Raw genomic sequence first — 72,089 nt, forward strand, 5'->3', positions numbered from 1 at the left:
TTCAAACTGTTGTATTCTAAATTACAAGATCATTCACAGAAGAAAGTTTTTTTACCATCTGCAGTGTGATATAAATGCTATCCCTAGTTCAGATATCAAATCACTTATACAGACCAGAATGTAGGGCATAACGACCACGACAATCGGAAACATTGCACAAACTACAGTCATGTGATCATGGCTATAGTGTATACTGTCGATGCGGATTACAGATCGTTTTTTTTCTTGGCTTTTGTTTAGAGATATTTTGAGTTTCAAGCAGCAGGACAAGACGTTTCTTTTAATAAAGGGTACTTTTGAGATTTGTCATAGAGGTGCACTGATGTTTCAGTTGTTTTATGTCCCCCATACAATTGATTGACATGGCCAAAGTGTATTTAGCAATGACGATGATGTCCAATGGTGATGGATAAAAGCTCGCTATATGTGGTACACAAACATTTGACCACCACTCTATTGCAAGGTACAACACGTTAAATGTCCGAAGTTGAACATTGATATTCGCAATATCGTTATAGGATTCGTGGCTTGAGAATTTTGTCGTGTTCTTTAAACACTACGGACCAATACTGACATTCGAGATTTCCTAAAACTTCTACTTGCGAACATACGTATTCCAGCCAATGGTCAGAACGTCGTAATAACGTCCCAACATTACAAAAGTCATTTGAGGTCTGAATTACTGATTACAGTTAGGTATATTTAGTGCTATGTCAATATATCCCGCATACAAAATATATGATCTTGCGTCACTTAGTTTGGGATTGAATAACCGAAAAGTTCTTTATTTTCAAACGAATAAAAGGCTATTCTTTCATGAAATATACCTTTTTATAGTTATCAGTTTATCTTAAAATGATTTATTTTCCTATTGATACAAATTTATTTCATAGAAATCGTCATGACATTGTCAAAACTCAGCTATAAGTCTGTTTTGAAATAATTTGTGTTGTCTGTTTTGCATGAACCGAGTTCAACGTATATGGCAAAAAAATAAGTTTTCAATTTCATTGATGTATACTAGATGGTTATATGAATAAATACATATTTTTTCATAAATTTCTATAAATTTTGTTAAGTTTTGACAGACGTTGTTCTTATTATTTGAAAAAAAATACATCATGTAAATCTGATAACTACCCCCCTTTTTGTACAGTCGCATAAGTGTGTTCGGAAATCTCATATAATGATGGATTTCCACTTTTTGCACGAAAAATTGAAAAAGGAAGAAAATAAATTTAAGTTTTCAATTATTCTACTGTAAAAAGGGTATTTAAATTGGAGTTAGATATTCAATTTTAATTTTCCTTGAAAACGACATATGAACTTTGATAAAGATTTCTGAAAAACTGCACCATATTTTCATTTGACGACCAGAAGAATCTCAAAGTACACATATTTCCGAATCCAATGATATATTATATAGCCGTGTACCATTTTTGACGATTAAAATTTTATAAATCCGACTTTGGTCACCGGCCTATAACGGCTCAACCGTAAAATCGTTTTGTGAACATTAACATATCAATGTAATATAAAAGTAAGAGACAAAAAAAGAAGTATAAATTGATTTTCGTAGAATTTGAGTTTTCATTGATGTGCCTTCTTATAGAAATATATTTTTATAAGAAACTTACCATTAAGTATTTTATATCTCATAACTCTCTCAGAACTAGATAAAGCTAGAAAGTACTAGTATTCGGATATGTCAGTTTTTTTTGTGTTTATCATGCGATCAATACAAATCAATTTAAGAACTATGTGTATACTAAAGATTACTTTATCTCTGTTGACATTATATCTGTAAACCATAGATCTTATACTGCACAAAACATAAAATGGGTAACCAAAGAATTTCATTAAAGTTCGAATATTAAATAATCGATGGACTGTTGAGAGGATCTGTATTTTCTGTATTTAAATTATTCAAGGAATGACTAATATTGTTTCTGTCTATGATGAAATAACATACAAATTTTGGTGCACATTGAATAACGCGCGTAGCGGGTTATTAACAGTGTGCACCACATGTTTTATGTTATTTCGAATAGACAGAAAAAATATTAGTCATTTCTTATAATTTAATTCTAAATTCCAATTTAAACCGTAGAAAACCACGAAAAAACGTTGATGACGTCACGGTCACATGACTAAATTATGTCTATGGGTTGATAACAAAATAACGTCAGCCAATCAGAAGACGCGTTACATCCATAATTAAATTATATATAAATATAAAACAACACAAGAATGTGCATCTTTTCGAATAGATAGCTTTTACTTTGTTATTTATCTTTTCTATATTGCTTAGAACATGTGGAATAATACGAAACATAAAGTATACTATGCTATCCCAAATTAAAAATCCCCAAAATACCGAAGTCAGTTCAAAAAGGAAATTACTTAATAAAATGGCAATATCAAGAGCCCAAACACTTCAAAAGAATGGATAACAACTTTCATCTGACGCAGATTCGGAACCTGTGATTTTTTATATTGATATAAACAAGTATCGGCAGATATGATCGACAAAAGAGATTTGCACTCGAGATCAGTGAAACGTCAGAGATTTATGATTTCTTACACTTCATATAAAATATACGATATTAGTATTGCAATTTGCGTAGATATCAAGCTTGTATAGTTGCAATACTAGTATCTGTTTACTTTTTGTGGTTGGTGATCTTTCAACACCAATTACTTACACTTCGGTGGCCGGGTGTTACTATAAGTAGTTACTACTGTAATCACTAGCCAGTCAACACTGAGGTTGTGAGTTTCAACCCCGCTCGTGCGGGTGCACTCGATTCCAATCTTAATTTAATTTTCTTAAAATTGACAAACATTGGACCTAGCTCTCTTGACAACTAACTGTTTTTAAACGACAAATACAATAAGGAAGTTTGCAAATTGCATGTTTTGTTGATCTCTCAAAATCATTTGCCTACTATTATCCATACTGAATATATGTATGAAAGTATGAATGGAGCGTAAGTTTGTTTGTTTATTTTTTGGTGTTTTAACGCAACTTTTGGGGGGTCTTCAATACTCTATAACTTTGAATTTGTTGGGCTTAACATTTTTGATCTGAGCGTCACTGATGAGTCTTATGCAGTCGAAACGCGCGTCTTGCGTATATACGAAATTTCAATCCTCGTATCCTTTATGTGTTTATTTTGAACATCGCTTTTTGCGCTATTTAGTGGCGGTCAGTTTGTATTGGTGGAGGAAGCCGGAGTTCTGGGAGAAAACCAGAGACCTTCGATAGGCATCCTAGTCAATTAAAATTGGAGCCAAGCATGCCAAGAGCAACCGTATACGAGGGCTCAAACTTACAAACTCCGTGTTGACTGGGTAGTGATCACTGTAGTAACTAATAAGTACACGCGGCCACCGAAACCCTCAATTGTTATGAAGTAAACAATTTAACTCATATCGACTCCTTCTACGTTTTTTTATTTTCGTCTAGTCTTATTTTGAATTATCTTCTTATAACATAGCATAACTAGTTGAAATATGCAAACAGTTATGGTTATGGTTCGGAATCAAAACTGTATATCTAGTGCAGTAAATTGGTACGATCATTGTTATTTCTACCTCCAAGTTGATTCCTTTGATCTTGAATTGTAGGGCGTAGAGTGCATTAAATTTGTTTACTTCAGTTGAAAATGCTGTGATGACTTTTTAAAACTTATTTTGCTGCCTTGTGTATAGGTAAAATTGAGATTGGAAATGGGGAATGTGTCAAAGAGACAACAACCCGACCATAGAAAAAAAACAGCAGAATGTCACCAACAGGTCTTTAATGTAGCGAGAAATTCACGCACCCGAAGGCGTCCTTCAGCTGGTCCCTTAGGTATATGTTTGGTAGTGTTCGCGATGCTAAGTCTTTGGTATTCTGGGTTGTGGTTTCTGTATGGTAGATTTTTTTGTCATGGCATTGTCAGGTTTTTTTTAATTATGAGTTTGAATGTCCTTTTGGTATCGTTTGTCTTTACTTCAAATGTCCTTTATCGGAAGTATGATTTTGAAATATGTCCTACGTGTATGATTGAAGAATGATATCAAAAAAATATATGCAGTAGAATTGGTACCGTTTATTTCATTTTAACCGCTGAGTGCGATACTAGTAATAATGCGGATTAACTTCAAGGAGCATAAACAACCAAGTAACCAGTACTTTAGTACTGAAAGGAGGTACGAATATTTCAAAAATGTGAAAGTATCTGTATTATACATAGCTCTGGTATTCTTTTCGTGATTAAAGAAGCACTTAGCTGTCAAAATCATTATTAATGATTCTCATATTTTATTTTATAACAATGTAAAACAATTATCTTAACTATTAAAAGTGTAAAATAAATAATAAACAAGATACGAGCATGAAAATACGTAACTTTGTTTCGTGTATATTTTAGTCAATTATTGAGTTGCCCTCTGAAGTCATATGCGATGACCATATAAGCGATGTAAACATAACTATAGATATAAATAGATTAAGCAAACTCGTGCTGTTGGACTATTCTAGATCCATTTAATTTCAAGTTATAGATGAAAAATTAATGTTTAACATCGTTTTTACCTGTATAAGAATGAGTTTTTTTTGTGGATAGAATCAGTAAATCAAATGATTTATCTTTGTTTCACTTTCAATGTTGACATCAATTCTTTTCCTTACAAATTTACACATACAATTCACGTGTTATCGATCAATCTCAAGCTAAAGGATTTAATTGAAGTTCACATGAATACGGGATCAATGAGGTCGAATTTTACACTTACAAGTGAATAATTCATAATCAATTTTTTAAGCTTATTTTGACAAAATTAACCCATACTGGCAGCTAAAAGCTAATGATTTCACTATTTGCATTTCATTATTGATTGAGCATTTAAAACCAGATGCTCTGCAGGGCGCAGCTTTATACGACCGCAGAGGTTGAACCCTGAACGGTTGGGGAAAGTATGGACACAACATTCAAGCTGGATTCAGCTCTAAATTTGGATTGTGATTAAATAGTTGACACAGCATAGGTTTCTGACACAGAATAAATGTGGTCTAATTAATGAACTTAAAATTTTTTTTTGCCTTTGAGCAATTCACGATGCTGTTGAATATTAATCCTCTCAAAAAATGTTTGAAGAAATTTTCTTTAATTTATGAAATCTGAAGGAAAAAATTGACTGCCCACACCAATTTAAATACATCTTCAAATATTAAAATGTAAAAAAAAGTGCTTGTTATCACTGAATGGTAAAGATTGTTTTAATTTATCAGTTGGTAGTAAAAGTGAAAAAACATTGTATAGTGTATAAAACAATGATTTAAGTTGATTAAACTACTATTCTGGACAAAGAAAGATAACTCAAATTTTCAAAGAATATTGAAAATATCTTGCTATTGCACAAATATCTATTCTAAACAAAGAAAGATAACTCCAATTGGAAATTGATTGCTATTGCACAATATTATGCAATTAGATATTTCTTCCTATTGCGCACTACTGTCAATTGAAGATTTCTTGCTATTGCACAATACTGTGCAATTGAAAATTTCTTGCTATTGCACAATACTGTGCAATTGAAAATTTCTTGCTATTGCACAATACTCAATATAATAATTTTGAATCCTGATTTGGACCAAATTGAAAACTTTGCCCATAATCAAAAATCCAAGTACATGTTTAGATTCAGCATATCAAAGAACCCCAAGGATTCAATTTTTATTAAAATCAAACTAAGTTTAATTTTGGACCCTAATGTAGACCAATTTGAAAACAGGACCAAAAATTAAGAATCTACTAACACAGTGAGATTTGGCATATCAAAGAACCTCAATTATTTAATTTTTGATTAAATCAAACAAAGTTTAATTTTGGACCCTGATCTGGACCAACTTGAAAACTGGGCTAATAATAAAAAATCTAAGTACATTTTTAGATTCAGTATATCAAAGAACCCCAAGGATTCATATTTTGTTAAAATCAAACTAAGTTTAATTTTGGACCCTTTGGACCCTAATGTAGACCAATTTGAAAACGGGACCAAAAATTAAGAATCTACAAACACAGTTAGATTCGGCATATCAAAAAACCCCAATTATTCCATTTTTGATGAAATCAAACAAAGTTTAGTTTTGGACCCTTTGGGCCCCTTTTTCCAAACTGTTGGGACCAAAACTTCCAAAATCAATCCCAATCTTCCTTTTATGGTCATAAACCTTATGTTTAAATTTCATAGATTTTTATTAAATTATACTAAAGTTATGGTGTGAAAACCAAGAAAAATGCTTATTTGGGCCCCTAATACCTTAACTGTTGGGATCTCAACTCCCAAAATCAATCCCAACCTTCCTTTTGTGTTCATAAACCTTGTGTTTAAATTTCATTGATTTCTATTCATTTATACTACAGTTATTGTGAAAAAAAACAAGAATAATGCTTATTTGGGCCCTTTTTTGGCTCCTTATTCCTAAACAGTTAAAAAAAACTCCCAAAATCAATCCCAACCTGCCTTTTGTGGTCATAAACCTTGTGTCAAAATTTCATAGATTTCTATTTACTTAAACTTAATTAAAGTTACTGTGCGAAAACCAAGAAAATGCTTATTTGGGCCCTTTTTGGGCCCGAATTCCTAAAATGTTGGGACCAAAACTCCCAAAATTAATACCAACCTTCCTATAGTGGTCATAAACCTTGTGTTAAAATTTCATAGATTTCTATTCACTTTTAAAGTTAGAGTGCGAAAACTAAAAGTATTCGGACGACGACGACACCAACGTGATAGCAATATACGACGAAAATTTTTCAAATTTTTCGGTCGTATTAAAAAGATGCCAAAAAGATAGATTTGTTATACATCTCGTAGCTATAGTGCCCCTTTAAAGATATTTGGTTCTGTTCATTAAAGTTATCTGCCTTCAGGAGAGTGCATAACATTTGTTCCAGATATACAGGATGTTGAATATTTTAGAAGTATTTCTTAGTGTATATATTTGTATGGTTTATTTCATACTGCAAGGTAGGAAATGTGTCCATGGATCAGATATGACTCCCCTATTGCCTAGCATAATCAGTTGTAAAGGACATACTTAGGAATGGTAAAAGTAATGTTAACCAAATTTATACTTGTCCAGAGTTTTGGTGTAATAATCATTATGTACAATTTCTCATAGCATTGAGTCGGCCTAACTGAAGTAAGAGAACAAAAAAACACCAAAAAAACAGGTTTTCCATTTGTAAACAGGCACAACGCTAGAACAGTAAAAGTTGCTGGTCTTTGTTTCTTTTGTTTTTTAATCTTGATTTTCATTTACATATATAACTTTTAAATTTGGGGTCTTTTTCATTTTATGGAATGATTTCCCAGATTGTAATTTATCAACTGAGACTTATCCAAGGGTAGGTACTAATGACCAACACGACAGGTGCCATATGTGAAGCAGGATTTGTTTCCTCTTCCAGAGCACAGGATATTACCCTCAGTTTGTGGTGTAGTTCATGTTGCTCAGTCTTTAGTGTTGAGTTTTATACAACTACTGTCTCTTGATAAGGTTAATATGTAGTTTAGTTGACTTTTGAAACACCGACATTCATTGAGGCCAATTGCTGAAGTGAAGATCAGTTTTTCAAAAGTCAATTAAACCACATATTAACCGAAACAAAAGACAATATTTGTTTTGTTCCATATTCAGAGAGAAATGTATGTAATGGCAACTATTTACCAAAATCATGCACTTAAAAGCACGTTTAGAGCAGTGAATATACTTTTTTTGCAGGCGAATATGATTATTTATACAAAATCACATTTATAGAAAACACTACTTAAATTTTATCAATATGGAATAATGTGTACTATTGTTTGTATGTTGGTCTTTCTATTTAGACAATGGTATGGTCAGTTTATTTTCTATCTATGAGTTTGAATATCTTTCGCCTCTTTTTCCGCTTGGTCTAAACCACTGTTGTGGAGGTATTAATTAAGTCAAAGATAACAATAAGAATTATTGATTGCAACAAAACATAAATTTTATTTTTTGGACAGCACATTTTGACAAAACAGATATAAATAATAACAGTATATATATCAATTCATACAAATACAGACAAGACAAATATAGCAAAGTGAAAGCAGAAGTCTGGTTGGTCAATCAATGTATTCCTTCTGCCTAGTGATCTTTCAAGATATTGATGACCAGGCTGAGTTCATTGATCATGCATTTATTAACCAAAATTCCAGTTTTAAGTTCACTATTGAGCTTTTGAGTCTTCCCTGCAATACAAAAATATCATATTTAGTAAGCATACATTAATATTCTATGTATATTCATAATACTAATTTCATACAGGTAAGAGGTTTTGCTAGCTTTAAAACCAGGTTCAATTCCCTATTTTCTACACAAGACAATGCCTGTACCAAGTTAGGAATATATATATGACAGTTGTTATAAAATTGAGAATGGAATGGATAATGTGTCAAAAAGACAACAACCTGACCATAGAACAGACAACATTCATTTGATGTGTTTGAACTTTTGCTATGACCGTTTAATTAGTAATTTTCCGTTTAGAATTTTTTATTCATCTTTAAATATTTAATTATAACTGTAAAATAAATTACAAATTAATTAATCTAGGCTTGTTCAGTCAATGTCACATAAACTCTAAAATCAAGGCAGAATGTTCATCCAACTTTTGGAATTGGTGTTGCCCCAAAAGTATGGAATAAACAGCTGTGCCAAGTGAACATCATAAAAACACCCTCAAGGTGGTACCGGGACATTACTCTGTAAAATCAGCTCAACATTTAAATTACATTGTGTAGTTAAGGGAATATAAAGCTTCAATGATCAAAATTAGTGCTCTTAAACTGCTATTCAACCAGTGTAAAAATTTTAACAAAAATGGTTGGTTCAACCTATTTGAAATTTTTATGTTTTTGTTAATGAGTCAAAGTAAATAATTCTATGAAAACAAGAAGTAATTGTAACAGGATGTGATTACGAAGTCTCTCAAACAAAGCTCCCATAATTCACCAAGGGACTTCCCCTATATCTTTCTTTGATTTGTTTTAATGTCCAATAAAAGAATATATATGGTAAAGGGATGGAGATCTTAATCATTTAAAAGTTTTTCATACATGAGGGGGTAGAGTGACCCCATGCCTATACTTGATTTCATAAATTGTTTTATTGTCTCATACAAGAATATATATGGTTTATGGATGGGGATCTTTACCTGGCATTTACAAAATAATAGCAAATTCGCAAGCTAAACTGGGTGGCCCCACTGACTTCCCTTTTATTTCATTTGATTTGTTTTATTGTCCTATAATCATATCTGAAGACTGTGTGTGTCTATCACTTACAGTTTTCCAAGTTATATTCATTTGAAAATTTTAGAAAATTAAATTCCATAGTGTTCTATAGTAAACCCCTTCCTTTTTTATGCCACTCAAAATACCCTTAAAAGACGCCTGTCGGAATACATAAACTGAAGATTGACGGCTCTGCTAGACATATTTATTTTATGAAACCCTAAGTAGATCTGAAGAGTGGTTTTGTTGAAACACAGCGGACAAGTTCATTTTTAAAATGGTGGAAGAAGAACTTTGTTTGGGAGACTTTGGAGACTTAATTAAACAAGCCAAATTAAATTTAGTGATAAAGTTGGGTATCACCTTAATTCTGCACATTTGAATTGTTGCAAGACAATTGGTAATTTTCCATGGATTGATTTATATTTTCACTTATTTTGGTGAAACACTGCAGACAAGTTCATTTTTAAAGTGGCGGAAGAAAAACTTTGCTTTGGAGACTTGTGCACATTTGAATTGTTGCAAGACAATTGGATATTTTCTGGAATTGATTCATATTTTCACCTATTCGAATTTATATGTTAGGTTTCCACTCAATCAATCAAAGCAAATTCAAGTTATGGTAGAATATGTGAAATTTCAGTCCAAAGAGTCTAGAAATTTGCCATATTGATATGGTATTATAATGTTTTCAGCACGTGTCTGGCGTACTAAATTATAATCCTGGTACCTTTGATAACTATTCAGCGGTTCCTATAAATTTTCATGCAATGTATTTTGTAGGTAGGTGTGTGTGCGGCAGAGTACATTCTTTTGAAAATGTATCTTCTTTGTAATAAAAAGTGTTGTGCCCAGCACAGAACATTAGTACAGAATAAACATGGAATTTATTAAAAATTTCAAGCACAGGAAATTATAAAAACTCCATAATTAAAAATGATTCCAAGTTCAAATAATAGCCTGTTAAAAGCTCCTTTAACCTTCAAGAAGCTTACTGACAATCTGTACTTGCAGGGTCATTTTCTAATCTGTAGTTCACCAGTTGACAATGGAAATCCACTATCAGTCACCAACCTTTTCTGACCAACAGTATTAAATCCACTTATATAATACTTACAGAATCAACAGACTCCCTCTTTCATGACTATATCATCTATTGCTATGTCACTTGTATAATCAGATTCTGTTTCAGCAATAATAAGAATCTGTAAAGGAAGAAAAGAATGATTGATTGATTAGTGTTTAATGCCACTTTCAGCACATGTGGCTATTTTGTGGTAGTCCATTTATTTTGATGGAGAAAACTGAACTGAGAAGAGAATCACCAATCTTTGGATCATAGTCTTATTTAAATTTGAGTTGAATGCTTAAACTCCCCAATTCAAAGTTGACATGCAAGTGATACAGTAGCTCAACTACTTGGACCACTTATGCCACCAAGGCCACTACATTAAAGACGAGAATTAACAAGAGGCTCTCAAGAGCCTGAATCGCTCACCTTAATTCACTTGGTTAAATCTCTCATCAATGATTATTTTGGCTTTTCAATTTATTTAAACGTTTTTTGGATCGTCCTATTTTCTTCAAAAGCAAAAAAAATATCATTTTCTCCGATGTTCTATTTTAGCCATAGAAGCTATGTCTCTTGACATACAAGGAAATAAAATATAAAATTTATACTAGATACTATGAAACTCATTTAGCCTAAGTTTGGCTGAAATTGATACAGCAGTTTCAAAGGAGAAGATTTTTTAAAGTAAGTCAACATGATGAACAAATTGTGAAAAAAATCTTTAAAGGGCAATAACTCCTTAAGAGGTCAATTGACAATTTTGGTCAGTTGGACTTATTTGTAGAACTTACTTTGCTGAACATTATTGCTCACTTTAAAGTTTATCTCTATCTATAATAATATTCAAGATAATAACCAAAAACAGCAAAATTTCCTTAAAATTATCAATTCAGGGGCAGCAACCCAACAACGGATTGTCTGATTCATCTGAAAATTTCAGGGCAGAAAGATCTTGACCTGATAAACAATTTTACCCCATGTCAGATTTGCTCTAAATGCCTTGGTTTTTGAGTTATAAGCCAAAAACTGCATTTGACCCCTATGTTCTATTTTTAGTAATGGCGACCATGTTTGTTGATAGATCAAAACTTCGGATACAATTTATAAACTAGATACCCTAAGAAACATTCAGTTAAAGTTTAGAAGTATTTGGCCCAGTAGTTTCAGAGGAGAAGATTTTGTAAAAGATAACTAAGATTTACAAAAAATGGTTAAAAATTGACTATAAAGGGCAATAACTCCTAAAGGGGTCAACTGACAATTTTGGTTATGTTGACTTATTTGTAAATCTTACTTTGCTGAACATTATTGCTGTTTACAGTTTATCTCTATCTATAATAATATTCAAGATAATAACCAAAAACAGCAAAATTTCCTTAAAATTATCAATTCAGGGGCAGCAACCCAACAACGGGTTGTCTGATTCATCTAAAAATTTCAGGGCAGATAGATCTTGACCTGATAAACATTATTACCCCATGTCAGTTTTGCTCTAAATGCTTTGGTTTTTGAGTAATAAGCCAAAAACTGCATTTGACCCCTATGTTCTATTTTTAGCAATGGCGACCATGTTTGTTGACAGATCAAAACCTCGGATACAATTTATAAACTAGATATCCTAAGGAACATTCAGTTAAAGTTTGGAAGTATTTGGCCCAGTAGCTTCAGAGGAGAAGATTCTTGAAATAGTTTACGACGACAGACAACGACGACAGATGACAGACGACGGACGACGACGGACGCTCGGCCGTGAGCTAAAAAGATAAAATAATATACTAATTGGAAGGAATGTACTGCTGGGGTAGTAACATTTTCAAGCTTAATCATAGATAATAACCTATTAGGCTGAAAACATTCAATGCATAATAATTAGTGTTATGGATTAAATAGCATTTGATTGAAATTTGAACTATTTTTTCAAAAACTTATAAGACCACACTGGTATGCATAAGATATGTATCAAATCTAGTTTTAAGGATGTCTGCTGCTTTAATTTAAAATAACAAGGATTTCATGTGGTTGCTTAAAATGAAAACAACTTTGATATTTAAACAAAATAAAGTAATAAAATCATTAGTGTGTAGTTTTCAAAATACGAGACATTTAAAAAATGGCGGGAAAAGGGTTTTCTTCAGACTTTACTATTTGTTAACATTGGAATTGTTTTTTACCCTTTAAACCAAGAAAAAATAACAAGGATTTCCTGCCGCCGGATCACTAAATCTTAAATGATCTATTGAACAGATTTATGAAGACAAAAGTATGGTGTCGTGAAATTATTTTTTAAATACATTTGGATGGATAAAACCTGAGAAAATCGAAAATATGACAAGAATTCAAAAACATGACCAGCAGACATCCTTAAAACACTCTATTATCTAAGCAAAAAATATATCTAACACTGAATAAGGATCAGTTCACAAAACATACTTCTAGAATTACAGGGGATTGATAAAAACTTTCCTAAACTTACAAGTTCACCCATCTTAGCATCGATGTCAACTTTGGCTTTTTGCCAACCATCTCCCTGTTCTTGTGCCGTCCAAACATCATAAATATAGTTTGCATCCTCACTTTGTATTTCTAATTTGCCTCCAGACAAGTAGTAGGCAAAGCTTAGGCAATAATCTGAAATTGTAATAGGCAAAGTTTAGACAATACTCTGACATTGTTATAGGTAAAGTTTAGGCAATACTCTGACATTGTTATAGGCAAAGTTTAGACAATACTCTGACATTGTTGTAGGCAAAGTTTAGGCAATACTCTGATATTGTTATAGGCAAAGTTTAGACAATACTCTGACATTGTTATAGGCAAAGTTTAGGCAATACTATGAAATAGTAATAGGCAAAGCTTAGGCAATACTCTGATATTGTAATAGGCAAAGCTTAGACAATAATCTGAAATTTTTATAAGCAAAGCTTAGGCAGTAATCTGAAATAGTAAATGGCAAAGCTTGGACAATAGTCTGAAATTGTAATAGACAAAACTTATGCATAATAATTTGAAATTGTAATAGGCAAAGCTTAGGCAATACTAAATTAGTGATTCTACATTTTAAAGTTTTTTTTGTCATGTTTTGTGTTATGTGGGTTTTTTTTCTTTCATTTCCTTATCCATGGTTAAGTCTTCTCTTAAGTATAAACTAAGTAAAAATTTTACATGGTTGGTATGTAGACTTTGGAAAAATCACAAAATCAAATATCTATGAAACCTGGGAACAGTATATCTAACGGGAAATGAATCTCGTACGCATTTCAGTATAAAGTTATTTCACTCCCGTCCGTCACGAGACTTCGCGAGATTAATGGAGACTGGAAGCGTCGGACTGAAAGCTATCGTGACTGCTAATGAATCATCCACATAATTCCACACGTTCAACAACTTTAATGAGTTGGTAAGTTTAAGCATAAAGAAGATATATTTTTTCACATGAAGTAACTAATATGAGAGTGATTTATTCTATGTAAAGTGTTTTATTACGTTGGCCAAATTCACGATCATTGAAAAATGCTACTGGCGCCATTTTTTTTGTATTATCCGATTGCATTGCCCCCCGTTTTGTGATAAAACAAATGCGATCATGACAAATTTGAAGCGACAGTTTACAAGTTTAGTATACTAGCTTCACGTTTTATGTAGTTTGGATGTTATTTTATTGGTATTAATAAAGAAATCAGTCATCATTCACGGTCTCATTCCGAAATGCCATTGGCGCCATTTTTATTACCCCCCTCTTGCATTGTCCACCTTATTGTGATTAAATGAATGCAATTATTACAAAAAAAATGTAGCAGATTACAAGTTTGATACACTGGCATCCCGTGTAACTTAGTTTTAATGACATTTTATTGATATTAAAAGAAATATCGAGTCATCAATTTTGCCATTTTTGGTCCTTATCTGGCCAGTCTGTGTTACGTGTGTACCCAGGAACATATATATTATTATATTATACTATTCCAAGGTGTACCTTATTCAATCTGCATCACAATAAAATTACTTTTAAAGCACAAAAACATCAAAATATATTTGATATTTGACATGCAGTTGTGATGATCCCTCATAGAATTATGTCATTATTTTACAATGATAACACTCATCTTTTTTTTATATTTATAGTATTGCAACCTTTATTTCTTCCAGTTTTTTTCAAAGTTTTAGATCATCATGCTTCATTTTTTACAAAATTTAGTTTTAGAACTTGCAAACTCTACTTTAACAGTCACAATTCGAACAGAACATTGACTTTAACTGTGCTTATTTGTTTTCAAGGGGGGGTTGTTCGAACCCGAAAGAGCCCCCTGGCTACGGGTATGATCATGGTTATGAAGTCTCTAGACAAGTATGCATATATGTGTATGTTGAGATTTGGAGCTAAACTTGGTATGAAAAAACAATGATGGAAATCTTTGATTATCATTATGACTGATAACAACTTGAACATTACATGCACTCATGTATCAGGTTGTATTCATTTTAACGTTAAAACAGTTTGTACCTTGCATGACTATATGAAGTTTAATTTTTTTAATCCCAGACCTGGATGTAACAAAACTGCATGAATTCAGAAAAAAAAATGGTAATGATCAGACTGGTCTGTTCCCAACTTCTCATGCAGCAACATGATGATTGATGTACAGTGGTTGTCTTTTGTTTATGTAGTTCATACATGTTTCTCGAAAGATAATTCTGTTTCTTATCCCGTTTGAATGGTTATATACTAGTACTGTTTGAGGCCATATAAAGCTTGATGTTCTATGTGAGTCAAGGCTTGGTGTAAAAGTTTGTACCTTGACCTATAATGCTTTTCCTTTATAAATTGTTACTTAGATGGAGAGTTGTCTCATTAACACTCATACCACGTCTTCCTATATCTACATTATCTGGCAAACTAATTAATAAGTCTCCCTTAATATAAACATTCATATATTGCAATCATGGAAACATTTAAGTCCATCTGACAGTAGTTAATTTTGGGTCCTTTATAGCTTGTTGTTCGGTGTGAGCCAAGGCTCTGTGTTGAAGGCCGTACATTGACCTAAAATGGTTTACTTTTTTTAAAATTGTTATTTGGATGTAGAGTTGTCTCATTGGCTCTAACACCACATCTTCCTATATATCTTAATTCATAAAAAAAAAGCAATTGGTTTTCCAAGTTTATTCATCATGTTCATATTCATATCAACTCAGACTACATGTATATACAATGTACATGTATACAGTATTTCTCAATGACAGTAACAGACAATAAAATAAACATCAAGTATAACCTTAAAAACTGGTATATGTGGTACATTTCATCCATCTTCAATATGTACATGTATTATGCCCTTTAAGTGGAGCACAAATAGAAATAAAATAGTTCTACTTTATGTTATATAACTGCTTTTACTTTATAAAAATGAAGGATGAACAGTCACAAATTTTATACAATTTAGAGCTGAACGATAAAAACCATATGATCCAACATGTACAATACTACTGGTTGGTATATTGAACAGGCGAAAAGAAATTATTTAAACTTAACAAACTTTACATAATGTACATGTGCTGTATATTGTATTGTAATTTTTCTGTAGAATTTTGAAAAATTTACAAGTCTCAAAATAGATTCTTCCTACTTACATGACTTTAAAAAAACGTGATTTAATTCTTAAGAATTTATCGACTTCATACTTGAAAAATGAGCATAAAAAAACCTGTGCATTATTTATCATCTGTGCTAACAAACAAAAAAACACACCAATGCATGAACATACACGTACATTAAAAATATAAACAGCTACATACATGTATATGTTATATATATATAAAAAGTCTGTACATATCCAAGAGAAGCACTGACATTTTATGGTATTAAAAAAAACCACCAACAACATAAAGACAAATCTAACAGCATGTTGTCATACATGTAAATCATAAATGTATGAAGAAAATGAAGCACTAAAAGAACCAAAAACTATAAACAATTAAGATACACATAATTAATATGATCTCCTCAAAAGTCACAAATGTTTAATTTCACTAATTACTATTTGCGGTTATCAGATTTGTCTTTCAAAACCTTCCTTAGTGGCTTCTCATGTTGTGATGTGCTATTGGGCATTTGAAGTTGCACTGCACGTGCTAAGGAGTGGCCACGGATTGTTAAAAATAATGAAACACATGATTCCATGATATATGAAGAAAATTCATTGTTATCACACAAAATTTCCCAGTAATAATTTACCATATGTGCGGAAACTATAACTTCTTTCAGGTTTGTAATCATAAGTGTTTGGGAATTCACATTGCCAAGGTCAATACTTTGCCGGAGAACAATTTCACAATGCCGGATGAAATAATAAAAGTTGTCACTTGGAATTTTGAGTCCTCCTCTGTTTAATTTCTCGGTCCACTCCGCAAACTTTTTAACATGCTCTTGTAACATTGTTGATTGTTTTACCACAAAATTAGTCATAGCTTCACGAATTTTCTGGTTTTTCAAGTTTTTGTGTTGGTATGTTTTCTTCTGAAGTTTTGAAATAATATACCCTGAAATGTAGTAAAGCACTGATTGGTCTGAATTTGTCATTGTGGTATCTAGCTTAGTTGCATTCTTTTGGTACAGCTGTGAACGGTTTTTCACTAGAGACTTCAGTAGGGCATCTTGTAGCACAGATAAAAACAGTTTAGCGGAAAGTTCACCTTCGAATTCAATGTTCTCAAATTCAGATGTAACAATGGCAGATAACTTTGATTGAAATTCATTATCAACTGTTATTTTATAAAAAGATGAGAAAAGTTTCTCAGATGTGTTCAAATCTGTATTGCAATCCGACTCTACTTTTTCAAACAAGTTTGCGAAAACAGGTGCTAGTTCTTCTGACAATTGTGTGTGTGTCTGTTGACTTGTTGCATAATATAAAGTAATTGCCAGAATACCTTTCCCATGCTTAGAACGGCTACTGTTCCTGAAAGGACTGTTTATTATGTTTTCCAATGCTTCTTGATATGATGTTTCAAAGATCTTAGTAAATTCTTCTGGGGTCATACTAAAAGATGTTTTATTGTTGATTTTTTCTGTAATACCATCTTTTCTGTGCTCTGAAACTATAAGACAAGAAAAAATTATAGCATATTTTCTACATTTTATAAATTTAATAAAGATGAATAAATCATTATTCCAGTTTCACATGTGATACTTGTACATATACATGTTCTGCAATTTTTCATTTCATGAAAAACAGATTTATCAAACTTGAAAGTAAAATTTCTTTGTTTCCATAAAAAATAATTTTAAATAATTTTAATGTCATCCCTAACACAATAGAGGGGCATCATATGCATGCTATCCAATTGATGGGTCAATTATGGGTTAATCTCTCTGATCATATTGATTTTTATATTTGAATGTAAAGTTTAATAATATATATGACATGTATGATAATTGATTTTTTATAAGATACAAACAATTTGTTGTTAAGTTGCTGTCTCAATAGTGCGTCGTTGTCATTAGATAAAATGGCAAACATGATTGCAAAAACACATATTTTATTTTCTTAACCATTTGATATTGAAATATGTAGGCTAGGAACAGTAAACAATATAATATATATACCTATATTTTGACAAACATATAAGTAACCATTGAAGTAGAGCAGAGTATAAATTTGTTTTTTCAGACAGTATGGTTATTCTTTTTATATAAATATAGGAAGATGTGGTGTGAGTGCTAATGAGACAACTCTCCCTCCAAATAACAATTTAAAAAAGTAAACCATTATAGGTCAATGTACGGCCTTCAACATGGAGCCTTGGCTCTCAACGATCAACAAGATATAAAGGGCCCCAAAATTACCATTCAAATGGGCAAATCAACAGACTAATTTATATAAAAAAATAGAAATGAGAAACAAGTATAAATTACATAAACAATATGCCTGTTTACAAGACGTATTTTTGTATACCATTGTCAGACACTTACGCAAAAATACTTTAACCAATTCGCATTAAACTAAGTCAAGTGAATTGTACATATCTGTTGGTGTTAACTGCTTTTCTTTTTAATCAATTTTAGATATTTTTCATATATTTATTACTTATGGAGTTAATTATGTACTATTTGCAGATAATGCCTCGAACATCAAAGAGACGTTGTATTGGCTACAGGGATAAGTGTAGAGCAAGGAAGCGGGTTAGAAAACCCAAAGTTTTGGATGCCCATACCATTGAACAGCAACATATACTTATTGATTCAGATACCAATACCATCGAAGAACAGCTCATACTTATTGATGGTAAGTTGTATTAAATGACAGAAAATTTGGATGAAAGGGTTAACCCCCTGACTATGGATAAATGCATTGTGTTTAAAAACCAAAGCATTCAACTGTTTTTACATTGCTTCCTCCAGTATATTCATGGCCTTCCTGTTTATGGTCCATTCATTCAATTCATTCATAATCAACCAAATATCAAAAAGAAGGCATGGTATGATTGCCAAGAGACAACTCTCCACAAGTGACCAAATTTCAACAATGAGCAAAGCCCATTCTGCATAGTCACCTATAAAAGGCCATAAAACAATTCAAAGGAGAAAACTAATTAATCGCTTTAAATTAATGAAGGCAAAAACAAAAATCTTAGAACAGGTGTGTTATACAGGTAAAAACCATATTTTTCTTAAAACTCGTGTATTACTTATCCAGTGAATTTAAAAGATTTACAGGATATTGAAATTTAGAGTGGATGTTATTTAAATCTTTTTGATTGGTGTGCCCCAAGCATGACAAATAACTTTGTAGTTTACCTCTAAGCAGAAGATCAATTTTATTAATTTCTTTAATTATTTTCCCTTTTTCAGTCGCATGACAAAAAACTGGTGTTTATTTAAGTCTCAGCATAAAGTAACAATCCATTTTTATTTTTTTTCCTTAAAAATAGAAAACACTTATTTGAAAATAAAATAAGTTAATTGTTTCTAGAAATCTTATATGAATGTATGAGCATGATGAGGCAACATTGTAATTAAAATTTATTCAATGAGGCCACTTATCAGTTATGTCAATATGTGTGCTCAATTTGAGTGTATTTATTGAATGTTTCGATCCTTTTGCTTTCAAGCCCTACATAAATAGAAACAAATCATTTTCAGGAATAAAAATAATTTCTGATTTTTTTTATAGGAAAACATTTTTTTGACCATATGGAGGAATGCATTAAAGAAGAAGCAAAGAAGCTAGCTACGCACATTTTAGTTGTAATGGTACGCGGAATATCAGTTGACCTCAAGTTCCCACTTGCTCATTTCGCCACCAATGGAATAACATCGGACCAACTGTTTGGAATTTTATGGGAATGTGTGGAGTTAGTTGAGATTGATGCAGGACTTAAGGTGTTGTACATTACTGCTGATGGTGCCTCACCCAATAGAAGATTCATAAAACTTCACAAAACAGATGAACAACAGACAACTGTGTACCGCGCTATAAACAGATTTGCTGCAGATGAACGATACATATATTTTGTTTCAGATCCACCCCATCTGATCAAAACAGCAAGGAATTGTTTCTCAAATTCAGGCTCACACAAGAATACCAGAAAGATGTGGTGTGGAGGTAAAGATGTGTCATGGATGCATATTGTAGATCTATATAAGGACCACTGTACTGGAGTCTTTAGATTGTGTCCAAAGTTATCAAGGGCCCACATTGACATAACATCCTTTGGTGCAATGAAAGTAAGTCTGGCAGCCCAAGTTTTAAGTACCACTGTGGCCAATGCTCTAGAAATGGTTTATGGGGATAGAACTAGTGCTACAACAGAGTTTATACGCCACATGGACAAATTTTTTGACTGTCTTAATGTCCGAAACTTAAATGAAGGTCACCAGAAGAGAAAAGACAATCTTAAACCATTTACAGACCCAAATGATCCCAGGTTGGACTATCTGACGGATGATTTTTTGAAGTATTTTGATGATTGGAAGCAAAGTGTTGAAGCAAGACCTGGAGAATTTAGTAAGACACAGAAAATTCAAATGCAGTTAAGCTACCAGACATTAGAAGGCTTTCGGATAACTGTTCGTTCTGTTGTGGAATGTACACGTCTGTTATTACGTAAAGGAATGCCATTTGTGTTAACAGAAAGGTTTAACCAAGACCCAATTGAACAGCATTTTGGGATACATAGGACCAGTGGAGGTTGCAATAACAATCCAACTGTGAACCAGTTTAACCATGCTATGGTCAAAATAAGGACAGTAGGTCAGCATGCAATTGCACCAGTGAGGGGTAATACCAAAAGGAGACTGAACTATCCACATGTCATAGACAATAATCCTCTTCCAAAGCGTCCACGTCACTCATTGTAAAGATAGTACAAATATAGACATATTTTTTTGAAAGTGTATCATAAGGATGTTTGATAGTCATGTTTTGATGTTATTGTAAAAAAAAAAATCAAAATCATCTGAGTTTATACATTTAAGTCATAAGATATTGTAACTTTTAAGTGATTAACGTGTTTAAGTAATGAAAAGTCTTATAAAATACCCCCAATCAACCAAATTATTTATATCTTGAAAAGCACAAGCACCTTAATTATTTTTTCTATCTGTTTGGGAGTTAATTAATTCAAATAGGTCTACTAGAAAAAGTATATATTACCTTTATGGGAAGTTTTGTTATTTTGGCACGAGTGAATGAATAAATCAGGAATACTGGGTTTAGATTTAAACATTTTGCATACATGTTTGTTTATAAGAAAAGAAACAGATATAACATGTATAAAATAATCCATATTACAATGTACATGTAGTTTATGCTTCTACAGAAAAGAGTGAAGGTTATTAGATAATACATGTAGTATTGAAATTGTATTTTTATTTATTCCTTATTTTAAAGGTCAATGTTGAAATCAATATATGATATTAAAAAAGGTATGGAGCAAATGTGCATTTATCAGATCTGGATGTTTAATGTTTACATCACAAATCAGAATTCTGATTCATAAAAAATTTGGTACAATAGACTACTATGAAATTTGTAATATATCTCATAAATTCATGAAATTGTTCTATATACGAGTATATGGAGTTTTCATATTAACTTTCAATCTATTTCAGCGTTGACCTTTTATCAAAACAATTTTTATTAGTAATTACTAATATGGTGATGATAATGAATGGGATGCTTTTGTTTGAGCCGTTTCAAATAGCGCTTTATGCGCGGGCATTCTCAGACATTTTCATACCAATTTTCATGCTATTTCAGCATTGACCATGTTGACTTTTGTATATATGAAGCTTTTAAAAATAAGAACATTTAATCAACCGTTCTTATAGACACAACAATGTATATATATATTTATTAATTGCATGTACTGAAATAGTTTTTAAATTTGTTTTTGTGTTTTTTTCACTAAAAAAATAATTATATTTTAATTAGATTTGCTGATTTTTATTTCCTGTTGTATTGTTACTAAGAATTTTATTTTGGCCAAAGTCTTGACCAAATATGGAATATTAATAGTTCAGGAAATGATGACAAATTTAATTTCTCTTACAATTGTCAACCTATACATTTAGCCTTTTTGATCCTTTAATTCTAATATTAAATATCATAGAACTGCTGTGTTTATTTATATCATTTTACAGTATTCATTATATTCATTAATGAATGTTTAGAAAAATAATTTTATTAAAAGTTTCTCATGCTAAAGTTTTATTCTTTTGTATATAAATCATGTAAATACTTCTGTAATGTATGATATTATTTTATATCAAATTGGTATGTTTTATACATTTATATATACACACTGCAGTATTAATAACTGCTTTCTGTATTAAAGAGAGCATAGCAATTTACCAGTTAGTTTGTTATTTACTTCATATCCAATAAAAAGTCTAATTGGTATCATCACAAATGGAAAACGCTTAAACATCATTGCAAGAATTATGTAGCAGTCAAAATTATGCATAAAATAAAAACCTGAAACACAAAAGATTGCCAATGAGACATATTCACCAGAGATCAAAGAACCAATATTTATGTTTGCAACTTGAAGAAGCAAATTTATCTCATTATGCTGAAATTTATCACATTCACAAAAGCTAGCAATATAAAAGGAGATGTGGTATGATTGCACACGAGACAACTCTCCACAAGAAACCAAATGACAAAGAAATTATCAACTATAGGATTGTATGGGCTTCAAAGAGGAGCAAAGTGCTTACCGCATAGTCAGCTATAAAAGGTCAAAATTCAAACAAAAACAAATGGTATTTTTTATGTACAAAGAATGAATGAATAAAACACAAATATGTTACACATAAACAAACGACAACTAATGAATTACAGTCTCCTGCTTGTTAGTCATTGAATCTATTAAACTTGGATATGAAGACTTTAGATATATACCAAAGAACTTGTCATGATTGAGGTTTAAGATTTTCCATAGTAAAATATTCAATGGATAAAAAAAACATTCATAAGCATTCGCATTGCAAATCTGTCTATCAAGCACAAAAAAATCTACGGCCTTTCGGAAATTTATGTATATATTAAGGAACTGAGATACCCAAACAAATTGTTCAACACATTCCTTAGGAAAGTGAAAAGTGAAAACCTTGCACAAACTTGTCAAACAATAAAAGTAAGCTCATGGGCAATCATACCACATCTTGTCTCATTAGGTTTTTAAAGCATTCAGTCAATAACACGCATTAATATATGTATATATAGATGTGAAAAATGATTTATACCTTTTATACTTGTAATGCCATGCTTTTGTCGTACATGACCTCTGAACCCAGCAATTGACTTGTACGTCTTATCACAATCTGGACACTGGTAACAGGGCGTGTTGAGTTGGCTAGGCTGAGATGGTGTTGTTGTTGCAGTCTTAGACTTTTTGGCAGGTGAAGGCTCAAAATCTTCATCTGAAAACTCGGCAGTTTCAGACTCTGTGTAGCATTCTAGTAGAGCATCAAGGTCGATATCATCAGACCAAGATAAGAAGTTCTCTTTGTCGTACATGGTTAGCAAATGAATAATTTGGATTTACAAACTTCATTCTCATGTTGTGGGCTTGTGTGTGTTTTGTCATGAATGTTGAGGAATCGTGATCAAAGTAAGTGTTCTCGGTCGGCTTGGGTTGTTTTTCATAATATTTTCATCATTTTTAATTAGGATGATAATTGTTTTGATTGCGTTAATCAAATCTTTTGATCCGCAATCAAATTCGAAATTACATTTTAATCAGCTAAAAAGCAGTTTAATAAAAACAATTATTCATATTGGAACCTTAAGTTTAATGAGGACTTGTATAAACAAGTAATTTTGTAATTATTTCACTATGCTTCTTTATTTAAAAGAATTATCCAAGGCTTTCTATTTTAATATGGAAACTAAAATAAAGCATTTAAGAACAAAAAAGTTATTTTCTCAAGATAAAACGATTTTCTAGAAGAGGTTTGTTTTTATTTTATAAAAAAAAAAACTTGTCCAAAAACTTTTTATTTATTTAATTTTGAAAAGAGAAGAGGATTATAACAATAATTTGCCGTTTTTAATCCAATATTTCTCTTTTTTATTATATTGTATATTTATAATAGTGATTCATTATATTCCTATATTTTCTCAAGATAAAACGATTTTCTAGTAGAGGTTTGTTTTTATCATAAAAAAAAACGTGTCCAAAAACTTTTTATTTATTTAATTTTGAAAAGAGAAGACGATTATAACAATAATTTGCCGTTTTTAATCCAATATTTCTCTTTTTTATTATATTGTATATTTATAATAGTGATTCATTATATTCCTATTTCAATGAATGAAGAAAAACAAGTTTCCAAACCAATAGTTTTTGAGCTGTTTCGAATAGGAAATGTAGAGCCGTTAATTATCGACCATAATAGCGAATACGAATTTACACCATGTCCGTTTCCGTATCGTGTCATTTATTATTAACTTCACGACAAGGAAATCGGCGATAATTAGGTAGTGTCAAGTCCCGTTAATATATATGTTCCTGATGAAACTAAAAAAATGTCTTCACCTAAATTACCATATGTTCAATGGGTTTGCCAGAGAGTGGACAAAAAAATCTTTTGGGCCAACATTATGCAGTAGATAGATATAGGAAGATGTGGTGTGAGTGCCAATGAGACAACTCTCCATCCAAATAACAATTTAAAAATTAAACCATTATAGGTTAAAGTACGGCCTTCAACACGGAGCCTTGGCTCACACCGAACAACAAGCTATAAAGGGCCCCAAAATTACTAGTGTAAAACCATTCAAACGGGAAAACCAACGGTCTAATCTATATAAACAAAACGATGTCCATTTTGTTTTCCTCACAAGGCTTGTATTTCTAATGTTGCCATTTTAAAAAGCATTTTCTTTTCAATTTTTTCAAAATTTAAAGTTAAAGTGTAGGCCAAAGTCAATACCAACAAAGTCCTACCAATGACTTTGTTGGAAGGGGACTAATAAAAACATACCCATGGTTGATGGAACTTTATATGTCATTTTAGCAGCCTCCTGTCCATTACTTCCATCTACATAGGCATAAAACTGTCCACCATATGCAGATGATGGTCCATAGTCTGATGGTGATGCATCCTAAAAGGAGTATAAAATGGAATTCAGAATTTAGACAAATAATAAAAGTTTTATTGTTAGATCTTACCTGAATCTAAAAACATGAAAAGAAGCCTCCCCAGTATCGGAAAAAATTGATGATATAATGTTTTTTAGAAGATTTGATGACAAATGTTTTTTTCAGATTTGTTTCTGCAATACGTCGTTTTCTTGTCTGAAATATTAAATTATGTTGTTGCAACCCCCGCCCCCCAAAAAATTCCCTACATTCCTACCTGACCCTTTAAGGCATGGGTAGGTAACATCAATCAAAGATATATCTCAACCATGATATTTACCTGTCTGATATATCTCAAGTGGGTCTCATTGGCGTCCAAGTGTGACGCTGGATTACTGTTTTTTTTGTAAGTGGGACTCGTGAAAGTCACATTTTTTGTGCTGTGAAAACAGGAAATGAAGTCTAGAGGGATAAGAGAAATTACAAAAAAATGAGAATTGCTTATGTACATAGTGTAAGCTGGATATTGGAAACTGACAAAACAGTAAGCAGGATCCGGGATCAGAACCCCCCAATGAGACCCCTCTCAACTCTGATATTGACCTGTACAATATATCTCAATTAAATGCTGTGGATTCAATATTTTTCATTTGTAACCAATTTTCATCAATTTCCTGGTTAACTGGTGACCACAAATTTAATGTCCAAGGAATGGCAAATGTTGTAATTAGAACTAAGCAAAACCACCAAATCAAATATCAGTGAAAAGTTATCCACAAAAATCAATATTAAATAACTACGAAAAAATTTATGAATCCACAGTAAACTTGTCAGATATGTATCTCAAATTTGATATATTTACCTCTCCCACAAACCAGTTGCCATCTGCGTCAAAGAAACAACCATCAGACGGAGGCTCAAATGTACAAATCTCGCTTTTATCTAAAACAATCTCACTTTTATCTAAAACAAAAAAATGGAAGTTATATAAAAAAGAAGGTGTGGTATGATTGCCAATGAGACAACTATCCACAAAAGACCAAAATGACACAAACATTCACAATTATAGGTTACCATACGGCCTTCAACAATGAGCAAAGCCCATACCGTATATAGTCAGCTATAAAAGGCCCCGATCAGACAATGTAAAACAATTCAAGCCAGAAAACTAACGGCCTTATTTATGTAAAAAAAAGTTGCATGTGACAGAGTTGCCTAAAATGAGTTAAGGTCAAGGAACAGTAAATGGGCTACGTCTCAGATTTTGCTCAAATTTTGCATACAATCTTGGCTCGGTGAACTACAACTGACAATCGAAAAAATAATGCATTTATCTCTTATTATCTGAAATATTGCAGATTGATTTCTTTTAATATGGGTGAATATTTGTATAGAAAGCACATACAATCAGCGAAAAAACATACAAAATTTGTCTTAAAATCGCCAAATCTTTTATTCTACTCCATAGATTTTTCTTTAAAAACTGTATGTTGTTGACACATAAAATTTCGTTATAATGATGCAAAATAAAGATAGGGTCACCGACTTCGTTTGTTGTCTAATAATAATTTTTTCACCTTGTTGGTAGTGAAAAACGTCAAAAATCAACGTTTTACAGCCGGCAACACGGCGAAGTTACGATTATTTCGACGTTTAATAGGATTTTTTCACAAAGAACACAACATTGAATGATGTATACCGTAAAAACGAAGTAGGTGACCCTATCTTTATTTAACATCATTATAACAATAATTTATGTATCAACAACATATAGTTTTTTAAGAAAAATCTATGGAGTAGAATTAGAGATTTTGCGATTTTAAGACAAATTTTAGAAGGTTTTATGCCGATTTTATGTGCTTTCTATACAAATGCTCACCAATTTTGTAAGAATTCAATCAGTAATATTTTAAATGATAAATGAGATAAATGCATTATTATTTCGATTTTTAGTTGAAGTTCATCGAGCCAGAGTTGTATGCAAAATTTTACTGAAATCTGTGACATAGCCCATTTACTGTTACTTGACCTTAAAGAAGATTTCAACTTGCATAATAACATAAACAGTACAAAATTCTCTGCACCAGATGTACTTTTTGACAATCAATGTGTCTTAAGGTGGTACCAAACACCTCCACAAAAATTAATTAGGCTCATTTAATTGACAAAGCATTTACTTTGATCCTTTGACAATTATAATATAAAAATTTCAAAAAATTTGAACCAAGCATTTCATCAGGAAATTACTGGTTATATAGCAGTTTGACAAACCCTAATTTTGATCATTGAGAAGCTTAATATTGTTTTAACAACACAAAGTTATTAAAACATTTAGCTGATTTTACAGAGTTATCTCCCTGTAGTGTTAGGTACCACTTTAAGTGATGCTGGAGGAGAAAATATTTGAAAATCCAGATTATTAAAATTATAAAAGATAGGCAATACTTTAAGGATTTGGTTTTGCCCTGTTTTTTTAATCACAAAAGTCACAAAATTATCATTCTTACAAAGCAGGGTGTTTAGGAATTAACCATTTTTCTTCAAAGGGGAAAGTAATGTTTTTTTGTCCAAGTCAGAAATTTCTTTTCATGCATTAAAGCACAAACATTTTTTTTTTAGTTTTCTACGCCTATCAATCATATTATTTTTGTTTCAAAATTGAACACTATAAGGTAGGAGAAAAATCAGGTCTCAGAATATATTTTTTGGGTATCTGCTTGACCACAATATTTTTTTTCCATCAAATTGGGGATCAAAATATTTTTTGAGGAAAAAAACATAACCCCTCTTGAAGTAATATGGTTGCTCCTTTTCAGAAATTATTTTTTGTCATTTGCTTAACCACAATGTTTTACATGAATTGGGAATCAGAAAAGTTATAAGGAAAAATAATAACCCTCTTTTTGAAGTACTGTGGATTCATTTTTTTGTGGGTTTCAATTTTTGTGGATAAAGGATAACTCACATGTTCATCATGGATATCTAATTTCCAGGTTTTGCTGAAGTCTGCACACAAGACTATATAGATAATTTGTTATTTGTCGAACATTAAATTATTGGTTCTTCTGTACCCACAAAATCCATTTAAATTGGTATTCAACAAATGATTATGAATCCACAGTATATGTTTTTTCCTCTTACAGACATTCTCAGTTCTTTATCTTACCTTCTACTACAGATTTTGGGGTAGCCGCGGCACTGATGCTGAATCCCTTACCTGCATCTTTATCTTCTACAGGTTTGGGGGTAGCTGTGGCACTGATGCTGAATCCCTTCCCAGCATCTTTATCTTCTGCAAATTTAGCATCAAGCCTCACCATCATCAAGTTCGATTCACCATATGGGGTTGTAGTCCATGTCTTGTCTTTAATCTCACCACAAATCTTGACACCAAGTTGACCAATCAGATTGTACCTTACTTCCATCCAATGGTAACATCTGTTAAGACTGTTGTATGGCAGATCAAGATCATCTGCTGTTAACTTTACTAACATATCATCTGGAGCCTAAATAATAAAAAAACAAGAATGTATCCAAATGACATGGATTTCCCACCCGCACTATCCTTTTCGTTTTTCAAGGACCACAAATTCAAGTTAAAAGTGACTTTAAGTCTAACTTGACATTTAAATTAGAAAGATCATATCATAGGGAACATATGTACTAAGTTTCAAATTGATTGAACTTACACTTGAACACTTGAACCTTGAAAACACTACCTTGACCCAAAACTTTTACCTGAAGTGGGACAGACTGACAAACAAACAGTCAGATGAACAAGCAGAAGAACAGAGGAATGAATGAACAGATTCAAAGACTCAATGCCTCAAGTGGGGCAAGAAACATAATATCTACTTTATCTACCACACCAAAGTGATAAAGGGGCCAAAGAACCTTTTTCAAGTTTAAGCCATTTAGGTCAGGAGGAGCCAGATATTTCATCTAGAACACAGGGTTTAATTATATCATGATGTTGAAACAGACACTTTTTTTTCAACAGAGTTCAGGATTTGACATTAATTTTTTCCAGTTTTATCCAAAATTGGATCTATTCGTCAGCGTCTTGATCTATATATCATGTATATTGACTATTTTTCTTTTATATTTTTCCTTTGGCGGCTGATCATGACAGTACAACTAACTTCAATTAGCATTCTATGACTATAATGATTACTGTTTGTTCTATTTTGACATCCTTGTACATTTTATCTTTATTGGGTGATGACAGCTTCATATCTTTTTATTCAGATATTGTATGAAATTCCCTATAAGTACCTTAATCAACCATGTACACATTGTTCCCGCAGGATAGGGTGATGGCCAGTTAGGTGTTCTTATCTCTGTGACCTTTGACTCGGATACATAGACAATACCTCCACATGCTGAAATATATAATTAAAATGTGTTAATGAGACAACTCTCAACCAGAGATCACATGACACAGATATTAACAATTGTACAACTATAAATAACTATACACAGTCTTCAACTGAGAGCCTGTGTCGTTCACCTTGGTCTATGCGCATATTAAACAATGGACACAGATAAATTCATAACAAAATTGTGTTTTGATGATGGTGATGTGTTTGTACATCTTACTTTACTGAAAATTCTTCTTGCTACAATTATCTCTATCTATAATGAACTTGGGCCAGTAATTACAGTGCAAAATATTTTCGAAAAATCTACATAAGTTTATGAAAAATTTAAAAAATTGACTATAAAGGGCAGTAACTCCTAAAAGGGTCAAGTGCCCATATCAGTCATGTTGACTTATTTGTAAATCTTACTTTGTTGAACATTATTGCTATTTACTGTTTATCTCTATAATATTATTCAAGATAATAAGCAAAAACAGCAAAATTTCATTAAAATTACCAATTTAGGGGCAGCAACCGAAACAAATTTTCAGGGCAAATAGACCTTGACCTCATAAACATATTAACTCCAGTCAGAGTTGCTCTAAATGCTTGGTTTTTGAGTTATAAGCCAAAAACTGCCTTTTACCCATATGTTCTATTTTAAGCCATGGCGGTTATCTTGGTTGGTTGAAAATTTTAAAAATAGATACCCCAATGATGATTGTGACCAAGTTGTTTAATTTGGCCCAGTAGTTTCAGAGGAGAAGATTTTTATAAAAGTCATCGACGACGGATGATGACGAACACAAAGTGATGAGAAAAGCTCACTTGGCCCATTGATTTTCCCAGCCGGACTTTTACCGGACATTATACAATTGTCCGGAATATATGACTGTTTTGGAAGCCCTGGTATCTATATTGTCTGGCAATATTCACCCCTTACTGGGTGATGTATTAGGGAATAATGTTTCCCTTTATCTGATTTATCTATTGAATGGCAATTGTCTTCCATACATACCTAATGGTGTACCTATTGTTTTACAGTTATCTCCCCTTTCCCCTTCCCTGATGTTTCTACTGTTTGACAATTATCTCCCCTTACCTGATGATGTTTCTACAGTTTGGCAGAGATCTCCTTTCAGACCAGATGGACAGAAACATTTACAGTTGTGGTCAACAAATCCACCATTTTCACATTTTGGTCGGGATGATCCTTCACAATGAGCTGGAAATATACCCAAATATAATCATAATGATTAATTGAATTATATTAAGTTCTCATTCTGGAGACTTGATTCACAAAAAATTGAGTTAATTGTGACTTTTTAAAGAGCAACCACCCCCACATTAAAACAAAGATATAAGAATACTTTGACAATAATTTGCAGTATCTTGATGTATATTAATAATCATGATAATATATAGCACATCATATTTGTGAAACGGAGGGGGATGTTCAAAACCTATCAATATTATATATTGTGTTTGTTAAAAATGAAATATATTATTAAAATTTGATGCTTTTGACATATTTACTCATATACATATTGAATTTTCTTTTGGACTAAATGACTGAAGAGACATTGATTATTAATTAAAATAATATTGAAGAAATCAATCAGAGTTGTCTCCCATACACCTAGGACTATATGATGTAATGTAATTTCTCTAATTCACAATGGATAATCAAAATAACTAAATGTTTTATAATTATGTTACTTTGTTTAAATGTGTATTCATGTTTTTTGTTTAAATGTTCTTCAATCATTCTAATCATTTACTGTGCTTTATTTTGTAATCCATTTAATTGTAACAGCCAAATCTTACACCTGCACATTGATTGGTTAATAAAATTATCTTATCTTACACCTGCACATTGATTGGATAATAAAATTATCTTATCTTACACCTGCACATTGATTGGTTAATAAAATTATCTTATCTTATACCAGCACATTGATTGGTTAATAAAATTATCTTATCTTATACCAGCACATTGATTAGTTAATAAAATTATCTTATCTTACACCTGCACATTGATTGGTAAATAAATTATCTTATCTTACACCTGCACATTGATTGGTTAATAAAATTATCTTATCTTATACCAGCACATTGATTAGTTAATAAAATTATCTTATCTTACACCTGCACATTGATTAGTTAATAAAATGATCTTATCTTATACCAGCACATTGATTAGTTAATAAAATTATCTTATCTTATACCTGCACATTGATTGGTTAATAAAAGTATCTTATCTTATACCAGCACATTGATTGGTTAATTAAATTATCTTATCTTACACCAGCACATTGATTAGTTAATAAAATTATCTTATCTTATACCTGCACATTGATTGGTTAATAAAAGTATCTTATCTTACACCTGCACATTGATTAGTTAATAAAATAATCTTATCTTACACCAGCACATTGATTAGTTAATAAAATTATCTTATCTTATACCTGCACATTGATTGGTTAATAAAAGTATCTTATCTTACACCTGCACATTGATTGGGTAATAAAATTATCTTATCTTACACCAGCACATTGATTGGTTAATAAAATTATCTTATCTTACACCTGCACATTGATTGGTTAATAAAAGTATCTTATCTTACACCTGCACATTGATTGGTTAATAAAATTATCTTATCTTATACCAGCACATTGATTAGTTAATAAAATTATCTTATCTTATACCTGCACATGATTGGTTAATAAAATTATCTTATCTTACACCTGCACATTGATTGGTAAATAAATTATCTTATCTTACACCTGCACATTGATTGGTTAATAAAATTATCTTATCTTATACCAGCACATTGATTAGTTAATAAAATTATCTTATCTTACACCTGCACATTGATTAGTTAATAAAATGATCTTATCTTATACCAGCACATTGATTAGTTAATAAAATTATCTTATCTTATACCTGCACATTGATTGGTTAATAAAAGTATCTTATCTTATACCAGCACATTGATTGGTTAATTAAATTATCTTATCTTACACCAGCACATTGATTAGTTAATAAAATTATCTTATCTTATACCTGCACATTGATTGGTTAATAAAAGTATCTTATCTTACACCTGCACATTGATTAGTTAATAAAATAATCTTATCTTACACCAGCACATTGATTAGTTAATAAAATTATCTTATCTTATACCTGCACATTGATTGGTTAATAAAAGTATCTTATCTTACACCTGCACATTGATTGGGTAATAAAATTATCTTATCTTACACCAGCACATTGATTGGTTAATAAAATTATCTTATCTTACACCTGCACATTGATTGGTTAATAAAAGTATCTTATCTTACACCTGCACATTGATTGGTTAATAAAATTATCTTATCTTATACCAGCACATTGATTAGTTAATAAAATTATCTTATCTTATACCTGCACATGATTGGTTAATAAAATTATCTTATCTTATACCTGCACATGATTATTTAATAAAATAAAAATATGCAAGTGTTCGGTAAACAGGAAGTTGTTGAGTGATGAATCTTAAAACGCATCACACGGTATAGCTGACTTATATAAATCCTGAAACCAAATTTCAGAAATCCTTGTATTGTAGTTCCTGAGAAAAATGTGACGAAAATTTTCAACTTGGCTATCATGTGTAAAGTCATAAAAGTGTTCGGTAAACAGGAAGTTGTCAAGTGATCAATCAGAAAACCCATCACACGGTATAGCTGACTTAGATAAACCCTGAAACCAAATTTCAGAAATCCTTGTATTGTTGTTGCTGAGAAAAATGAGACGAAAAATATTCATGGGACGGATGGACTGATGGACTGACTGACTGACGGAAGGACAGACAGACAGAGGTAAAACAGTATAACCCCCCTTTTTTTTAAAGCCGGGGTATACTTATCTTACCTTATACCTGCACATGATTGGTTGATAAAATTGTCTCTCATCTTACACCTGCACGTTGATTAGTTAATAAAATTATTTCATCTTATAACTGCACATGATTGGTGGATAAAATGGTCTCTTATCTTAAAACTGCACATTGATTGGTTAATAAAATTATCTTATCTTATACCAGCACATTGATTGGTTAATTAAATTATCTCATCTTATACCTGCACTTTGATTGGTTAATTAAATTATCTCATCTTATACCTAACATTGATTTGTTAATAAAATTATCTTATCTTATACCTGCACATTGATTGGTTAATAAAATTATCTTATCTTATACCTGCACATTGATATGCATCAGTGATATCGGCCACGTCATAGAAATCCAGTCCAGAATTAAGGTCAGCTAGAAATTCAAGTTGTTTCTCAACAAGCCCCATAGTTTTGGATGCTTTACCTCCAATTGTTTTCCCAGCAGACTAAAAAATATAACAAGACTTTAACTGGAACTCTTTACTCGGCTGAAATAATAAACTACCCTCCCTGCCCTTATGTTTGAGTATTAGTCACAGGAGGCTAGTATGCTAGTGATGGAAATACATGGAATCAAAGAAGTTTATAATTAAAGTTTGGATTTTTTAAAAGTTTTTAATTGATTTGATGATCTTTGTGACAGACAGACAGAGAAAGATAGACAGAGACATGACAGACAGAGACATGACAGACAGAGACATGACAGACAGAGACATGACAGACAGAGACATGACAGACAGAGTTAGAACAGATAGACACAGGACAGACAGTAACAGGACAAACAGAGACGGAACAGATAGACACAGGACAGACAGAGACGGGACAGATAGACACAAGACAGACAGAGACATGACAGACAGACACATGACAGACAGAGACATGACAGACAGACACATGACAGACAGACACATGACAGACAGAGTTAGAACAGATAGACACAGGACAGACAGTAACAGGACAGACAGAGACGGAACAGATAGACACAGGACAGAGACAGAACTGATAGACACATGACAGACAGAGACAGAACAGATAGACGCAGAACAAACAGAGACAGAACAGATAGACACATGACAGACAGAGAAAGGACAGATAGATGCAGAACAAACAGAGACAGGACATACACAGACACAGACAGATAGACACAGAACAGACAAACAAAGAACAGACAGGCAAACAGACAGACAGAAACAGGTGATTATTGTAATAGCAAGAAATCATGATATCTGATACATACATTTGTAAAAAGCTTTTCCTGAAATCGCAATAAGTAGGTTTACATTTTTGTTCAGTCATGAAAAATCAAAATATCAAATGCAATATAACAATGAAATGCACACAATAATTTTGGAATTTAAAGTTTGTGTAACTCAATTAACCTGCTCATGGCTTTGAGGTTTCTTTTTTCTTTTCTTCCTGTGGATTTTACTTTTAAGCTGTCTTTACATAACTTATTTTCAACTGCTAGTCTGAACACCAATATTCTGACAATTTTCTTATTGGTCGACAGTGCAAGTGAAAATATGTAAGACAGAGATTGAAAATGGTCTGCAAATTTGTATATTTTCTCTACAATTGGTGTTTTTTTTGGAAAACATTCAGTTTACCAAAGAGCTTTTGATTTTGTCATTTGATTACGGACTTTCCATTTTGAATTTTCCTTGAGGAGCAGTATTATTGTGATTTTACTTTTCAGTAGTGTAGTAATACTTACATACAGGTTATACTGCATAATGGATTCAGCATCGTAAGGCCGAGTATCTGAAGTTTGTTCTTTGGAAAATTGTTCATGCCAACCATCTATGATATTTTTGTTAAAGATTTTGATGAATTTATCTCTATCCGACCTGCTCTGTTCATGTTCCATCCCAATAGCATGCATGATTTCATGTAGAACTATGGAATGCTGGGTAAAAAAAATAAAGATTTTATGAAGAAATATGCAATGCTGGGTAAAAAAACTGATTTCATGTAAAACTATGGAATGGTGCGTAAAAAATATGATTCATGTAGAACTATGTGGAATGTTGGGTAAAAATACCCAGATTTCATGAAGAAATATGCAATGCTGGGTAAAAAAAACTGATTTCATGTAGAACTATGGAATGCTGGGTAAAATAATAAAGATTTCATGTAGAACTATGAAATGCTGTGTAAAAAATTATGATTCATGTAGAACTATGGAATGTTGGGTAAAAAAACAAGATTTCATGTAAAACTATGGAATGCTGGGTAATTTTTTTTAAGATTCATGCATTTTATTGAAATTAATTAAATCAAAAGAACTGTTCATGATCACGTTCATATCTCCATACCCCTACCCCGACCCCTAAGTCCAACCTGCCATCTCTATAGCATGCAAGATATTTCATGTTGAACTATGGTTTGCAGCATAATTTTTTTTATTGCTATCTTAATCAAAGGAACTGTTGGTGAGTATGCCAACATCTCCTTCTCCCCCCAAAAAAATCCCCCACCCTCTACGCCCACCCTACCATCTCTATGTTTACCTGATGGCATTAGTTTTTACTGTTTACTTTGAGAAGCGATTATTTTTAGTAACTTATGATTTTAGAAGGCAATATTGCATCTATGACCTTGACCTTTGATTTTTGACCTTAGATCTAGTGACCATGGTAACAAAAATAATGATATCCAATCTCATGCAAAAACCACAAATTAATATAATTCACCAAAATTGGTATCTATGAAAAATGGAAGTTTTCCAGTGTCGTCTGTCTTTAATCTAGGAATTTAAACTTTTGTCTTTTTTATTGTCCCATTTTAATTTTTGAATCAGTGTTTATTTTTAACACATTTAAATTAGAATTTGATCTTTTATTATGATAATTTTCATATCATGCTTCTCGCTTGAGATGGAAAAATTATCGCTAGAAACTAAGGAGGCCACGTGGCGTTGCTAACTAAATTGACATTGAAATTGACAACGTCGTCATAGGTAAAATAGCGATAAACAGATTAAAGCGAGAAAATCAATCTCGTTGAGATGACCAATGATAATCTATAATTATCACCAATGCACTGTATTTTGTGTATCAAAAAGGTATTGATAAGCCTTGGAGGAATTATATATCAAATTAAGTCAGTACCATAAGGTTTTGATTGCATTTCATGCAATGGCTTTAACTAAATATAACATCATTAGATAGTCCAACTTCCAAAAACTGCCCTAATTAGCAATAATAGATGTTTTTGCAAAGGGAATCAACTCTTCATAGGATAAACTGTATCCCTGCCAATGTTTACCTAAAACTGCAATAAAAGTTAAACTTACTTCCACACAGCCTGGATTTTCTAAAATAATCTCTTGTTTACCAGGTGATATTCTTCCCACATAGGATGAACATCCATCGCTAGAAAAAAATGTACAATTTATATAAAATAATTTACTTTCATATATCACTGGTATTAAACTGATAACTGTAACTGGAATTACAACTATCCCAATATGGCGACAGCAAATATAGGTTAAATCTTTACAGTCAAATGTAGCATGTTTTTTTGTCAATTCTTTTCTATACCTTTACATCATAACTAAATCGTAACAGTGCACTGGAATTGTCTAAGCGCTTTGAAAATTGCCGTTGAAAAATTTGAGATGATAGTTGTAACTCTGTGGCATTTTTCTTGTTTGATATTCGTAATCCCTTTATTGGATAATAGTAACTGAAACATATTAAATGTGTCTATCAGCATTTAAATGGTATTTTGTGTGTTAAGATGCAAATGTCTAGTTAAACAAGGACATTAACACAAAATAATAATAAATAAAGAAACTTACAGGTTGATATCACAGGCACATGTATCAGAAAAAAATGTCTATATACCTTAATATAACACAAGGTACTTTAACTTGAATTTCAGATAAATGTAAGGTGGGGATGCAATTCCTTTATATGCCGCTTTCTAGGCTACCAACCCCACTAAAATTTGTTATATCATAAATCTAATTTGATTGATCTTTACAATGGTGTGAAACATGCCTACATGTGTTGTAAGAATTATAGGTAGCAATCCTACTCAAGTATGTCAATATAATAATTTTGCCCAACTATGCCTATATATTTATTGTTTCAAGATATATCTATCTTAATTAGTTTAAACATATTTATTTATAGTGGATTGGGAAACAAGTTTTTGCAACTTATATTAATCCCTTTCCACTTTGCGGGTGCGAGTGCTGCCTTGTATAGCGGCATTATAGCCTACTCTTTTTCGAAATCTACAAGGGTGTCTTTAACGTGCAAGAGAAATGGCTCTCTCTTAACACGGGTCAGCCATTTATCGTCCCCGTCCGACGAACTATCATCGTTTCCTCAAGACCATACTCGCAATTGGTGTCAAGGGAGAGCCGAAAATTGAGGTCCTTAAAATTTCATCCCAAACGGGAATCGAACCAGGAACCTTTGTGGTAGTAGTCCGATGCACTAACCACTAAACCACGGCTCTCTTGATTATAAAGCTGGGTAAATGTTTTTACAAACAAAGCAATGCAAGTCAACCAAAGTTTTACTCTACAAGCATGAGGAAATTAGCTGTAAACTTGCCAAAAATACAACATGCAAGAAAAATCTAAATGTTGGACCACAATGTTTGTCTATTTTAGTTATCAACACCTTTAACAAAAATATTTTACTGGTACTTGCATTTCCTTAATATTTCAAACTAACAAATATATGTGTGAAAATATGAAGAGATTGTTATTTTATGAAAACAAGAAGGAGTCCAGTAGTACACAGATCATCATCATCTTAACTCACTCTATCATTTTTCCATTTTCAGTGGACCGTGATATTTGGGTAAATGCTCTTATTTTGGGATTAAAATTGCAAATATCATATCATAGGGTACAAAGTACTAAGTTTCAAGTTCATTGGACTTTACCTTCATCAAAACTACCTGATCACCAAAAACTTAAATTTGAAGTGGTACAGACGGACAAACAAACGGATGAACAGACACACAGACCAGAAAACATAATACCCCTCTACTATCTTAGGTGGGGCATACAAATTCCAATTCAAAATTTCTGTACATTGCAAAAAAAATATTTAAAACAAAAGTCAAGGATAAACTTTAGTTAAAATACAAAAATGCAGGTTCAAATAGAGTAAAAAACTAGAGTCTAAAGAGCCTGTGTCGCTCACCTTGGTCTTATGTGCATATTAAACAATGGACACAGATAAATCAATAACAAAATTGTATTTTGATGATGGTGATGTGTTTGTAAATCTTGCTTTACTGAACATTCTTGTTGCTACAATTATCTCTCTATAATGAACTTGGCCCAGTTATTACAGTGGATTTTTTTTTCTAAAAATCAATAAAAAATTATGAAAAATGTAACAAATTGACTATAAAGGGCAATAACTCCTGAAGGGGTTAACTGATCATTTCGTTCATGTTGACTTATTTGTAAATCTTACTTTGCTGAACATTATTGCTGTTTACTGTTTGTCTCTATAATATTATTGAAGATAACCAAAAACAGCAAAATTTCCTTAAAGTTACCAATTCAGGGGCAGCAACCCAACAAGGGTTTTTCGATTCATCTGAAATTTTATGGGCAGATAGATCTTGACCTGACAAACAATTAAACCCCCGTACCAGATTTGCTCTAAATGCTTTGGTTTTTGAGTTATAAACCAAAAACTGCATTTTAACCCAATGTTCTATTTTTAGCCATGGCAGCCATCTTGGTTGGTTGACCAGATTACTGTTTTCAAACAATGATGATTGTGACCAAGTTTCATTGCAATTTCTGTCCTGCATTTTTTATTTTTCCTTAAAGATATTTAAGGGAGCTACCTTTTAATTTTTATGGGGTTGGCTAGGATGAAAAATTTTGTCCTGCATTTTTTTCGTTGTAATTATCTCTGTCCTGCATTTTTATTTTTCCTGAAAGATATTTAAGAGAGCTACCATTTGATTTTTAATGGGGTAGCCTGGATGAAAAATATTGTCATGCATTTTATTTAGTTGTAATCTCTGTCCTGTCTTTTTATTAGCTCACCTGGACCAATGGGCCAAGTGAGCTTTTCTCATCTGATGCACTTGGGACAAAATGCAGAACAAAATTTGTCATCCTATCCACCCCCATCAAAATCAAACAGTAGTTCCCTTAAAATTTACCTTTTTGGATTAAATTCTACGTATGATTTGTGACTGAGACCCTGAGTTTTATCGCTGCCTTTGGGAACTAACTGTATACAGGTCTTCTTTTTCAATTCTTCAAATGCCTTCTCAATTATCACCATCTCGTCAGAATTTGCTGTAATGATGAATAAAGGTTATGATGAAGCTCGCTACTCAATTTTAAAATTACAAGATTTTCATAACACTAGTATATATTGACAGGCAATTTATTAAGGAACCAACAAAAAAAACAAAATATATATAGGTTAATGTGCTTGTTTTTGAGATATAAGCCATTGAAATTTTGGAAGGAAAATGTGATTTTTCATTGGCAAATTTTAGTTCTCAAAACTATTGAAAAATAAAGATTTTATAAGACTCTTACAGATGTCGTATAATTATACATGTAGAAGATCAGGGATGATTCCAGGTGTTTTCAAATGGGTGCCTTGAACATCAAATTGGGAATTTTAATTCTAATTGGGAATTTTTTAAGCAAAAAATCTAAGACAAAATAACATTATTTTCCTGTAAAAACAGAAAATGTATATCATTAAGGTTTATGTACCCTTCTGTGGCCATTTTTGTACGATTTTTTTAAACATAAATTGTATCAAAACTATAAATATAATGAATTAAAGAGACAGGCCATTTTAAACATAAACTAGGGGGAAACTTGATGCAAAGCATTATTATTTAAGTACTGTTGCATTGCATTTAATAGAAAAGGAGTACTTTGTGGCAAATAAACCAAGATTTTTATAGAAAATTCACAGCCTTTAATAAAGAGGTTTCTGTTATAAAATTTAAAACATAGATTACTCACTTGCTTTTCTATGCTGCGCTAGTGTTTATTTTTAACAAAAAGTTCTTACCAACCTGTAAATTCCAAAATACCTCGTGGGGAGTTACTTAAGTCGAGTGCACCCTAAAAGGTGTACTTGATTTGGTCCATATTTTATTTGTTCTAACCAATAACTACATTAATAAACTTGTTTTAAGGAAATCAATGCTAGCACTGCATGCAATAATCCTATATCTATCGGTCATCAAATTGCCAAATATGATAGAACAAGGATAAAGGCTGTGGATTTCTATAAAATTTCTACATGTATATGTTTAGCATTGAAGCAACACAAGGGTACATAATCGTTAAGTTTAACCTGTACACTGATGTTCATGTAAGTTGTAACATTTTGAATAATTTTGGATGGGCTACTGTTATTACATGAATATCATTGAACATGATGCACTAGTCTACCATCTTAGCTATAGTTACCTAGGCCTATTACAAAAACATATATTTCAGCTAACATAAACCACTGAAAAAAATCATTCATCAGGTATTTTTTCAACTGCAGGTCATCTCTTTAAATTCACCTGGATTCAAATGGATTTCAATTTGAACTGGTCAATTGTCAAATTCAGAAAAGCAATTACAAAAGTTCATAATTGATAAGATATTTAAAGCATTGAACCAGTGTTCGTTAAAATTATTTGGATCATCTTCAAAACTTTTGAAATAGTTCTATAATGATGACATCATATTTCATTAATGGTCTATCATCAACATTATTTCAAAAAACGCTCAAACTTTTGTCTTTTGAGGAAAAGAAATCTTTTTAAACACAAGTTTTCATCATAATATATAACCGGCTCTGCTGGGCGATCTGCTTTTACAATATCGGCACCCATTAAACTTGATCCATCAATGTTATATCAAAATTTGATCTGCTTTTACAAGATCTAATACTCCCATAACATTAATTAATCAATTGAATTTGGCTGCTAAAAATTGTTTGCCACATGTTGACATAATTAAATTGTTGTTAATAAAATGCGATTGTAAACAGCATTCTTATCCAGATTTTAAAACGTTTTGACAACAAACTATGAAAAATTATAGTTGCCTTAAACGGTGACAGGTTATTATCCTTAATTGGGAATTCATTTTCATGTACATTTTTTTGGGGCCGCTTGCCGATTTTAGGCCCTCTCAGCGGCCCTAAACTATATAGTGGAATCATCCCCGAAGATTTATGAAAAAATGGGGGTCAATGGGAAATTTTTTCAAGGCATTAAAATTGATGAAAGCAGAGGATTCTAAAAGTCTGACAAAATTCCAAAACATGATAAGCAAACATCCTGAAGAGTGTTAAAATTTATTCATTATTCAGGTGGTACATAACACTACAGGGAGATAACTCTGTAAAACCAGATTTTATTAAAGAAAATATGAAGCTTCTCAATGGTCAAAATTAGTGTTTGTTAAACTGCTATATATATATCCAACCAGGTTCAATTTTTTTTTTTTAATTTTTACATTTATTTCAATGGGTCAAAATTAGATATTTTGTCAAAATTTTATAAAAATTAAAGGAGTTAAATTAATTTTAGATAAGGTGTTTGGTATTACCTTAATTCACTTGCCTACATTTAATCTTTATTGATGATTAGAGTGAACAAAAAAAAAAGGCAATTTCTGTCAAAATAAGAGTGATGAATGATAGGTTTAATTAGCGTTGCAATAAAACAATGTAATCAAAGCCTGTTTAAGGCCAAACAAAAAACTATGTGATAACTTTACCTACCCGTACCTACCCTAATTTGTATCCCCTACCCTAATGGTTTTTTTAAACCAGTTTTGATAAAGCACTGTTAAAGTCACAATGTTGCTCCCATATAGACTCAATGTACAAAAATATTGAAAATTAAAAAAGTCCCTAACTACTACCCTATTTTTTCATCGGAATGTAACTATGACTGTTAAGGGAGTTTCCTACTCTGTTTGAAAATAACCAGCTTGGTCTGGGTCACTAAAATGGCTATATATAGACATGCGATAAGATTAAAGCTAAACAAGAATGTGTCCCTAGTACACAGATGCCCCACTCACACTATTATTTTCTGTGTTAGGTGGACTGTGAAATTGGGATAAAAACTAATTTGGCATTTAAATCAGAAAGATCATACTATCATAGGTGGGGCAAAAAAACACCTATTGGGAATGAGTCACCAGTTACTGCTAACCAACTTATATTCGCAGATACTCTATTTTGCGTTCAGCCCTTTCTATTCCAGTTCAATATGATTAAGTTCAATGATTATCAAATTTATTTGCTGAAGGCGAGTTTTTGGTTTTCACAACTATTTCATTAAAGTTATTTTTTTTCTGACGAAGGTCCTGAAAAAATTAGTTGCACATGAAATTTAGTAACTTTACAGTAATAGTGATCTTATCAGAAATTATGTTTACTTACTTAAACTACCAACAATGGTATATGGTACAATGCCATCCTCCCATAATCTACTATCAACCTTAAAATTTCTCTTGAATTCCTAAAAAAAAGCACATTTCAATACAACTTATATTTGTAGTATTTGTATTTTTATCCATCTGATGACTTGCACCTTTTTCAACTGATTTTTATAGTTCATTCTTATGTTGTACATTTACACCACTGTTCCAGGTTAGGGGGAGGGTTGGTATCCTGCTAACATGTAAAACCTGCCACATTCTCTATGTATGTGCAGAGCTCCAGATAAGCTGCGTATTTGCGTGATCACGCAATACAAATAATAGAAAACCCAATGCAATTGTCCATTGAAGGGCTCAACAACCCAATTAATTCAACAGAAAACCCAATTATATGCCAAAACCATGAGTTCTCAACCCTTTTATTGGCTACCGTTTGTGTTATTTACCCTTATCTGTTTACAGTCGTCGCGTAAACTATTTTTATAATATTTATTATTGGAAATTTCCTGTCGTTCTAAAAATAGATTCCTGCATCAAGTAGCTGAAATGGGTCCCTGTTTGAGTTTTCCGTTGCTCAATAGGTACACATGTTTATGTAAATATTTCGATCTTCTCGGTGTTTATCCAATTAGCGTGTGTCATGTGGTCATATTTTTTTTGCATTGCTCGGGATTTTTCATAACATACATCGAATTAAAACGAAAGTGAATGTCCGGTTAAAATATTGAATAGAAGCATGTTTTCGGCTTATTTTGGTAAACTGAGGGAAAGTTATAATGATAACAAGACTCAGCTATTGTCTTTAGGAAGCGTCCATTGAACGCACGGGCGTGTGTGCGTTCCATAACAAAAACATTGCTAATAAACACGGGGTTTCATCAAAAACGAATTCAGTTGGAAAAAGTGAAAGGCCCAATCAATTATGAAATGATAAAGCATCAGAAATCAAAAGTTCTAATAAAAGACAACTAAACCCAGATTTATGTAAATTGAATAAAAGAAAATCATTCAAGTATAATTAGAGTTTATATACTATTTTTTATTCATTTTACGATTAATTAGTGAATACACGCACCATGCACACAGGCACTGGACTCAGAATTTATTATATAAAGGTATAAGACGAGTGCCTGTGAATACACATATCATTTTTGTGAGAAAATACAAAACTGAGAAAAGGTTTGAAACGGGACACAAATTAAACCTACAATTGCTCCCCAGTGAATAAACCAAATAAAACAGCTAGCAAATAACCCTAACCATAACCCTAAACCAAATAAAAGAGCTAAACAAAGACAGAAACATTAATTTAAGATGGAAAAAAATTGGGGTTGATATTGCCTAAATATTCAATATTGTGTCGATGAAAAAAACCAATACATTAAGGAGCTTAGTGGTGAAAAAACCAATTTGATATTAACCTGAGGGGTGAATTGGAATTAATAATGCAATTAACAAACTTTATCACCCAATTATATAAGAAAATGGTGGGTAAAAACCCCAATATATGAATTCTTATCTGGAGCTCTGTGTATGTGCCTGTCCCAAGTCAGGAGCCTGCATTTATTATTCAGTGGTTGACATTTGTATGTTACATCTTGTTTTTTTCTTCATTTTTTTTTACATAAATTAGACTGTTAGTTTTCTCATTTGAATTGTTTGACTTGTTGAAGGTCATACAGTGACCTATAGTTGTTAAAATTTCTGTATCATTTTGGTCTCTTGCATAAAGTTGTCTCATTGGCAATCATTCCACATCTTCTTTATATTATTAGATTACATTTTTGATTGATAAGTATGTTTAAAATCACTTTCAGCATTTATGTTGTAACAGCCAGAGTTTATAGGTGAAGGAAGAAGATAATTAACCTATCCTTAATATAATTTGGCTGATAAATGTTGAAAAACTACATAAATTTGTTCACATTAATTTTGCATGAACAAAATTTTTACTCAGAAAAAAACACAGCCCCCTTGTAGTTGAATGGTTAATCCCTAAAGGAAAATATTTCTATCAAAAGATCAGCAAGTTCTAGGTACTGAAAAGTGAGAGGGAGAAGGAGGGGTCCTGATCCGGAATCCCAAGCTTAAACAATATACGACGAAATTTTTTTCAAAATTTGCGGTCGTATAAAAATGAATTCGGGATCCCTAAAGGGTCTATCCAGAAATGCTGAGCTTTAATACACCCAATCCTGGAGTCCCGATAAAGGCCCTATCCCCCCTAAAAAATAAAGATGATATTAACCCAGTATCTTACATTGTCATTTTCTAGTCCAAGAGCTCTTTCCATCACCTGTTCAGGCGTATATTTGTGTTTATCTAACGAATCTTCCTTTTGTTTTTGGTCTGATTCTGGATGCATTCCCATTGGCTAAGAAAATAAAACAAGAAAAAAATTTAGTTTTAAAAATATTCTTAGGTTATTATATGAAACAGGTTTATTCTTTGTAGTGACAATGCTTTCAGTATAAACACTTAATAATACATTTGAATGTTAATAATATAATTACAAACAATGAGAAATGCAACCTACATGTGTTGTTCTAACTGGAGTTTTTCTAGTTGTACTAGTTGGATATAGATTCAAAGATATATTTCTGAAATTGAAATGGTCATGGTAGCTCCCTCACTAACCTTCTCGTCTTGTCCATGAACTATAACATCCATTGATGCTATCAACTTGGCTAGGGTTGAATCTTGGTCAACATTCTGAAAATTTAAATATAAATTAAATTGCAATCTAAATTTTTATTTTGTAATATTTTTCTTGCTACATGTATTAGCATGATTAGACAAATTTGAAAGTTGCACATGATAATAAATGTTAAATCAACTTCAAACATGTAAAAAAAAGTTCAAAAAGCCTAAATTCTAAATATATTTAAATCAGTTTTTTTCTAATATTAATTATACATCTTTTTCTGCTACAATCAAATGATTATAATTATATTTTAATTTGAAATTCTTGAATGTTAATTTTGAATCTGCATCAACATATATAAATGTTTAAAATACATTTCAACATGTTAAATTAAAATTAGGATTTTTTCCAAATATTTGCATTTAATATTTTCTTGCTAATTCTCACTCACTTATTCAAATTAGAACAAAAAAAATCAAAAGAATATGCAGAGAATTATTTCAAAGAAAACTGCTTTCTTTCACCAGTATTCACTGTGAAAAATCAACAAGACAAGTGATTTTTAACTGAACCCCCTTGGCTGTACCGTACCTCATTGTCCAAAAGCTGACCGCCATTACTGCTTTCTTCTTCCAACTTTTCCTGAAATTGTTAAAAAATTTAATAAACTGTTCACACATGCACAGATATCCAACACATTTTTGTTATTTTGATTTTTGTTATTTTGATATTTTGACGTTCAATGTATATACATGTAGTTAATTAAAATGCAAATGTTGAAAATCAAATAGCAACACTGCAATTGACATAAATTATTCTACTATTCAGTCAATTATTCACATGATTCATAAGTGAAGGTAAAAGTCAGCATCAATAAAATTAATATTATCTCCATAGAAATAAAATTTAACAATGCTTAGGCCAAACAACAAGTATGTGGGTTTATTATTACATATCATGCTGAAGCAAAATTAGGGTAGCTAGATTAAATACTAGATAGGTCGGCATTTTTAAATTTCTCATTTTATTCTTACATCAGTATATTGAAGCTATGGTTATTTTGCCTTATAAGTAACTACATACCAAATATAATCTATTAGTCCAGGTTCCAAACAAACTGATTTTATAAACATGTCACATGTTAAAAACACGAACTAACTTTTAAATCTTGAAATTGATTTAAAGTTAGTCAACCACGAATGAGCTGGGTAAGGGTTAAATAATCTCCATGGAAACAAGATGTGTATAATACTTTAAACAACTGCCTTTTTTTTCCATCCTTTTTTTACATAAATAATTCAGATGTCATCCTGCATTGTTTTTTTTTAAATTGCTCATCCAAGTCCCACCACTATTTAAATCTACCGTATTTGGAAGTGTATAGTACTTTTTAACCCAAAATATGTAGTTGGTCCAAGGGGTGCCAATTATAAACAACTATTGACATTTTTTTTTATATAAAAATTGTCTTTTCTTATTATTGCTTATTATTATTTATCCTAATGGTAGCTCCTTTAAAAGGCGCAATATGCACCTCTTCTTTTGCAGGATCATCCACACCCTCATCTTGTGTTGGGCTATCTGTAACATTATCATCATAGTAACTGTTCCCATCATCACGTCTTAGTAATTCACTACCAATGGAGTCGGTTTTGGTCTGGAAGTAATAAAATACAGTACTTACAGGGTGATTGACCAATTATGGTCCAATATCAAAAATATAAGTACAGTGTTAGAACTAGCATATTTGATTTGAATTTTGGTGTTTTTAACGCCACTTTTAAGCACTTCATTTAGGCTTTTCATGGCAGTCACATTTTTTTGGTGGAGGACTAGCCCCAATATAAACCAGCATCCTTCAACATGTTCAATAGGTTCAAACTCACAACCTCAGTGTTGATTGGCTAGTGATTACAGTAACTACTTAGACCACTCAGCCACAGAGGCCCCAGAACTAGCATATTATACATGTCATAGAACCTCAAGAATTAAATTTGATGAAATTCTCATTTCTGTTCAAAACATTTCAAAAGGAAATTAAACCAAATTCATATAATAATTAAAAGTCATAAAATATCAAAAACAAACAGTGATCAATGACTACTATTTCTCCAAAATTATACATGTATATGATCTAACCTTAAAACATTTCAGGAATCACTTAGCATACATACATGTATATCAAACAACCCCAAGAATTCAATTTGTGTGAATTTACTTATTTCTGTTCAAAAGGACCTTTATTGGGACTCAGGGATTGGGTGTTTTTAAGCTCAGGATTTCGGGATTGACCCTTTCAGGATCCGGAATTCTTTTATTCGGATTTCGGGACATCAGGATTTGGTATTTTTAGTCCCTGGATTTCGAGATTTCATGTTTTTAAGCCATGGATTTCGGGATCAGGACCCCTCCTATCCCCCCTCAGCATTACAATGTATATCAAAGAACCCAAAGAAATCAACTTTTTATGAAATTTAACAAAATTATAATTTAAGACTCTGTGGAGTCTTTAAAAAATCTATGAAACTTAGTTGTGTGTGTAATTATCTTCATGATAAATAATGCGGTCATATATTATCTGCAAAATTTCCTTAAAATCACCAGTTCAGGGGCAGTGACAACCAAGCAGGATGTCTGATTTGTCTGAATATTTCAGGGCAGCCAGATGTTCTGCCAGATAAATCTTAACCTGATTATTAAGTTAACCCCTTGTCATATTCGCTGTTAATACTTTGGTTTTAGTGAAATAATTCAAAATCTAGAGTTTATCCCTATGTTCTATTTTTAGCCATGGCGGCCATCTTGATAGGTTGTCTTCGGACATATTTTTAAGGCACTGGCTACGGTTACATGGAAATGTAACAATAATAAAAATATTATTGTTGCATAGGAGACTAAATGCCGGAATGCAAAGGCGGATAAAGAACCTATTAATTACGAATGTAACAATAATTACTGAGGCTACGGTTACATGGCGTTATTGTTACATGAAAAACAGCAATCATTAAACTTAAATCTTGTATAGTTTCGGTGCCTAAAACTTGCATATGTACGAAATAATACTTGTAATAATGATAAATAATAAATATTATCGTTAACAAATGGTGTTTAAATTGTTTTTTTCTAACGTATAAATGGTTTTGGTGTTTTAAAGATACTACTTTAGATAAGAAGTGTCAAAGGCGAAAATATAGACAAATGGTTTGTTGTTGAGAAGTCGGGCTGAGAAAGTGTTCACTTTAAGTATTTAACTGCACACCTACTGGTATTACTGTCATTATACAATGCACAATGGATGAAGAGATTCTTGTGACCAATTTTGTTGTGGGTGAAAAATTTAAAACTTGGGATTCGTTTGAAACAATACTGAAACAATATCAAGACACAAATTTCATTCAGCTATACAAACGCAGTTCTAAAAAAATTGATTCATCTATAACAAATTTTGCTAACTGTGTAGTAAAATACTGTGAACTTCGGTATACATGTATCCACGCAGGACGTAATTTCGTTTCAAAATCAGATGGAGCTCGTCCAAACCAAAGGTAAGTTATTTTAACCTATAAACAAATATCAATGGGTCATAATATTCAATTCATTTCATAATTCAAATTTATGAGTTAGAAATGCTCCAAAAACCACTTACTGGATATGTAGAAAATGTCATTGCAAATAAATAATTAAAGAATTTATATTTAATAATTGTATGTATTGTAAATATAAAATAAATGTCTTTAATTTTTATTATCTAGTATATTTTAATAGACCCATCGTAAATTGCTGTTTTTCATGTAATAATAACGCCATGTTACCGTAGCCTCAGTAATTATTGTTACATTCCTAATTAATCAGTTCCTTACCCGACTTTGCATTCCGGCATTTAGTCTCCTATGTACCATGCACCCGTAGCCAGTGCCTATTTTTAAACTAGATACTTCAATGACTATTCTGTTTTTAAAATTGAAGTCAAAGAGTATCAACATCCAACTGAGCTTGTATATATATGTTATCCATGTCCCTCTGTATTTCCCACAAAATTATATATATGCACAGGGGCTTGTTTAGTGGGTCAGACGAGGTTTTACTGTCAATGGCGATCGCTATCCTATATAAAATACCAACAGGGCTTGTTTGTGTTTCAAAATTTATGTCATCATGTATATTGACTTATTGTAAATAAACACACTGCAGTTATTCATAGATAAACGTATAGTGTACCCTTATATCCACATGCACAAAAAAGACTGATCGGCATAAAGCTGGAAAAAAGTGTATTAATTATTACTGTCTTTGCCAACCGAAGGGTGAAGGGATAGTTAAAAACAAAACAATGACGGCAAATTTTTAAAAAAATCCGTGGTCGCAAGGAGCTGTCACGGAATAGAAGTTTCTTTATAATATAAATATATATTATGTTCCAAAGGAATTATTATTTTGGAACCCCACTTTTTCCGACGATCAATGCATTTATATGGGGACTAGTCTCAGAAAGCGACATTGTATTATATGTCTCTGTCTCGATAATACTTCAATCTGCACCCATTCTTTTTGTTTATTAAATTTCAAAATTATGTATGCGCTCACTCCTAAATGTGGCAAAATAGTCAACCAGTTGACGGTGGCCGCTTACCGGAAGAAGAAGAAAAGGAGGAGGTTGGAGGGGTCCCGATTCCAAAATCCCGAGCTCCCGAATATAAAGAAATTTAAACCCTCAATACCGAAAAACGGAAAAATAATCCCCGAATCCCAGATGACAAATCCCAAACCCCGGGCTTAAAAACACCCGATCCCGCAGTACCGATAAAGCACATGCAGGCACTTAATTGTTTTTATCCATTGGGAGGCCTACTATCAACGTGTCGTATATTCACCGGCACTTCGGTTTCTATCCATTGGAAGACCCACCATCAACGTATATTTACTCGTAAATATACGTTGATAGTGGGTCTTCCAATGGATAGAAACGACCCACCATCAACGTATATTTACTCGTAAATATACATTGATAGTGGGTCTTCCAATGGATAGAAACAAGTGCCTGTGCGATAAAGGTCCGACCATCCTCAAACGTATAACTTACCCCAATTTCCTCTTGAAAATAATCCTCGTCTCCATCTGACAATTCTAAAAGTAGGTTGATTTATTAGTTTACCTTACGATTACATATCAGTACTATAAAACAGGTGAAAATATATCATGTCCAATCAAACACACCTTATATACTAAATAGATGAAAAACTATCCTGTCCAGTCAAACACACATTAAATACTTATATATATATATAAATAGGTGAAAATATATCATGTCCAGTCAATCTCACCGTTTTCTTTTATCCCCAGGAATAGACCATCTAACTCCAGAGACATATAAAACAATTGACGTATAATAGAAATTTCTGCGATCTCCAACTGACAAGTCAGCACCATTCATTTCAGTCGTTGTCGTTTGTTCATGTCCATTGGCGGATCCAGGGGGGGGGGGGGGGGGTTCTGGGGTTTGGACCCCCCTTTTTTGGACGATCAATGCATTTGAATGGGAGCATATAGTTGAACCCCCCTCTTTTTTACTCTGGGTTGGGACCCCCCCCCTTTTTTTTTAATGGCTGGATCCACCACTTGTTGGTCAAGTGTTTTTTTTTTGTGTAAATCAGATCGTCAGTTTTCTGGTTTATAAATTGTTTAATCCACATTTTTATTATATAACCGGTTTTCTCATTGTAGAAGGTCGTGTCGATGCCTTATGATATTTTTTTACATCCACTTCATCTGTCCATTAGACACCGGATGCAGTATTTGTCTTAAAGGCAATCATACAACATCTAGCTCGAAAAATGGGGAAATCCGATATAAAAGTTATTTTTAAAAAAGAAAAAAAAAAAAAAGTATACACACACACATGCCGGACACGATTTTTGTAAAAGACAACCAAGTGAACTGACGTTGGGTTCTAGAAACAAGAAAAAAAGGATCTCTAGTCTTGAAATAATTTCAAATAATTTTATATTACCCTATGTATATACATGTGCAATTTAGTAAATTTCGAATTTCGAACAAAAGCCACCATCAATTTAATTATTTATTCCATATGAAAGTTAAATGCATTTTGAGTTGCGCGAATGGATTTTTTTTTATCGGATTTCGTTTCTACACATAAGAGACATATACGAAGGTAAGATGTCCTCTACCATCAGGCGTCAAACAGTCATTTTAGGCAACCTTCCTTAAGTGGAGTTCGTGTTGTTTCTTATTTATTATTTATAACTTTTGATGTAACTGTCCTTTGGTGCTGATTGTTATTGTCTTTTGCGTCAAAGTGGTTATTTTTTTACCGTGATTCGTCAAAATATCCTGATCGTGATTAGTCAGAGGTATCTAAATTCAGTATCGTTGGCGCGTCATTTTGGGAAAAATAAAAAAAAACGTAATTCATCAAAATTAATTTAATCGTCATATGCACCAACAATTACCATTAATGTCATTTGGCAAGAATTTTACCGTTATTTGTCAAGTGGGTACCCCCAGTACGACTCTAACATATATGTCATTGCTATATCCGAAGGTGTAAAAATATGCGAATTTGTGTGTGTATTTTTTTTAGAAGTTTCCTCTAATAGTTAGCAAAAAATAAATTAATTGTATTTTTTGGTGATAGATGATCAATACCTGGAAGGACGGGTCGATGCATGGCTTATCTAATGTCCAACGGTAAATCAAATTCAAAATCAATATGAAAAAATGGCCATTGTAAAAAACAAAAAACAAAACAAAAACGAAAATTCACATGTACATTAGAAAATTAAACAGCTAAAGCAGAGCCTGCTCCATTATAGGAGACCATTAGTGACAAGTATGCAATTTGATAAAGTAGTAATCTATAATCAGTATTTACCGTACTTTTTAAAATATCATTTACTATGTTCAGTTTAAGAAAAGGACTACTGTAAATTATGGAACTACATTCTGAAATCAGATACACCCTACATAAATATATTCATTTGTTATCATGGTTATGGTTGACAAACATGCTTTTCGCAACATCGTCTATTCGAAACGCGAAAACCAATATTATAATAAGTTAATAAAGTTATGCCTTGGGTTAAAGCTAATTAACTAATGCATGTAGAGCAAGACTTTGGTTAGCTTGGTTGCTTTGTTTGTATATATTGTTACAATACATAGTAGTTTTAATAACTTCCAATCAAATTTAAATATAATATATGAGTTAAACTGTGCTTATAAATATTGTTTCAAGATGTCAATTTTAATTACAAAGCTTGCCCAATGGGTAAACGTTAAAAAAAAAAAGCAAGCACGCCAACCAAAGTTTTACTTTACAAGCATTCTGAAATTAGCTGTAACTATAAAGGACAATATGCATGACAGATAGAAAGATACAAACAAGAATATATATTACCTTTTAATAGCTTCTTCAAAAAATATGCATCAGAAATACCAAAACACAGAACAAAAATCACAAGAAATTTTGCGGGAACCATATTTCACTGCCGTCCGTGCAGAATGCTATCCACTGTCACACTGTACCCGAATTACGCCTCGAACCATTAAATAGTAAGTGTTTTGAGGCACCAATAAGGTGTCCACCCGTAATTATTATTTCCATGATATTTCATGCAATATTATGACAGGAATGAATACAGATATTTAAGATAGAAAAATGTATTATATAGCGTGATAAAAAAGTGCTTTGATTTTTTCAGCCAATTAAAAATCTACCTGCAAGGCACATGCATGCAAACGGGGACTTATTACACATCATTTGAAAATATACTAACTGAGGTCCGCCAGCGGGTGCAGGATTTTCTTGTTGTATTTTAGACCATTAATGGCTTTCGGTTGTTTTCTGCATTTTGGTCGGGTTGTCTCTTTGACACATTAAAGGACTTTCTATACCAACTAGTATAGAAAGTCCCTGGGCACATGCATGTACCCATTTCCATTCTCATTTTTTCAGTTGACATTTTCTGTTTTTATCTATCATGATAAAAATGTAATGACTAGGATTTTAATTACTATTCTGTAATTATCAATAATTCATAGAATACATTATATAGAAAATTACGCCGTATTAGGGAGCAACCAGAAATATTGTTCCTGCAAGTGTGTTTTTTTTGATAGATTTTCGACGCTATCAATGAAATTATTTTTCTTTAAAATTCAACACTATAAAATATGGGGGAAATCTGGACTCAGATTTTTTTTAAAGAAAAAAACATTCTCAAGGTCCATAAGATGTTAAATTGTCGTTCTCTTAATAAAAATCGGACAAGGGACTACTCGATTGGACATCCATGACTTAAATTGATGCGTCGGTCACATTTTGACTATACGAATGTCATTTGTGTAATCATTTCAGAAAATTCATTCGATCTATAACTATATTCTTTAAAGTTTTATTTTTATGAATTTTCTGAGAAAAAAAGACGGTTTTGAAGTAAGTAGAATGTAAGTTATTTTTCTACAAGCATCATTTCTTATCTTTTACGTAAAAATTGAGTTTTAAGGTTAGAGCTAATTTCCTAATGCATGTAGAGTAAGCAGGCACATAGTTTAAATCTTAAAAGGGTTAATTGATTTTCCATAAAAAGGGGATTTCAAACCGCGGACTCCCCCCCCCCCCCCCTCGATCCGCACTGAGTAAGTCTTTGGTCAGCCTGCTTGCTTTGTTGATCAGTATATTGTACAATTGTATTTGGGACGAAGTCCAATCAGATTTAGATATATTAATACAAACAGCTTTAACTATGCCTATCTATATTGTTTGCAAATGGCAATCTAAATTACAATGCTTGAGCAAACGTAAATACAAACAAAGTAAGCAAGACAACCAAAGTCTTACTAGGAAATTAGCTCCAAAACATAAGTCTAACTTATATGAAAAGAATCTTCAAATTTACATGAATTAATAATCGGGTATTTATTGAAGGAAACAAATCCACCTAAAACTGATCAAAACTACGTCATTGAGGTTGTATAGATTAAAAAAAAATATTGGTTATACAAAATAAATAAAGTACCTGTTAGTTTTGCTCCTCATCTTAGAAATGTTGTATAAAAAAAATAATAATACTTATGCCCGATTTTCTCCCCCATTAGGTTAATGTAGCCATCTTATATATCAGCGGAGTATAACGACTGATTTATTGGAATTATACATACAGCATTTGAAATTTAAAATATTTTTTTTCTAAATGATACATAGATAAAAAGATTTGATAATTTGTATTTTCTCAAGGACACACAGGCATATTATTTAGCATAATTTTGCTAAAAAAAGATATTTTTATAAATACCCATATTCCGTTAGGTTATTGATCTTTCTATGTCAATGTTTTTGTTCTCCCTCGCCGGTATTCGAACCCATGCTACTAGAGATTTTCGCAATAAGCAATATACTGCAATATACTGCATCACTGTTTTGTTTTTTCAAAAGCAAGCAAGATGTGTGTTCCTTTTATATGTCGAACCCCTTTTCTTTCATCAACCCCTGCTTTAAAATTGAGATACCGATCTCTCTTCGATGAAAGCTTTAGACGCCGTTAAGTGTCAGGGACAGGTCGAGTGGTCCCCAAATTTGATTCTCAATTTTATTAGTAGTAATCCAACTACTGTAACCCGCATGCTGCATGTGCGCTCTACTCCAATCTTATTTACTGAGATTGTCAGTTTTCCTACACAATGTCGGCGGTTCCCTCCGGGCACCGGCTCTTACCACTAGTCAAACTGAACTCCATGAAATTGTAACATAGTGCTGAATTGGCAATAAAAAAACTGGTTCGAGCAAATTTTTTAATTCAAAGGCGATCGCACTCTTTGCACTTCATTTCCTCAAAATGTATATACTTTCATTTAATTGTCTTGTTTGTGCCATTCGCGTCAATAACGTAGATATCTAATATACAATAGTGTATGGGGTAGGCTGGTATCGTTTGTTTTTGATATCATCTATCCAGCTCCTTTTTTTCTCTCTTTTTTTAAAATTTGCATAAGAGTTTCATTTCAAAACATAAAATTAGATTTAAGCCATTTTCATACACTTACCGATGAACATGTCGAGGTATTAAAATGCACACATGCAATCTATATAATTATACTTAGATAAATAGAAATGATTTCAATTGTACTGACATTCGTAACCAAAAAGATGTTTTCTAAAGAATATAGACCAAAAATAATGATTGTTTATTGCACGACGAGTTGCGTTGAGTTGTACGGTGAATATTAAAATAGCAACTTCTTTTCTGTACGGCGTCTTACACTATTTTATAAATCAATTAGAGAAGACGTTTCTAAGTTGTAAAACTTGTGTCTGATCCTTTTGTCATTTTGAACAATAAAATATGTTTAAACTAAACTAATTAGTTTTCAGCTAACAAATATAATTAAAAAAAAAATACATAGGAGCCGTCAATTTTATCCAAAGGTTATCATTTCGTGTTCTTTTTGAAAGTTGTGTTTCTTTAAGCTAACTACTAGTATTGTAAAATTTACCTCGATACTACTACTATATTTATAACATGATGAGAATTTCAATGTTCTGTGTTTTGTCTAAAACGAAATTACAGAGATGTAGTTAATATTTATTTTAACTGATGTTAACTTGACTTTTATAAATATTTCGTATAAATATACATTTGTTTTATTAATTATTTACTGAGTATTTCTTTCCTGATTAAACAATAAACAAAGTGCATGGAACTTAATTTATTACCAAGTGTCAACATGGTAAAAATGATGAAAAGATTGATTGTAAATGAAGGCAATAGTATACCGCTGTTCAAAATTTATAAATCGATTGAGAAAAAAACAAATCCGGCTTACAAATTAAATCTGAGGGAAACACATCAAGTATAAGAGAAGAACTACGGTACAACAGAAACACAACATTAAAATGTAACACACACAGAAACGAACTATCAGGAGCCTGTTATTCAGTGGTTGTCGTTTGTTTATGTGTTACACATTTGTTTTTCGTTCATTTTTGTTATATAAATAAGGCCGTTTTTTTTAAATTGTTTTACATTGTCATATCGGGGCCTTTTATAGCTGACTATGCGATATAGGCTTTGCTCATTGTTGAACGGTGGCCAATAGTTGTTAATGTCTGTGTCATTTTTGTGGACAGTTGTCTAATTGGCAATCATACCACATCTTCTTTTTTATATTTAATATAACAATGGTCGTTTTCCTGACTTGGTACAGGACATTTTAAGAAAAAAATGGTGATTTTGTGGCATACCAAACCTCACGGTTTTATGGCAATGTTGAATATAACATTAAAATGACAACATTACATGACAGGACTACATGTGTACATAACAAATAAATGGGAGAACATATAGGACAGAGAAACACACGAATAATAGCTAAAAAAAGGGTACCAGTTTTAAAATATAATACGCCAGACGCGTGTTTCGTCCATACAAGAACAACCAGTGAAGACCTGATGAAAAAAAGTTTGAAACCAAAACAAGTACAAAAGCATTGAGGACTAAAAGTTCCAAAAAGTTGTGCCTAATACGAATAGGGTTTATCTTATCCGATAGATTTACATGATAAAACCAAAGTAGGACTAACTAGAAAATAAAAACTGATACATAAAACAGCCTAAACAAGGACATAAAAATTCACAGACGAGTTAGTCAAAGCGATAAACGCACAAAGTGACGTCACATTTGAATTTCGTAAATTTCCCAAAAATAGGATAGAATTAGGATAGAACTCAAGATTAGATTTGTAAGATTGATTTAACATATATAAATAACAATGAAAATTACAATACTAATTAATATCAATTCGTGGTAGTAATTAGATTATCTAGCTATGTCGGTGTTTCTTCTAAATCAAACTGTAAACCAAATTTATCGTATAGATTTTGTGACCTAAACTAAAATCTAATAAATGAACTGGATGATTAATTATATTAACCATAACCATAACACACGAATACAACAGATTTTTTTTACCACTACAACGATTAGACATTTGACAAAATCAGATGAGAATTACAAATATAACATAAACATAAATACATGAATTTTGGATAGAAAAGTACCGTGACACGTCTTATAGAAATGCGAATTCACACTCAGCGAAACAGCCATAATCGGGAATAATAATAATAATGTTTTATTCGTAAGCAATACAACTTATAGGAGATTAATATTACAAATATGCAATCACATCAGTGAAATATTTTTACATTTGAACAATTATTCAAATAATCATATAAGTAAGTATACCCATATAATAGTACAGCAGAGTATGATAAACCATAACGCATATTAAGCATTTATAATGATGAAATTAGTTACGTGCCCTCTCGCCGATATAAAAACTTCCCTAAATAAGTCACGTTCGGTAATTAAAAGATCAGACGACGTAATGACAAACCACTATCTAACACTTGGTAAAAATGTCCTTAGTTAGTTTGGACAAAGACACATCGTACGGGTCAACACATTTATGATGGTGTCCATAAAATTGTAAAACAAACTAATTAGTGTTTTATGACAATGGTCATTTTTCTGTAATTTGATAATTATGACAAGGTATTCATTCATGTTTTGACAACAATAAAACACTTGAACAGTATTTTTTTCATTATATGTCCATAACAGTTTAAGACGCAATACAGATCATATGATTGCACCAACCTACCCAAATAAAGATGTAATTAAACCCTGAACATTTTGAAACTATTTATTATATTTATCCGTTTCCCTTTTTATATTAACAATCGTCCTGTTAATATTTTTATAAATACCCATATTCTTTAATGTCTGGGATAGCTAGGGTATCTTAATGAACAGACCACAAAAACGAATCAAACACACAAAATCTTATCTGTTAAATGCATTTTATTTAGGTAACTAACCATGCTAACCATGAGGGTGGTAATGGGGGTACCTTCATGACGAATCACGGTAAAAATTCCAGCCAAATTACGTTAACTGTAATTTTTTTATGGTTTCAGTAAATTTCAAATGGGGATTCGAGCTTCGCTCTCACCCCATATAGAATTAACTGACCCCATATATATCGTATTAGGTCACTAACACACCATGCAACTAATAATATTTAACAAATACAAAACAGGAAACATGCATTTGTGTAGGAAGTTTCCTTGGGTCTATAAGGTGTAATTACGGGGGCTTTCAAATAAAGAAGATATAAGCCAGCAATAGTTTAATTTTGGCAGCTTGAATTAACGTATAAGCATACATAAATAAGTATAATTTACACACAAAATATTCATATAATACAATACAAAAGATACACAAACGAATAATCTAAATAAAGCGGGCATAAAAGAAAGAACAAAATGCGAAACTTCCCAACTGCACATTCAAATAGCAAACTTCAATTTTGAAAAATGGGTTTGGGTGGGTGGGTGAAAATTTATACGTCTAACTCGAACAATCTAAATCAAATAATAAGAATATAACAAAACAGTGTGATCAAGTTTCACTCACTTACAAATTTATTTACATTTTATACCTTAAGGCTATCCAATCAAATTAGCAGACGAATTTCAGCCAAGTAATTACTGGTTTTTAAATTATAAAAACAAACCAATTACGGGGGCTTCCAAATAAAGAAGATATAAACCAGCAATAGTTTAATTTTGGCAGCTTGAATTAACATATAAGCATACATAAATAAGTATTGTGTACACACAAAATATTCATATAATACAATACAAAAGATACACATACGAATAATCTAAACAAAGCGGGCCTAAAAGAAATAACAAAATGCGCCAAACAACCCGCCAAAAAAAGATTAACAAAAAGAAATTATACACACACGCAAATAGAAGAATTGAAACCCAAGGAATGAGACACTTCCATGTAAGTTCCAGTTGAATATAAAAGGAATAAGAAACTTCCTTTATACGACACACTCAGAGAATATGACGGACTCCCCTGTAAGTGCAATGACTTCAAGTAAGCTTATGATCTCAAAGGATAGTACACTCCTTTGTAAGATCAAAATCCTAAGGGATAAATTGCTCCCTTATAATATTAACATCGATGACCTCCTAACAATATACAAAGCATACAGACAAAAATTAAGATGATTATCATAAAACAAAAAGTAGATAATACAGATTATATATGACTGATAACATGTTGAAAGCATATGCGAAGCTCGTATAGACCAGCTTCATTAAGATGCAACCCTCCGTCCTTAAAGGCAAAAAGAGACCTAATAGGAGCTCTCTAACAATAAACCTTTGATATGATTTTATAAAAATAATGTTATATTTAGAACACACAGAAAGTAAGTGCCTATTAATATTAGCACATTTAAAACCAGTTAAATCAAAATCTACAGGTCTTGGCAAAATAGAAGATATATAAAGCTTGATATGCGGAGACAAAAATTTAATTTTACAAATAACTCTCTAAAATCAGCAATGATACGATCTACAGAAAAGTCTCTTACATCGTTAGTTCAAACATGAATAAGACAGGAATAATAGTTACTCAAGTTTATTTGACCTTGATCCAGTTTCTTCTTAATAATTGAATTACGAGCACCACTGTAAGCTTGAAGGTCCATGTTAGAAATGCCAGATAAATGTTTACAGATTGAATCGGATAACACCAGTACATGTTATTTGGTTATGTCTGAAAAATTATTAAAAAAGTTTGGCCATTGACTCTGCAACAGATATTTTCTCCTGCATAGTAAAATTCAAATATAGCTTATAGGTATCACTTGCCCAGTCACCGTGCAGCTGTATCAGGGACTCTAGCCTGAAAGGCAAATGACGCACCTCCCCGTCTAAAAGAATGTGTAGAGTAAAGGCGAGGATCTCGCCCAGTCAATGCAATTATACGCTTAAGTTTAGATTGAAACTGTTTGTAAGTTACTATTTAAGACTAGCATTTCTCTTGAGATTCTTCAGGAGCAGGAATCATGCGGCACATTCTATTGTATGCAGTTACGGGACATAAAATAGAATCATCTATTTTGACCTAAGGTATTTTTAAAATTCGTTTACCACATTGTATAGTTTTAGTCAATTCAAACAACACAATAGCTACTCTTTCATGCATACCAACTTTGCCTCTAGTAAGTTGCCTTTTACAATCAAAAGAATCTACAGAAACTGGCACTAAATTAGACTTACGAGACATAAGAAAAAAGGCAAATAAAAATAAACACCAATACACAATATCTGTACAATAATCAAGGTCTAAAAATTTAAGCTTCTCTTTTAGCAAATCGGGAGTAATAGGCCTAGCTTGTCTAGGACATTGTTGTTTGACTCTAGAAATTCCTGCCATTAACAACTTAAATTCAAAATTATCTAAAGGGGGAAATGGAAGATCTAAATAAAAATGCATAATTTTAACACCATTGATATAATTCCTGATAGAGTCAGTCGATTTCAATGATCGACTTAAAAATTGCGCATAACAGTTAATCGTTTTAAAAGTGACAGGAATAGGAGCAACATCAAAATAAAAACAAAAGAGCAAAAAGGCTCTCCATTGTGAAACTAAATTTTTACTACTGCAAACGCAGACTTAGTAGACTTTTTAACATCTTTCTCTAACTGTCTAAACTGAACATCTGAAAAAAGGAATTATATATTTGTATATATATAAATCACCAACTGTGACTAAAAGAAAATAGACTGTCCTCAACTTCAAATTCCTCTAAATTCGAGGAAACAGAATTAAAAAATTGAGTTTGATGCAAACAGACAAATGCCAACGAGATAAATAATCACTGATTCTATTATCACTTCCGGGCACATGACATGCTCGTACCTCGAATTCTGATAGTGCACATAAGTAACATATTTCTCTCAGACACATTTGTAAGTACTCATTTCGGGATCTTCCTGTGTTTATCACTGTAACTGACACTTGATTATCACATAATATTCTTATTTTTCGGCTCTTGAAAAGTTGACCCAACAGTTTAAAAAAAATTACAATTGCTAATAACTACAGACAATTAATGTGAAGCTTATATTCTAGAATAAACTTTGGAAAGATTCTGTGAAAAAATCGACTGCTGAACCATCCACCACAACCAGTAATACATGAATCAGAGGAGAAAATTTCATCCGGTTTAGACCACTCTTCCAACGACATCATAGAGATCCAATTATATAACGGGACGAACTTCTGCCACCATACGATATCTTTGTTAATGTTTGACGTAATTGAAATGTAACCCTTTCTGCCATATACCTCACGTAGCCAGTTAAGTAAACGAGACATGAAGACCCTTCCAGAACGCACACATGTTGCTAAAAAAAATCAATTTCCCTATAAGAGACTGGATATCCCTAAGTTTTGCTGATTGTCTACCCTCCCACGATCCAAGAATACTTCGAATATCCTTTAATTTATCGTCAGGAGTTTCTAAAGTTAACTTGACTGTATCGCAAATAATACCTAAAAATTCCATTCTATGGGATGATTAGAAGGCCTTATGGGTAGATTCCTCTATACAACAGACAGAAATAAATTTTCAAGCTCCTTAAAAAGCTTTAAAGGCGTTTTCAGACGTTTCTGCACCCGCGAAATCGTCACGATAGTTAATAATGTCAAAACTCTTTAATCTATATATATATGCGACTGCATTGGTGAAACGTTGGCAAATTTGCTCTGCTGAACATAGACCCATAGATAGCACACGGTCAAAATACAAATGATCTCTCCAGCGGTAACCTACTAAATGAACATCGTGTGGATCTATATTTATTTGGCGGTAAGCACGATTCAAATCCCGTTTGAAACAAAGGCAACCAGGACCCTTGCTTTTAATGATTTCAACCAAAGCATCAACGTTTGAATACTTTAAATGAACTTCTTCACCGAAATATAAATCCTTGTTTATACCACCATTGACACCTCCACCTCCATGAGTAGTAAGATCTAAAATAACACGTCTTTCCACAGTATCCTTTTTAGGAACGCTGTTCAGAGGTGAAATGATGATTTCGTGAGAAAATGGGTTCGAATGAAAAGGACCCAATAAAGCCTTTTTTCTATTTCTTTTCGAAGATATTTATCAATGTCATTAGAAAATTGTATCGCCCCTGTATGATTTTGTACAGTACAAGAATCACCATGAAAATGTTTTTTTATAATCATAACCAACAGGAAATCCAAACTCTAGTAAAGCGCATATATCTCTGTAATGGTAATCCGAGAGCATAAATTTGAAAAAAAATATTCAAATGAGTATCCATTGGTATGCGAACACCTTCATAGTTATACATATTCGAGCTAAAAATAATTTCGTGATCTGAGATAAATTTATCTTGAATAGGCAACCAATGTGTGTCAGAAATCAAATCAGAACAAATAGTACACTCATCTAAAATTTTATTCGATAACTCATTAGATCTTGCATCCTTCTCTTCGTTATTATTTTTACAATATTGACTACGCCTACCATCGACAAAAACAGGAGAAAAAGCGAAAACATCGCTATTCTGGCGACGCATATATTCCGGATAAAAAACATCTGCTGAAGGGTTTCGTTCTGAAAAGTTTTTACCTAGTCATTCCTTCTTTTGAGGAAATTGAGGACAAGAACTGGAACACTCTGGGTGGTAAAGTTTATTTCTGTCTTTCTTCCAACAAACAGCGTAAATATGTTGAACTGTTCGCTGGACACCTCTAATAGAAGTCTGATGAGAACCATGATAAGTGCATCGATTTCTGTTGTATAATGTACAAAACCAAATTGTCTCACTTTACTTTCAATTTTGAATGAGCTGTTTGAAAATTTTGATTTTGATAAACATATGGTGTTAAAATAGGAAGCTCGATAACAGAAGGATCATCAGACCATTTATTTTGTCCGAGTTCAATTTTCCTTAACCAGGCTGCGTAAAAGGCTAAAAGGCCTTTCCAAGAATGAATCTGACTGTAGTACGTAATCTTTTTCAACAAATTTAAGCGACCCTTTCGTTCAATCTCAGAAATATCTGCTCGGGTGATGATCTCCAACTCCCCAGCTGTAAATAGCTTCATGTCTAACTTATTCACCTGCTCATTGACATACTCATATTGTTAGGCACTCTGAGTCCAACGTAACTGAGTTTTAACCTTATCTCCGAAGACTTTGCTTTAATACCTGATTTTGGATTTTGTTTTCTTTGATTTCTTTTGTTTTTACGCTTTGATGAACTGTCTGAATCTGTATCAGAATCAGAACTATTCGAAATGATAATAGCGTTCTCACTACGTCGTATAGTATTGTCTTCAGAATCTAAACTCGAATCACTTGATTTTTCAATCAAACCTAGCTTTGAAAGTTTTTTGTCAACTAATTCATTTAAAATCTCAAATTTTCTCAAATCGTCTAGCTTAACTGCCTCATCCGGTTTGCTTGTGTCAGCAACTAGCTTATCTTGATTTTTTGAATCGTGTTTTTTTGTCAGTTTCACTTACGATTTCAGACATTTTTGTCCAAGTCCTAGTAACCTTCTTATTCTTAGCTTTCTCATTATCTATCTCACCTTTTTCCTGCTCTAGCTCATCTTGCTTCTTTTTAAGCTCCACTCGAAGACGCTGTTTCTCATTTTCTCTTCTTTCTTTTTCAAACTCTCCCCGGCTTCTTGAAACGACTTTCTCAACTGTGTCAGCTCTTCGTCACTCTAGTCTTCCTCGTTAAGCGATCTATCCAACAGCTGTTCGGCCTCTAACCTTCTACGGGCGCTGCTAGGAGTTTTTGGTTTCACTTCGGCTTCGACTACTGGCTTATCTACACCTGGAAGCCCATACTCTGCTAAGCTCTTATAGTTATGTCCCGCTCCCTCTCTTCTAGGGCGATCGGCCATTGTGTTAAAAAAACTATTAATCTAACTCAAAATTACGAATTTTTCTAACTCGAACGATCTAAATCAAATAATAAGGATATAACATAACAGTGTGAGCAGGTTTCATTCACTTACACATTTATTTACATTTTATACCTTAAGGCTATTCAGTCAAATTAGCAGACGAATTTCAACCAAGTAATTACTGGTTTTTAAATTATAAAAACAAACCATTACCACCAAATCATGGTACGTCACATCCGGTCGAACAAAAATATACCCTTTAATTTGACAGTTGTATGTAGTTAATCCATCATTTTTTTGCAGTAAAACTTTTCTGTTTCATAAATCATGTAATCATATGTCTTGGGTAGTTCAAAGCACCATTAGTTTTCTTTTATTTGGGTTTCTATAGAATATTTTGTAAACTTGAGGTTACATGGTTACTAAAGCTTGTTCACAAGTTAAATAAGGGGAGAAATTTGATTGGTTAACTTCCAGTGATGGTTATTGTCTTATATGTAATGACATGTTATGTGATTTTGTTTCTATAGTACTGGACAGGATAAAACTCTACTCATGCCTAGTATTTCTTTATTCAAAACAAAGATAAATATTGTGAAAAACGCAAATTTAACAAAGACTAGTAGGGAAAAATCAATGGTGTTTTTTTTACCTAATAAACCTTTTGTATTAACCAAGTTGATTTATTCGAAAGTATATTGCCGAACAGAACAGATATTGGGTACAACCTTTCGTCATCAATTCCATTGTTATTCATACTATAAAATAAATAATTTTACGTTACACATTGTTCCTATACAGGTATTTAAATGTATCGCCACGTATGAATATTTTAAATCCCCATAATGCAACAGAACTATCAGTATTAGGTTCTTCCCTTGTAAGTTTTTGTTATTGTTGCACCTATATCTTCTATCAACACGGAGGATTTCCAATAACTCAAGGTAAGTCGATTATTTGCTCATTTAAAACAAGTGAAATACTTACAAAGAGGTCATTAACCGAATATCAATTAATTGATCTGAATTTCTACTTTCGCTTGTAATTGAGGTATCCATTTCAATGTTTATACTTTATTCGACTTATTACAACGCCTATTTCACATGTTTCATGTCTGGCTGTAAATAGAATAACAGTTACTGTATAATTTACCTAAATTAAGGCAACAGTAGTATGCCGATGTTAAATAGTTATAAATCTTGTAAATCGATGAAGCGAAAATAAACCCTATATATAGTCACAGAAACCACATCCGAAGAAAACACATCAAATATAAGAAGGAAACAACAGAACAACTGAACTACTACAAAAGAAATCACAAACATACATAAAAACGGACTATTTGTGAACAACTGCAATATACCTGAGTTTGTACGCTACTAATTTTTTGGTGTATAAAATATTTCAACGAGAATAACTACAATGTTTCTGTACAATTCTGTAAGTTTGTTCATCAATTAAATCATAATTGTGTGCAAAGTAATGATTTTGTTACATTTCACCTATTTATATCTATTTGATGACGTGTATTTATATAAGTCATTTATTTAAAAGTCCTGTGGTTATTTTTAGAATTAAATATTTCATAATCATGGGGATTTACCTATGGATTACTATACCGTTTCAAAAACGGTCGGGTACATTTCTTTATACACTCGACCACATTTGAATCGAGATTTATAACTTCAACAGTCCTAGTGTTACCTTGAGATAGAAATACAATAAATGTGTATAGCGTGTGTAGATGACATATATTTTTTTTTATACATAATGTATTTTATTTTATATACTTAAGACTCTACTAATGATGAAAATTTTTAATAAGCACCCAAAAGCTGATCAGATTTATTTGTTCAGTCTAGGTGGTAGAATGTTAAAGACAGGCATGGGCATGATGGGGTTGATTACTTAAACATGTAATCCATTAAATTACAATTACTTTGCTGATGAAATGTATCGATTACATTACAATTACACCTTATTTCAAATTACATTAGATTACTTTTCTTTAAAGTAATCATAATTGCTTTGGATTGCTAATGATTACATTGTATAGTGCAATATCAAAGAATTTCTTATATTAACTTTTTTTAAAGCTAATTTTGGTAATTTTTTTAAAGCCTTAATTTATTCATCTTATTTAAAAGAATAAGACAGGGAACAGTGTAATATGTATCAATTGTAGCATAGACGAGTGTCCTTTCTCTATGTAGAAGATATAACATTGTTTTTCAACAAGTTTTAGCAAACTGCCCTATTAATAAAAAACCTGAACAAATAATGACAAAATAATTAAGTATATTTAGGAAATAATTCATGGAAGCCATAGATTGTTGGAAATTTACACATGGCCTGGGCCGTGATACTCGATTTTTATCCTGAGCGTTAGCGAGAGATAAAATTAACGAATATCACGGCCCAGGCCATGTGTAAATTTCCAACAATCTATGGCTTCCATGAATTATTTAGATTCTAATAGGACAAATACGGTCTTTAAAAAACTGAAGTGAGGGTGGGTATGCTGTGTATGTGGCTCTTCTTTTTTACTCCATGTTAGATAAAGCTGGATATCTTTATAAATATGTAACTTGTGTAGGCTATTTCGAGAATAACTGCTAGAAAAAAACTTTTTTATTCTTTAAGTTCTCAAACCCAACATTTGTCATTTTTAATTTACATGTTTTTCTCGTAAGCTTCCGTCAAATCAAAAGTTGACATTTTGTAACTAAGTTGACTTGCTGAAATGGGTAAATATGCAAATAATGCAATAGAATAGAAAATAAAACAAAACCTACCTCAAAAAATCAGTTTTAATACAATATCATACGAATTCCGATGGTTCACGTAACAGAACTTTCAAGTTTAGCGGTTTCATTTGTATGACGTCATGTTTTGAAATGACTTAAATGCGCCAAAAAGATTAATAGACTTTCGCGGAATTTTATTTAATTTTTATTTTGTTGATTTCTCCGAGCTCTCGTGCATTACTTCTTTTTATTATGCATACGAATAAGAATAAAAGTTACTTTGTCTTTTTTAATTGCACTTTTTAAAACAATAAAATCGGCAAAGGATCTGCAAATAGGTTCCAATACATGTAGATTTACGAAGGAAATATATTATAACAGCCATTATTATGCATATCTCTGAGTTTGCGCTAAGTATATTTTATCGAGAATTTTATCACAGTGTTGTTAACAAAGCTAAAGAAGCGCGTCATATTAGAATTGTTCGTAAAAACCCAGTGATCGCAATAAGCTTGGATCTGTCATGTAAATAAATTATTATCTGATGTATATGTTATACACGTGCTCAATATCCATGCTTCTTTGTTTACCCTAAGGTGACAATCGGTAAACTTCGGCTTCAAAACACGGCAATTAACGAGCTGCCATATTTGTTAAATCAGAGAGCGAGAGAAAAAAATGGACGATTAAACAATACATGCATTGGTTCAAGAATTGAATTAACATTATTTTTCACCAGTCACTCTTTTCTCTTGAGTTTAAGTGGGCTCATTTATGTCAACCATCAAAGTTAAATTGGAACTAAATGTTTTCTGCTATTGAATTTAAATATAGCTATATCAGAATATTGGGCACACTTATATGAAATTGGAGTTGATATCAGAAGTGTTCAATCGTGGAATACAAAATGTTTTCTAGGCATATTCTTGTATCACTAGTGCTCAATCTCACACCGAAACATTTGGAAAGGTAAATTCTTTTAATAAACTTTTAACTAAATAAAACACACATTTTCACTAGATACATACCCAACTTGGTTATATTAAACTTGATATATAGATAATACGATTTATCACATTAAACAATGATCCATCATAACGAATTCTAGTTTCCTAATTTTTCATTCACACTTTTCATTTTCTTGATTTTATATTGTCTATCAAAAGCTATTTTCATATATACAAGATTTGTAATCAGCAAGTAATCATAGGATGGAATCTTGAAGTCATCTAAAAGTCATCATGATTACACCTGTTTTGTACAATGTAATAGATAACATTTCAATTACATATAATCAGAAATGGCATGATTACTGATAACATTGAATTACGCTGCAAAATGTAATCGATTACATCTGATTACGATTACTGATTACGATTACCCAATGCCTGGTTAAAAAGCGATGGAGACAGTGCAGGGTAACTCATTTTCACATACCACTACAACAATATTTCTTCAAAACTCGTAATAACAACTATTGCATTACAGAAAACAACAAAAATACAAATGATAATGAAAAAAATTCTACCACTACTAATAAAAATAATAATTATCAAATTATTATAATATCAAGATAATTTTTTTTTTCTTCTTTTTTTTACGTAATACTATCTTTATGGCATATTTGTTGAACAATTTACTAAGTTTACAGCTTGTAACTTAGTATCCCTAATGTTAGTTTACCTAATAGTTTAGAGAAGCACTATTTGGTTATATATAACTTATTCATAATATTAGTATCTATAGAATAATTGATTTCACAATTATATAAAATAAATATTGTGAATACACATACAGATCTTTGTTAAAAAAAAAATTCCTTTTTTTATACATAACTTTTCCGGAATCTTTTCCGTTATCGATATTATCAAATGATCCGTTTTCCATTGATATAATAATAATAATAATAATAATAATAATAATAATAATAATAATAATAATAATAATAATAATAAAATAAATAATAATAAAAACAATAATTATAGGAACAATTTTATATTAAATATTATTATTGTTATTAACTTGTTATTATGATAACATTACTAATTTAATGAGGCATATGTTTTGTTTTTACAGTGATTATGTGACGGAATTTGCAAAGACGAATTTTATACGAAATAATGTCCGGACTAGGAACAATCCCTTCCGTATGCAGCAGTGGATCATTGATGACAAACTACGCAAGAATTGGTCATGCTGCACAACAAGTTTTTCCAGATATCTTACAGGATATTATATCGATAAAAGAACCACAATATAGACTATATAGTGACGTGACAAGCAATCGGTATCTAAACCGTAATTTGCGAGCAGATGAATGGTCAATGATCAACAATGTACGTACAAATGGTTACGTGAACTTTGATATTCCATTGATTTATAAACTTGTCAGAAATTTAAACTTAGTTCCACCTCCGAGTAATGGATGGGATTTTCACACTCCTCCGGCAGCCAATGAAATATTACCTGGTGATGATATTGAACGAATCAGAAGGACAAGAAATGAAATTCTTCATAGAGGGAATGCACAATTATCGGATTTTGATCTTACTGATTATTTTACAACTTTCAAAGCCATCGCTGTTCGATTGGAGGCTTATCTTGGTAAGCCAAAAGGAGAGTTTTTACACAAATTTCAGGATTTGGAGAACTGTAGCATGGATGAGATTACTGAAAAGACATATTTGGAAAGTCTAACAATACTAAGAGAACGGGAAATTAATCTGTCTAAAGCTGTGGAAATTATGCGAAAGGATCTTGACTCACTTTTGTATAAAGGTAAGAACGCATACAATAATTAATCTTTTCCTCTTTTAAAAACGTGAGATTTGATAAATACATGTTATTGTAAGTGTACAAAGCTCAGTATGACTGATTTGATGTGTTGTTTCGAAAACTAAATCTTCTAAAGAGTAAAACCACAAAAATACTGACCTCAATATTCAAGTCCCTAATCAAATGTCAAAATCAAAAGCTGAAAAACATCATTCTTATTCTATGATATTGACAACGATGTGTGAAGAAAAACAAACTGACATAAAAGATAAAAATATATAAAAAGAATCAACATTGTTTTATAATTCAATTAACTATATAACAAAAAACAAATATGTAACAAAGAAGCACAAAAAAGGCACCAAGACAAATCACATTTATTTAGCAAAAATAAAAGACATAAAATACTAGAACAATGATTAAATGACATGATGTATAAGTACAGAGGCACGTCATATGTATCAGAGAAACACTTAAACATGTAAAATGCATATAGGCAATTAGACACATAACATTAAAAAAAACGAAAGACAAGAATGCAATGATTTTCATAGAACAATAACACAATGGCGAGAAAAATAAGCGTATTTCTTTTTGTTTTCATATATATTGATTTACATTAATGCAGATAAATTGATTTAACGCAAAAACATTTCTTTGTCAAATTTTATCAGGAAACACTATTCATTCAAACTCAGCTCCCAAATTAAAACTATATAAAAAGATTATTTACAATAAAAAAAAATGTTATATTCATGCTTGAGAACTGTAGCTTGAAATTTTAAAGTTATTTAAGGAATGACTGTAATATTTTTTATGTCTATGAAGAAATAACATAAAAAATTTGGTGCACACTGAATAACGCGCGTAGCGGGTTATTTAACAGTATGCACCACATTTTTTATGTTATTTCGAATAGACAGAAAAAATATTACAGTCAATTCTTATAATTTAATTCTAAATTCCATTTTAACCGTAGAAAACCATGAAAAAACGTTGATGACGTCACGGTCACATGACTAAATTATGTCTATGGGCTCATAACAAAATAACGTCAACCAATCAGAAGACGTGTTACATCCAAAATTAAATTATATATGTATGATAAACATATTTATAAGCAAAGAGCTACATGTTTATAAAGATAAATGTGGTGTACATATATTTGACCTAAACCTGCTTACTTCGCACATTGTGACTTGGATGGGGGTTGTCTCATTGGCACTGATACGAAATCTTCTTCTTTCTTTTAGTGCTACTATAGGTTGCTTTTCTGTAAATATCTACAATGTAATTTCCAATTGGAACTCCTTTTTCGACTACGACTGTATCAATTTTACTATGAATTCAATCCAAGAATGGAAAGTTCATATGCACTACTATTTTTTTTAAAGGTCAAAATATAGGTTTGTGCGGCATATGTTCGGTGTTGATATGAATATCAATTATGTGGTCATTTTTATAAATTTCCTGTTTACAAAACTTTTAATTTTTCGAAAAACTAAGGATTTTCTTGTCCTAGGAATAGATTACCTTAGCCGTATTTAGCACAACTTTTGGAAATTTTGGATCCTCAATGCTCTTCAACATGGTACTTGTTTGGCTTTAAAACTATTTTGATATGAGCGTCTCTGAAGAGTCTTATGTAGACGAAACGCGCGACTGGCGTCCTTAATTATAATCCTAGTACTTTTGATAACTATTTCAACGTTTACATGCCCCGAAATTCTACGAGTTTAAACTTACACTAAAATTCTTAACAACCCCTACCTTGACAATAAGGTTCCCACAGATTTCAATTTGACCAAAATGCATATGCATATTTACTGGTAATATTCTGAAGTTATATCTCTACGGGATAAAACAAAGATATTAAATCTGGGAACCAGTACGTATATAGAATTAATTTATGAATAGTGTATATCTCCCCAAAATTGGCGTGGTTTGAGAAACAGCTGTATTCATAAAGTGCAAACTGTTGTAAGGACTGAACGTTTCCCATATAACTATTGATATGATGGTTGTTGGGTTTTTTTACCACAATCATATCATCCTTTTTATATTTACAATGTCACGTCGTATTGTATTCTGACAACCATCGAAAGGATGAATTCAACTTCTTTTTTTTAACAAGCCTTAGTTTTTTGGGTTTTAATCTTTAAATATTATAAAAGTCATACGGTGATCACGTGAAAAATTACTGGCTATGTTATTTTTTCTTTGTTGTAACATTCAGACTGAATAAAAGATGACATGACACATACCCGGAGACGCTATAACTGTAACGTTACTGATTACCTCTCGGCTTTTTTTTGTATATTGATCGTTTGTCAACATTTAAATTAACACATGTTAAGATAAATCATATATCTCTTACTGATACCTTCTATT

At 31.9% G+C, this 72,089-nt stretch overlaps 3 protein-coding genes across 4 annotated transcripts in view; 1 reads left to right on the forward strand and 2 right to left on the reverse strand.

Annotated features, from left to right (window-relative positions):
• Positions 1–8,009: 8,009 nt before the first annotated feature.
• LOC134719031 (protein SpAN-like) lies at positions 8,010–52,886 on the reverse strand. 2 transcript variants are annotated; one of them, XM_063581956.1, is made up of 19 exons: positions 52,747–52,886; positions 50,413–50,456; positions 46,867–46,989; positions 45,924–45,974; positions 45,326–45,400; positions 44,949–45,062; positions 42,690–42,768; positions 39,427–39,565; positions 36,569–36,647; positions 34,988–35,179; positions 33,581–33,719; positions 30,440–30,562; positions 29,252–29,358; positions 28,194–28,482; positions 25,839–25,918; positions 24,879–24,999; positions 12,861–13,015; positions 10,433–10,520; positions 8,010–8,271 (listed from the first exon to the last, which is right to left on the reverse strand). In XM_063581956.1, exons 1-18 carry the CDS (start codon positions 52,826–52,828, stop codon positions 10,437–10,439), a joined length of 2,076 nt encoding a protein of 691 aa, XP_063438026.1. In that variant the 5' UTR covers positions 52,829–52,886; the 3' UTR covers positions 8,010–8,271; positions 10,433–10,436. The 2 variants fall into 2 exon arrangements, with proteins under 2 accessions (XP_063438026.1, XP_063438025.1); XM_063581955.1 differs by having other exon boundaries at positions 25,839–25,939; positions 28,143–28,482.
• LOC134719257 (uncharacterized) lies at positions 16,422–23,816 on the reverse strand. The gene is made up of 2 exons (XM_063582261.1): positions 23,136–23,816; positions 16,422–17,482 (listed from the first exon to the last, which is right to left on the reverse strand). The coding sequence occupies exons 1-2, from the start codon at positions 23,407–23,409 to the stop codon at positions 16,422–16,424; spliced, it is 1,335 nt and encodes a 444-aa protein (XP_063438331.1). The 5' UTR covers positions 23,410–23,816.
• Positions 52,887–69,004: 16,118 nt separating the features above from the next.
• LOC134718173 (uncharacterized) overlaps positions 69,005–72,089 on the forward strand; it is an 11,041-nt gene continuing 7,956 nt past the window's right edge. Inside the window, exon 1 of the mRNA XM_063580663.1 lies at positions 69,005–69,701. Within this exon, the coding sequence (XP_063436733.1) occupies positions 69,044–69,701 (658 nt within the window). The 5' untranslated portion in view covers positions 69,005–69,043. The remainder of the gene's footprint in view (positions 69,702–72,089) is intronic.

The sequence above is a fragment of the Mytilus trossulus genome, chromosome 5 (genome assembly GCF_036588685.1).
Source record: "Mytilus trossulus isolate FHL-02 chromosome 5, PNRI_Mtr1.1.1.hap1, whole genome shotgun sequence".
Lineage (NCBI taxonomy): Eukaryota > Metazoa > Mollusca > Bivalvia > Mytilida > Mytilidae > Mytilus > Mytilus trossulus.

Bases quoted from the DNA above. Each gene is read 5' to 3' on its own strand.
- LOC134719257 (XM_063582261.1), bottom strand. From the start codon at position 23,409: ATGTACGACAAAGAGAACTTCTTATCTTGGTCTGATGATATCGACCTT. The intron at 17,483-23,135 runs GTATAAATCATT...CTTGTCTTATAG, and splicing joins TGGCATTACAAGTATAAAAG to TTTCAGAGCACAGAAAAGAT.
- LOC134719031 (XM_063581955.1), bottom strand. From the start codon at position 52,828: ATGGTTCCCGCAAAATTTCTTGTGATTTTTGTTCTGTGTTTTGGTATT. The intron at 35,180-36,568 runs GTAAGTTTAACT...TTTTTTACCCAG, and splicing joins AAAATCCAGGCTGTGTGGAA to CATTCCATAGTTCTACATGA. The intron at 30,563-33,580 runs GTATAAGATAAG...GTATATTTCCAG, and splicing joins TGATGCATATCAATGTGCAG to CTCATTGTGAAGGATCATCC.